This window comes from Narcine bancroftii, chromosome 13 (assembly GCF_036971445.1).
Source record: "Narcine bancroftii isolate sNarBan1 chromosome 13, sNarBan1.hap1, whole genome shotgun sequence".
NCBI lineage: Eukaryota > Metazoa > Chordata > Chondrichthyes > Torpediniformes > Narcinidae > Narcine > Narcine bancroftii.
The window spans coordinates 53,791,846-53,863,544 of record NC_091481.1 but is presented as its reverse complement, the minus strand read 5'-3'; the positions used below and the strand labels follow the sequence as shown (position 1 = coordinate 53,863,544).

The 71,699-nt window shown below is 43.0% G+C and overlaps 2 protein-coding genes, 1 long non-coding RNA gene and 1 other non-coding gene across 6 annotated transcripts in view; 1 reads left to right on the top strand and 3 right to left on the bottom strand.

Moving 5' to 3' along the window:
- The window catches only part of LOC138748569 (uncharacterized), an 11,952-nt gene extending 3,299 nt beyond the window's left edge, over positions 1 to 8,653 (top strand). Inside the window, exons 2-3 of the long non-coding RNA XR_011348164.1 lie at positions 5,398 to 5,530; positions 8,346 to 8,653. This is a non-coding gene — a long non-coding RNA (uncharacterized lncRNA). The remainder of the gene's footprint in view (positions 1 to 5,397; positions 5,531 to 8,345) is intronic.
- Positions 8,654 to 18,517: 9,864 nt separating this feature from the next.
- On the bottom strand, positions 18,518 to 54,653 carry ift27 (intraflagellar transport 27 homolog (Chlamydomonas)). Of its 3 annotated transcripts, none has more exons than XM_069907525.1 (8): positions 54,486 to 54,653; positions 46,498 to 46,577; positions 27,080 to 27,139; positions 26,515 to 26,574; positions 22,444 to 22,561; positions 22,238 to 22,347; positions 20,274 to 20,365; positions 19,066 to 19,155 (listed from the first exon to the last, which is right to left on the bottom strand). In XM_069907525.1, exons 1-7 carry the CDS (start codon positions 54,517 to 54,519, stop codon positions 20,315 to 20,317), a joined length of 513 nt encoding a protein of 170 aa, XP_069763626.1. In that variant the 5' UTR covers positions 54,520 to 54,653; the 3' UTR covers positions 19,066 to 19,155; positions 20,274 to 20,314. The 3 variants fall into 3 exon arrangements, with proteins under 3 accessions (XP_069763625.1, XP_069763626.1, XP_069763627.1); XM_069907526.1 differs by having other exon boundaries at positions 19,076 to 19,155; positions 20,270 to 20,365; XM_069907524.1 differs by lacking the exon at positions 20,274 to 20,365 and having other exon boundaries at positions 18,518 to 19,155.
- An 8,197-nt stretch (positions 54,654 to 62,850) lies between these two features.
- rpl3 (ribosomal protein L3) overlaps positions 62,851 to 71,699 on the bottom strand; it is an 8,860-nt gene continuing 11 nt past the window's right edge. The window contains exons 1-10 of the mRNA XM_069909546.1: positions 71,622 to 71,699; positions 70,123 to 70,315; positions 67,822 to 67,990; positions 67,442 to 67,577; positions 66,488 to 66,674; positions 66,074 to 66,234; positions 65,594 to 65,695; positions 65,420 to 65,515; positions 64,309 to 64,428; positions 62,851 to 62,986 (exon numbers count right to left, since the gene is read on the bottom strand). The exon at positions 71,622 to 71,699 is cut by the window's right edge and continues 11 nt beyond it. Coding sequence (XP_069765647.1) covers positions 62,942 to 62,986; positions 64,309 to 64,428; positions 65,420 to 65,515; positions 65,594 to 65,695; positions 66,074 to 66,234; positions 66,488 to 66,674; positions 67,442 to 67,577; positions 67,822 to 67,990; positions 70,123 to 70,315; positions 71,622 to 71,624 — 1,212 coding nt within the window. The 5' untranslated portion in view covers positions 71,625 to 71,699 and the 3' untranslated portion in view covers positions 62,851 to 62,941. The remainder of the gene's footprint in view (positions 62,987 to 64,308; positions 64,429 to 65,419; positions 65,516 to 65,593; positions 65,696 to 66,073; positions 66,235 to 66,487; positions 66,675 to 67,441; positions 67,578 to 67,821; positions 67,991 to 70,122; positions 70,316 to 71,621) is intronic.
- LOC138749133 (small nucleolar RNA U83B) lies at positions 66,307 to 66,399 on the bottom strand. Its single transcript, XR_011348441.1, has one exon. It is a non-coding gene; the product is annotated as a small nucleolar RNA U83B (small nucleolar RNA).

The window sequence follows — 71,699 nt, the reverse complement described above, 5'->3', positions numbered from 1 at the left end:
CCTCGGGTCCTGAAAGAGGTAGCGGTAGAGATTGTGGAGGCATTGGTAATGATCTTTCAGAAATTAGTAGACGATGGAATAGTCCTGGAGAACTGGAAATCGCAAATGTCACCTCACTATTCAAAAAGGGAGTGAGGCAGCAGAAAGGAAATTGTAGACCGGTTAGCCTGATGTCAGTGGTTGGGAAAATGTTGGAGACTGTCAAGGATGCGGTTACAAAGTACTTGGAGGCACATGACAGGATAGGCCAAAGCCAGCATGGTCTCCTGAAGGGAAAATCTTGCTTGACAAACCCAGTGGAATTCATTGAGGAAGTGACAAGCCGGCTGGATTCAGTAAATGTTGAGTATTTGGATTTTCAGAAAGCATTTGACAAGGGGTCACACATGAGGCTACTTAACAGCTTAAGAGCCTATGGTATAACAGGAAACATACTCACCAGGGCCGGCACTACCATTAGGCAAAATAGGCAGATGCATAGGGCACAGACCTCAGGCGGTGCAAGTGAGAGATTCCAACAGTTCTAGTACCTCTGTGCCAATAGTGTAGTCTGGTGGGGGGGGGGGGGGGGAACTATTTTTAAATTGTGCCCCACAATTCAGGTAGGCTGAGGAAAGGATTTGCAATCAGCATCGGGAGCTCTGGTCACCAGAGCCGGGAACTCCCGACGCTGAACCCTCCCCTCGGCCTAGACCATAGCTCCTAATGCCATACGGAGTTGAATGCCCCAAGATACACAGTGTATAGAATGGATAGGAAGGTAAACAGAAGAGGTGGTGTGGCTCTGTTGGTAAGGAGCAACATTAAATCATTAGAAAGAGGTGACAGAGGATCAGATATAGAATCATCGTGGGCTGAGTTAAGAGATCGCAAGGGTAAAAAGACACAGCAGTTATATACACACTTCCGAGCCCTGCCCTGTCCTCTTGGCCTACCTACCGCACATGCACACTGCAGTCTGGTGTGTGCGTGTGTGCAGTAGTCGGCCTAGAGGAGGGTTCGGAGTTGGCGACAGGTTCTCCAATGTGCACCTATAGGCCGACTGCCGAGGGGAGGGTTCAGAGTCGGGCATCGGGAGCAGAGTTGACAGGCCAGATGATCTAATCTCGCTCCAATTCCTTTTGTAAGCGGAAATGTGTATTTGGCTGTGAGATATACACATTTATCGTTCAATAATTCTAACAATGGGTTGAGCAATTTATTCACATTTCAACAAGAAAACTCAGTCGTTTCGTGACGAGCCCCTTTTTGGAGGATCATAATTCATGAGAAGAGGAACCAAGCAGATTTGAGACCAAGTTAGTTCAGAGTAATTCATTAAGGATCATTCAGGGCAGGTTTTTAATAGCAGAATAACTATCAATATTCTAGATGAGAAATAAAAATATATAAATTCTTAAAAGGAATCAACTCAGCAATTACTCTATACTATTTTTGTCATTAAAGATTTTTGTTTATCCTAGTTGTCAAAGTTTCATAAAACATGAGAACTTCAAAAGGCCGACTAACAAAAAGGCGTTCTTGAATTTCCGTGTGTAAAGCAATGGTGAAATTATCTAGTTACATTTTCCTCAGTGTTCTCTATCAATGAATTGCAAGTTCTCACAGTTGTTGTGTAATGTGGAGATTCTGTCCTTCCTGGCAGCTCTTAAAGAGATGTGTCATCTACTTGATTATTGCTCGAGTTGATGCCGCCTCACAGGGGTGCAATGACTAGAGTTTCTACCTCCCAGCTCCAGCCATCTGGCTTCTTCCCTGAACTCTGGCCCCGTCTGTGTGCAGTTTGCACCTTCTCCCAGTGACCCCGTGAGCTTCCTCAGGAGGCTTCAATTTCCTCTCGAATCTCAAATATGTAGGCAGGTAGATTATTGGTCATTGCTGTAGTGTGTACGTGAATTGTAGAATCTGGGGGGGGGGGGGGGGCGAGAGAAAATTTTTTTAAAAAGAGAATAGCAAGAAATCTCTTGGTGCCTGCCACATTGACCACCGCCAGTGGACTGATATCGTCTCCAACCGTGCATTTTGGCACCTCACAGTTCGACGGGCAGCAACCTCCTTTGAAAAGGACCGCAGAGCCCACCTCACTGACAAAAGACAAAGGAGGAAAAACCCAACACCCAACCCCAACCAACCAATTTTCCCTTGCAACCACTGCAACCATGCCTGCCTGTCCCGCGTCGGACTTGTCAGTCACCAACGAGCCTGCAGCAGACGTGGACATACCCCTCCATAAATCTTCATCTGCGAAGGCAAGCCAAAGAAGAAAAGAAGAGCATAGATTTGTAAAAATGGTTACGGGAAAGTCAGAGCAAACTTGATGAGCCAAAGGGGCATTTTCATACTGCATCATTCTTTTGGAATAAAATGGACATTGGAAGGTACAGAGACTTAAAGGTGTGTGAAGTAACAGATTTTAATGTTGTGTTGCCCTTGGCAGAGGGATACATTCTACCAAGCGCTCTTTAGTTCAAAATGATTTGCGTGCCAAAATATTTTCTTTTGCTGTTTCAGGTTTTGTGCTTTTCATTTTTCCCCCAAAATATCTGGTTTTGAAAATTGAAGTTGGCAATTTAGGGGTGGGGGGGAGGGGGTGGTGCAAGTAGTTGACCTTGCCTAGGGTGTAAAATAGTCTGGTACCGGCCCTGATAAAAGCGTTGGCAGATCGGCAGGAAGCAGAGTCAGAATACAGGAATCACATTCTGATTGGCTGCCAGTTGCTAGGGGTCCGTGTTGGGGCCCTTGTATATTAATGATTTGGATGGCTTTGTGGCCAAGTTTGTGAATGATGCGAAGGTCGGTGGAGGAGCAGGTAGTGCGGAAGAAATGGGGAGGCTGCAGAAGGACTTGGATTGGGATAATGGGCAAAGAGATGGCAAATGAAATACAATGTTGGTCATGCACTTGGGTAGAAAAAATAAATGGGCAGACTATTTTTTAAATAGGGAGAAAATTAAAAATACTCAGATGCAAAGGGGCCTGGGAGTCCTTGTGGAGGAGAGTATAAAGGTGAATTTTCATGTTGAGTCAGTAATGAAGAAGGCAAATGTGATGCTGCTGTCCATTTCAAGACAAATAGAATACAAGAGAGGAGATGTAATGCTTAAAGCTTCATAAGGCACTAGTGCAACCTCACTTGGAATATTGTGAGCAGTAAAACTCCTTACAGACAGTGCCGGATTCTAACCCCAGTCACTGGCGCTATAAGAACATTGCACCGACCACTATGCTAACCTTCTTTGGCTTGGCTTCGTGGACGAAGATTTATGGAGGGGGTAAATGTCCATGTCAACTGCAGGCTTGTTTGTGGCTGACAAGTCCGATGCGGGACAGGCAGACACGGTTGCAGCGGTTGCAGGGGAAAATTGGTGGGCTGGGGCTGGGTGTTGGGTTTTTTTCTTCTTTGTCTTTTGTCAGTGAGGTGGGCTCTGCGGTCTTCTTCAAAGGAGGTTGCTGCCCGCCGAACTGTGAGGCGCCAAGATGCATGGTTTGAGGCGATATCAGCCCACTGGCGGTGGTCAATGTGGCAGGCACCAAGAGATTTCTTTAGGCAGTCCTTGTACCTCTTCTTTGCTGCACCTCTGTCACAGTGGCCAGTGGAAAGCTCGCCATATAACACGATCTTGGGAAGGCAATGGTCCTCCATTCTGGAGACGTGACCCACCCAGCGCAGCTGGATCTTCAGCAGCGTGGACTCTGTCGGCCTCTGCCATCTCGAGTACTTCGACGTTAGGGATGAAGGTGCTCCAATGAATGTTGAGGATGGAGCGGAGACAACGCTGGTGGAAGCTTTCTAGGAGCCGTAGGTGATGCCGGTAGAGGACCCATGATTCGGAGCCGAACAGGAGTGTGGGTATGATAACGGCTCTGTATACGCTTATCTTTGTGAGGTTTTTCAGTTGGTTGTTTTTCCAGACTCTTTTGTGTAGTCTTCCAAAGGCGCTATTTGCCTTGGCGAGTCTGTTGTCTATCTCGTTGTCGATCCTTGCATCTGATGAAATGGTGCAGCCGAGATAGGTAACCTGGTTGGCTGTTTTGAGTTTTGTGTGCCCGATGGAGATGTGGGGGGGCTGGTAGTCATGGTGGGGAGCTGGCTGATGGAGGACCTCAGTTTTCTTCAGGCTGACTTCCAGGCCAAACATTTTGGCAGTTTCCGCAAAACAGGACGTCAAGCGCTGAAGAGCTGGCTCTGAATGGGCAACTAAAGCGGCATTGTCTGCAAAGAGTAGTTCACGGACAAGTTTCTCTTGTGTCTTGGTGTGAGCTTGCAGGCGCCTCAGATTGAAGAGACTGCCATCCGTGCGGTACCGGATGTAAACAGCGTCTTCATTGTTTAGGTCTTTCATGGCTTGGTTCAGCATAATGCTGAAGAAGATTGAAAAGAGGGTTGGTGCGAGAACACAGCCTTGCTTCACGCCATTGTTAATGGAGAAGGGTTCAGAGAGCTCATTGCTGTATCTGACCCGACCTTGTTGGTTTTCGTGCAGTTGGATAACCATGTTGAGGAACTAGAGCGCATCGGATGCCCCCCAAAGTTATGCTAACCTTACCACCCTTATTAATAATAATTTGGACAGGAACATGGATGGGAGGGCATGGAGGGCTATGGTCTGGGAGGATGTCAGTGGGATCGGCAGAATAATAGTTCGGCACAAACTAGATGGGCCAAAGGAACTGATTCTGTGCTGTACACTCCATGAGCATTCTTCAGAATAGTGCCCGTGCATCTGTAGCAGCTCATTTGTATACAGGAACCTCCTGAGGATCACCTTAACAGAACAATGTTGTCTGACAAGTAACTATTGTCCCCAGGTCGCATTGTCACAAATGTCTTTGCATGTAAACGTATTGTGTTCAGTTCTGGTCACCTCATTACTCAAAGGATCTTGATGCTTTCGAGAAGAGGCAGAGGAAACTTAAATTAAATTAAATGTAGACATACAGCATGGTAACAGGCCATTTCGGCCCACGAGTCCACGCCACCCAATTTACACCCAATTAACCTATACCCCCAGTATGTTTTGAATGGTGGGGGCCCCTGGAGTAAATCTACGCAGAAACGCAAACTCCTTTACAGATAGCCCAGGATTTGAACCCGGTCCCAATTGGTGTAAAGGCATTAGGCTAACCGCTACACTAACCATGCAGCAGGACGTTGCCCGGATTGCAGAATGTCTTGTGGAGCAAGGTTGACAGAGGTAGGGACGAAGAATGAGAGGTAACTTGATAAAGGTACAGTAAAACCTCTGGTATCCAGCACCTTGGGGGATTGGTAGATGTTGGATACGTGAATTTTCCGGTTGCTTGAGAATGCATGTTACCTGATTGGTGAACTAACGGCAAAGTATACCAATTTAAAACTTTTTTGACCTAATTATTTTCCACAATTTTATTTTCCAGTTGCTCGAGGCTGGTGGTGGCTTGAATTCCAGATAACTGTTACTAAGATTGTGAGGGGCGTAGAAATGGTGGAGAGCCAGCACTTTTTTTTTCTGGGATGGCATTTACAAATACCTGAGGACGTCTGTTTAAGGTGAGTGGAGCAAAGTTTAGGGGAGAAGTTAGAGGTAAGATTTTTACATAGAGGTTGGTGGGTGCCTGGGAAGCTTTGGTGGAGGCCAGTACAAAAGGGACTTTCAAAAGACTCTGGTAAGCACATGGATGTAAGAAAAATAGGTGATGGCTGTGAGGTGGGGATGAGATTGTTGTGGAGAAGATTCACAATATTGTGGGCCGATGTGATGTCAGCATGAGGTGATGGAGGCAGGAACCCGAGACATGTGATGAGCTATTAGATTTCAGTGACAGAATCCGACAGCCAAGAAGTGGAATTAGTTCTTTAAACTCAGTCCTCCTTATCTACTGAGGCACACACATCTACCTAGTCAATATTGTTTTTGGCATACAGCACGGTAACAGGCTCACGAGCCTTTGCCACCCAACTGCACCCAATTGATCGACAACCCCGAGACGTTTTGAAGGGCACCCGGAGGAAACTCACGCAGACACGGGGAGAGCATATAAACTCCTTACAGACAGCGCTGCAATAGATGTGCACTATCCATGACACTGCCACAAGGCATGGGAGCAAAAATAGGCCATTCAGCCCAATGGGTCTGCCCCGCCATTCAATTATGAGTTGATCCATTTTCCCATTCAGCCCCACTGCCTGGCCTTCTCCCCATAACCTTTGATGCCCTGGCTAAACAAGAACCTATCATTTGTGCCACCCTTATATACAGGAAGTATGCTGATGGCTGAGCACTCAACACCAACACAGAGCGTGAAATGGACTGCTTCTCACAAGCTGGCTACAACTTCAGTCTCACTATAAGGACCAAAAAGACTGAAGTTATGGACCAGCCTGCCCCAGGAGAGCCATACCAGGAGCCGCGCATCACGGTGAAGGGCCAGAACCTCCAGGCAGTCGACAGCTTCACCTACCTGGGCAGCATACTCTCTCGCGCAGTGAACATAGACGCTGAGGTCAACAACAGGATAGCCAAAGCCAGCGGCGCCTTTGGGAGACTCCATGAGAACGTCTTGGAGCAGAGAAGATTCAGCCTTACCACCAAGCTGAAGGTCTACCACGCAGTGGTCCTTACCACCCTCCTTTACGCCAGAGAGACCTGGACTGTCTACAGCAGACGTGCCAAACAGCTAAACCAATTTCACCTGAGCTGTCACCACAGACTCCACATCAGGTGGCAGGACAAAGTCCCCGAAACAGCAAACCCGGAATGTGCTGGGCTCTACAGCGTCTACACCCTCCTGCTGAAAGCCCAAGCCAGGTGGGCTGGTCATGTGGTCAGAATGGCAGACAGCCGAATGCCTAAGCATTTGGCTGTATGGAGAACTGTGTCAGGGCAAATGCTCAGACGGGGGGGGGGGGGGGGGGGGGGGGTGGGGGGGGGTGCAGAAGAAGTGTTACAAAGACTGCCTCAAAGCATCCCTGGTGGGAGACCCTTGCCCTCGACCGTCCAGCTTGGCACAGCAAGATCACCACAGGAGCCCGTGCAGCTGAAGTCAGATGCCTCATCAAGGCGCAACAAAAGCGTGCTGTGCGCAAGGCCCGAGCAGCATCCCCTGCCACGACAGCACCCACCCACTTGTGCCCCACATGTGGGCGAGCCTTCAGGGCCCAGATTGGCCTCACCACTCACCTCCGGACCCACAGCCACCAATCTCCAATTTGACTTTGAATCCATGATCATCTTCGACTATGAAGGACAAACAACATGTGGAAGCTATGGAGAGGATGCAGAGGAGATTTACCAGGATGATGTCTGGATTGGAGAATGTACCTTATGAGGCATGGTTAACAGAGTTAGGGCTTTTCTCCTTGGAGTGCAGAAGGATGAAAGATGACTTAATAGAGGTCAACAAGATTACGAGTCATAAACAAGGTGGACGGCCAGCACTATTTTCCCAGGATGACAGTAGCAAATACCAGAGGGCATCCATACAAGGTGAGGGGAGGAAAGTTTTGGAGAGGTGTAATGGGAAAATATTTTACACAGAGATTAGTGTGTTCTTGAAATGCATTGCCAGGGGTGGTGGTGGAGGCTGGTATAATAGAGGCATTTAAAAGTCATGGATACAAGAAAAATAGATGGTTATGGGTGTAAGGTTTTGTTTGCTGGTCAACACAGTAGGGCCTGTACTGTGCTGTTATGTTCTACCTATTAACATGGACACATGTTCAGAATTTAAATTGAAAAACATGTGATAATAATGATAAAGTAAATTAATATCAAATTACAAATATCAAGTAACAGTTAACAAATTAAATATGAACCCACCTTGTTAAAATGGAAAAAGGGAGAGAAAGAAAAAAAAAATCCATATATTGCTGAACTAAGAATCTCAACCCAGTGCTCGGTGCTCTGTGATGAGTAAGGGATTGCTTAAGGTGGGATGTGAGTGGGAAGGGAAAGCTGAGAATCACTGCTCAAGGCCCAATTGTTACTGAAATATTTGGCTTGAGAAAAATGGTCATTGGCCCATTTCCTTTGGAGTTCTGAAACTGTGCACATAACGAGTCAATGAGGTACACTTAAAACAGTGGTTTTCAAACTTTTTCTTTCCACTTCCATCCCACCTTAAGCAATCCCTTACTCATCACAGAGCACCGATGGCATAGGGATTACTTGAAGTGAGATGGGCGTGGGAAGAAAAGGTTGAGAACCACTGTCTATCCCCACCCTATGTGGACTCCTCAAATAACATTAATGACAATGGGGTCAAGAACAAAAATCTGTAAGTTTTGAAAGTAATTGAGAAAAGAACCCCCAAGTGAAAGAAAGTTAAAATCCATTGCTCTAATGAGATACCTATTTTTTTTCTAGAGACAGACATCTCATCGCATCCGACAGCCATTGAGTAGGAGTGGGAGGGCCAACATCATTCCTTCTCCGCAAAATGGCCCTTCTAGCGATGAGGGAAGCAAAAGCCATGGCATGGGATTGTGAAGGAATCTACATCAAATCCATTGGCCCCACTCACTCCAAAGATAGCAATGAAAGGGCTCGGGGTCAAGTTGATATTAAGAACTAACGATAAAGAACGAAATACCCCTCACTGGAAATTAAAGAGAGACGGGCATAACCAAAGCATATGATACAACATATCTTCCTCAGTACTTTGTTCACTGTTATTTGATATTTCTAATTTGATATTACTTAATCATTATTATCATATGTACCTATGTAATTCGTGTATGTTAAAAAACAAATCAAAGATCGAAAAAGAGGAAAGCAAATTTAACTTTAGACATATAGCACAATAACAGGCCATTTCGGCCCACCAGCCTGTGCCGCCCAATTACATCCGTTTCGAACTGTGGGAAGCAACTGGAGCCCCCAGGGAAAACCCACGCAGACACGGGGAGAACCTACAAACTCTTTAGCATGGGACACAAATCCCGGACCCAATCATCGGCGCTGTAAAGGCGTGGCGCTAACCGGTAAGCCAAACATGAAACCCTTTGAAGGGTTAGCATCTCCCAGAAGTATATGCGGACACATATGCACACATTTCAAAATCTTTATTATGTTTATCTGTTTAATATCTATATATCTAGCCTTTCTTTATCCATTCTTTTACATTTATTATTTTATTTTCTCTCTCGTGGCGCATTGTTATTGTTTGCCAGTGCTTTAAGTACCTGTTTAGCTGCTTGCACGAATTTCATTTCATCTATATATTGTATTTATGTTCATGACAATAAACTCCCATCATTATTAAATTCTGTGTAAAGGCAAAGGCCATTCACACCACCAGTCCAGTGCAGGCTCTTTGAAATCACTATTGATCTAGGCCCACCTCTCTGCTTTTTTTAACAACCCAACCAATTTACGCAAATAACAAATCCTTTCTAAAACGCATTAAATTTGTTGGCATCACAATCATTTCAGCAGGTAACTTGCTGAAAAAAATTACTTTCTCCATTCATTGTTTTCTTCCAAGATACACCAAGTGGTTCCATCCAGCCCAAATACACCAATTAACCTACAACCCCAGTACCCTTTGAATGGCTGGAGGAAATTGGAGCATCTGGAGGAAACCCACGCAGACACGGGGAGAAAGTACAAGCAGCGCCGGGTAACTTACACTGTAACAGCGCTGCACTAACTGTGCTGCCTGATTATGCCATTACTTTACCAATTATTTCACATTCCTCTTATCACTGCAAAACGTTCTCTTAACTCACTCGGTAATGTCGTCTCCACTCCAGCCCTACCTTAAATCATCTGTCGCTGATGCCCTCATTTGAGCTATTTTTGCCTCCTTACTCGTGATTCCAACACACTTCCACTGCAGATTTGCCCATGTCTAATTCACAGTCACCTGCTGCTCGCCCAACACACCCACACTGGCTCCTCGTCCAATAATGCCTAGATTTCAAAATTCTCTTGCATGTGACGACAACCTCCTCCAGTCTTTTGCCTCTTCAGGATCTCTGCATTCACCTCATTCTAACATTAAGTTTGATTGTTGCGTCTTCGGCTGCCTGTGTCCAAGTTTTCTCCCAACACCTTCTTCCTTCAGTTCAAGCCACTCCTTGAAATCTAATTCTTTGAGTGAGATTTTGGTCACCGGCCCTAATTTCTCCTCAGGTGATGGTGCCAATCTTTTAAGCAGTTGTGAAGCTCCCTTGGATGCTTTTGATATATTAGCAGAATCAGAATTTATTGTCCTGAACATGTCAGAAAATTCATTGTTTTCCAGCAGCGTCACAGGGTGACATTGCTATAAAAGTATTTTATAAATAGTGCATCAATAAGAGAAAGTAAGGCAGTGCCTATGGTTCATTGCCCATCCAGAAATCTGATGGGGGAGGAGAGGAAGCTGTCCTTGTGCCACTGAGTGCTCATCTTCTGCTTGTGTAGCCTCCTTCCTGATGGTAGCAGAGTGAAGCGGACACGGCCTGGGTGGTGGCGATCCTTGAGGAGAGATGCTGGTTTCTTAAGACTCCGGCTCTTGATGGAGTGGAGATTGGTGCCTGTGATGACATTGGCCCAGTTCACAACTCTCTGAAGCCTTTTGCGTTGGCACCTCCGCACCAGACTGTGATACAACCAGTCAAAATGCTCTCCACGGTCCACCTGTAGAAATATGTAAGTCTTTGGTGACAGTCCAGACCTCCTCAAACTCCTCACAAAGTATGGCCGCTGGCGAGCCTTCTTTGTGTTTGCATCGACACGGAGGCGCCAGGACCGATCTTCAGAGATGTTGACACCCAGGATCTTGAAGTTCTTAACCCTCTCCATTGCTGACCCCTTGATAAGGACTGGTTCGTGTTCTGATTTCCCCCTCCTGAAGTCCACAATCAGCTCCTTGGTTTTGCTAACGTTGAGTGCAAGGTTGTTGTTGGGACACCACTCAACTGCCTGATCTATCTCCCTCCTGTACGCTTTCTCATTGCCGTCTGTGATTCTGCCGACAGCATGGTATCTTCAGCAAATTTGTTGACGGTAAGTAGTATTATCTATTTTGTGGAGTACTACTAAATTTCATCTGTCCCAAGTTCAAATTTAAGTTTATTGTCAGAGCACTGTACATGAATGACATCACATTCAACTCTGAGATTCTTTTTCTGCAGGCCAGGCAAAATTTCTAATTGCCAATAACGTAAACTCTACTCAAAGAAAGAAAAACTGCAAACAAACTGACTGTGCAAATGTGAAAGTATTATACAGTAATAAATAATGAGCAAAATATGAGCTCTTAATTTCTCATCAGTCTGTTGTTGAGGAGTCTGATGGTGGAGGGGTAACAACTGTTCCTGATCCTGGTGGTACAAGTCCTGTGGCCCCTGTACTTCTTTCATGATGGCAGCAGTGAGAATAGAGCATGTCCTGGGTGGTGTGGATCCTTGACGATTGCTGCTGCTCTCCAACGGCAGCTTTCTGTGTAGATATTCTCGATGTTGGGGAGGGTTTTGCCTGTGATGTGCTGGGCTGTGTCAACTACCATTTGCAGGGCTTTCCGCTCGGAGGTATTGGTGTTTCTATACCAACCGGTCAGCACACTTTCCACCACACATCTGTAGAAGTTTGCTAAGGTTTCCATCACATACCAAACGCCCACAAACTCCTGAGGAATCAGAGGTGCTGTTGTGCTTTCTTCACAATAGCTCCTGGACACTGGACAGGTGTTCCAAGATAGTGACCCCCAGGAATTTAAACATGCTCCTCCTCTCCACCTCTGATTTCCCCGATTATGACTGGATCGTACACCTCTGTTTTTCCTTTCCTAAAAGAAATCTATTCTAGCAATTCCAGTTTCTAAACCAACACAGCATTCCTCATTCCTGGAAGCAGATTAATATCTCCTGCACCTTCCCCTCTACACTGACATTTCTTCTAATGAAGCTGAGGATGGAAAGAACATCTGCAGACCCTGTGATTGTAGTTTAATGCACAAAACTGCTGGAGAAACTCAGACGGTCACCCAGTGTCCAGATCTGTCACCAGTGTTTCGGCCCAGCTTTTCATCAAGGTATAAGCAAAAAGCAGACAGGTAGGTATCTGAGTAAGATGGTGGGGAGAAGGGGTAGGGGGAGGTACACAGCAAGAGGTCACGTGGGGATGGGTGGGAGGGTGTAAAAAAAGCTGGGAAGTGATGGGGAACGGTGTAGCTCTGAACGGAGAGGAAGGGAGTGAGGAACTGAGGAAAGGAGACAGAGGGATGGGGAAAGGAAAAGAGAGAGAGAGTGAGATGGGGAGGGGCCGCTTGGAAACAGAAGTCGATCCATCCGGTAGGGTGTTGCCCAGATGGAGTATGAGGTGTCACTTCTCCAATTTATGAGTGGCTCAGTTTGGCAGAGCATGAGGCCATGGATAGACATGTCAGCATAGGAATGGGGTATAGATTTGAAACAATTGGCCATTGGGAGGTCCCCGCCATTGCAGTGGACAGAGTGAAGGGGTTCAATGGAACCATCCTCCATTCTGTGTCCAGCCTATTCAATGTAGAGGAGGCCACAACTGATCCCTACAGTTCAAGTTTATTATTTTCCAATTGTACAAGTACAACCCGATGAAACAGCGATCTCCGGCCCTCAGTGCAAAAACACGCAGATAATATGTGCAATACTTAAACGCTTGTATAAAAATAAATATTGTTTAATAAGTAGTAGAGTCTCAGAGGGTTAGTGCAAGCAATTCATTTCAGGCATTCAGCCTGTGGGAAGTTGTTCCTCAGCCTGGTGGTTCTAGATACTCCTGCATCTCTTTCCTGACAGGAGTAGCTGGAAGATGCTATGTGCGGGGTGGAAGGGGTCCTCGATGATTTTGTGCACCCTCTTCAAACAACAGTTCTGGTAGATCACATTGATGAGAGGGGAGGGAGATGCCAGTAATCTTCATTGGTGCTTTTATGGCCCTCTGGGTTGATCTCCGATCCAACAGTCTGCAGCACCCTTTCAACACTGTGGTGCAGCCAGCCGGGATGCTCTCAACCGAGCTCTAGTAGAAGACTGACATAATGGCAGCAGGTAGCCTTGCCCACCTTGGTCTTCTGAGGAATGCAGTCGCTGTTGCGCTTTCCTAACAACTGAGATGTGTAACCAGGATAGATCACTTCTTAAGTGGACTCCGAGGAACTTGGTGCAGTCAGGAAGAGCAGGAATGACCACTCTCCACTACTGAGTGTCGTGGAGGGTGGTCGCTCCTGCACCTCCCAAGTCCACGATTATTTCCTTCGTCTTGTCTGTGTTGAGAGAGAAGATTTTCCACCTCTTCTCTATAGTGCAACTCATCATTGTTGCTGATGAGGCCAACTACTCGTGTCATTTTTTTTTTTATTTAATTTAGTCGTACAGCACGGTAACAGCCCCATTTTGACCCACGAGCATGCGGCGCCCAATTACACACAATTAATCTACAGCCACAGTACGTTTTTGAATGGTGAGGGGAAACTGGAGCACCTAGAGGAAACACACCCAGACACAGGGAGAACATATGGACTCCTTACAAGCCCCAGTTTCTGGCGCTGAGACAGCCTTACGCTAACCTTGCCGCCTCATCTAGAAACTTGATGCATCTAGCGATGAGTCCTCAACGTGAACAGGAGTGGGCTCGGCACACAGCTCTGAGGTGAGCCAGTGCTCGGCGCGATGATACTCGATGTTCTGCTACTGACCTGGAGGATCTGTTTTCCGTGAGGAAGTCCAGAATCCAGTTACAATGAGGGGTGTTGAGTCCTAGCAAGGACAGATTTCCCACCAGCTTTTTTGGAATGATTGTATTAAACCACGAGCGCAAGTTGACGAACAGCAGCCTGGCGTATGTGGCTAAACAAAATGGTGGCGCACAAGATTGCAGCGGCCACCAGCTCCTTACATCAGCAGAGTCCCCAACCCATTACGATTTATCTATAGTCGTGAAACAATCACTTGGAAGCACAGTTGGTCCAGCTCGGTCAAATAAGTGACCGGTAAATTTGAGAAGACTGTTTGTGAGGATGGATTGAGAGATGGTTCTCTCAGCTACAAGCTGCTGCAGGTCAGTAGGTCAGTGCAGAGGCTTCTCATAGATTGTAAAAATAACTCCAGTAAAATATATACTTGTGAGAAACCAGGACACAGTGTGGTGAAGCCAAGGTGAATTCAGAGCTTGGAGAAAAGCATGACAGTGACTGAAGCATTTGTACCAAATTGTCTATCAATTAATTGTCCTGTGGACCTTCCAAACTGAGTCAGTCATCGTGGGAATCAAGCCAAGCTTTTCTATCCTCTACATTTCCTCTTTCTGTTTTCATGTAAAGAATCCCATTCCTACACATGAAGAGGCTAAACACTTTGCTATATACACAACCTGCAAGCAATTAATTTGATAGCACATTATAAATGGCAAGTGAATTATTGGTCTAGTACAGACATCACATAATAAATGGATAGGTGTGAAACTGCAGGGGCTCCGCAACTTACGATGGGGAGTCACGTTCCGGCAAATCCATCGTAAGTTGAAAATAAAATCGTAGATCGAAATGGAATACTGCACCTACCATTTTTTACAATTAAGCTTTGAATACCTTTATTCCACACTGAAAAAAACAGTCAATGTACACAGCTGAAAGCACACTGGGCATGAAAAATACTGTACAAAACTCTCGTGCGATCCTGCTATCGTACAGCATCGTGAAAGAGTATCTTACCGTGTATCACAAACACAGGAACAGAGCGGAATTCGGAATTGAAAGTATGGATTTGAACCATCGAAACTTCAAAATAATTGTAAGTCGGACCATCGTACGTAGGGGAGCACATGTATAGAAATGTATTTCTGTTCTCTCAAGATTCAGGGGTTCAGGGAAGAAGCAAAGCAATTTTGCTGTGACAATAGAGAGCCAGTTTTATTTCAACTAAGCTGGAAGTGTTGATGAGATGGTAACAAAAAGGGACTTCATTCTGTATCTAATCTGTTGTACCTTATGTTTGCTGGGACAAGGTGGAGACTTTTATATCTGTACATGCCTGTGAAAGCTCATTCATTCCAAATAAAAGGAAAATAAATCATGTTCAAAGATGCCACATGAATTCCTGCTCGTCTGCATAAAAATAATTTCAAGGCCTGTGTGTGTGTGTGTGTGTGTGTTCGTTCATTGAAGTATTGCCCTAGTGCTCACCCACAACAGAGTGAAACATGCAAGATGCTGCAGTTGTAGACAAAATATACCAAAATGCTGGAGGAACTTACCCAGTCTTTTCAGCATCCATAGGAGACAAAGATATATTGCCAATGTTTCAGGACTGAGCCCTTCTTCAAGCAGAATAAGCCAGAAGATCTCAGAAAGTCTCAGTATTCAGACAGTGTTGCTGGGTGGGGGAGGAATCCAGACCAACAAAAGGTGTTAATTGGGTATGATAAGAGACAAAATAAGAATTTATCATGAAAGGAACCAGGACAGGAGAGACAGAGCTGGGGGAAGGCGATGGGTGGAAGAAGGGGGAGGTGGGGTTTGAACAAAAGTCAGAGAAGTCGATATTAATGCCATGCAGTTGGAGGGTGTCAGTTGGAAGATGAGGTGCTGTTCCTCCAATTTGCAGGTGGTCTCAGTCTGGCTGTGCATGAAACCATGGACAGAAATGTCAGCAAGGGAATGGGACAGGGAATTGAAATGCATGGCCACTGGGAAATCAACACTATTATGGCGGACAGAGCCAAGGTGCTCAACAAAGCGATCTCCCAGTCTGCGTCCAGCCTCTCCAAGTAGAGGAGACCACATTAGATGCAGTGGATGACCCCTGCAGGCTCACAAGTGAAATATTGCTTCACTTGGAAGGACTGGTTGGGGCCCCAAATGGTGATGAGGGAGTAGATGTGGGTTCAAGTGGAGCATCTCCTGAGGTCATAGGTCCCATGGGGACAATTGGTGGGGAGGGAGGAGTGGACAAAGGATTCACAGAGGGAGTGATCCCTGCAGAAGGCAGAGAGGGCAATGAGTCTACTCGTGGGATCACGTGGGGTGGTAGGCGAGGACAAGAGGAATTCTGTCTTTGTTGCATAAAGGGGCGCTGGGGACCAGGGCAGATGTACAGGTAAGGAGGATATGTAGGTGAGCGGCGAGTTGATGGTGGTAGCGAGAAAGCCACGTTGTTTGAAGGAGGATATCTCTGTTGATCTGGCATGGAAGTCCTCATCCTGGGTGCAGATGCAATAGAGGAATTGAGAGGATGGAATGGAATCCTTACAGGGGACAGGGAGGGGAGAGGTGTAGTCGAGGTAGCTCTGGGAGTTGATGGGCTTGTGGAAGATGTCTGTCGAGAGTTCGTCTCCCAAAATGGAGACAGAACGAAAAGGGAAAGTGTTGCTAGAATGGACCAAGTGAATTTGAGGTCAGGGTGGAAGTTGGTAGCAAAGTGGATGAAAGTCAGGAATGTCGACAATATATCTTTGTCTCCTTTAGATGCCAAAAAGACCGGCTGAGTTCCTCAAGCATTTTGGTGTGTTTTCACCTACACAGAAATCCGCTCTTTGCCACCATCTAGAGGCCTCCCTATTTAAATGCAATTCACAATCCAGATGCAGGTTTGTGGCTTTGCCAAGCTCCCTTGAAATGAAATTCTGAAGAACTACTGGAACACAGCTCAATAGCTGTAACAATTTAACATTTCATGTAGAGAATAAGAATTACCATCCAGATATGCAGTACACCTGGAGAAGCTCAGAAGGTCACACAGCATCCATAGGAAATAAAAGGCCTGAACCCTTCCTTCAGGAGGGCCAAAAAAAAATCAGATTTTAGGCGTATGCCTGATTTTTGGACTCTTGACGAAGGGTGCGGGCCCGAAACATCTTCTCCCTTCTACTTCTTTACTGCTACGCGACCTGCTGAGTTTCCCCAGCATCTGCAGATTTTCTTGTTTATCACCAGCCAGCTATTCCCTTTTTCTCCAGAAGCAACTGAATGGGAAGGAACAATTACCAACCGAACCTTTCCCATTCCCAGAATTGCAGTAGCCAGTGCAGGAAGAGGATTCACAGTGGTTGAGTATACTCACAGCTAAGGGAATCATAGTGTCCTCAGCCCTGGAATTTTTTTAAAAATCTGCTAACAAATAACTATCGTGGTTAAAGATCTGTTCGGAAGAGAGGCAGAGGAATATTCAAGACATTTCCCTCAACCAATTTCAAAATTCAGGTAGCGCAGTTAGCGCAGTACTGTTACAGCACGAGTGATCTGGGTTCGAATCTGTAGGGAGTTTGTACGTTCTCCAGTGACTGTGTGGGTTTCCTCCGGGGGCTCCAGTTTCCTCCCACCCTTCAAAACGTATGGGGGATTGTAGGTCAACACATTTAAATGGACAGAATCAGCTTCCAACAAATTGTACATAAAGAACTTTTTAAACTGGCTGCAAATCAGGTGTGCTCAGAATGGAAAAGGTGTTCATTAAATGCAAGCTGAAAGCAAATGGCTGGAGAAAGTCACTGAGTCAGGCAACACATGTGGAGGAAACGCTCCAAAATGATGGAGGAACTCAGTTGGTCTTTTTAGCATCTAAAAGAGACACAGATATATTGTGGACGTTTCAGCCCTGAGCCCTTCTTCAAGGAAGAATCAGAAAAAAGCAGAAGCAGGAGAAGTGCTCAGGCCAAAAGGTGGATTTTCCAAAGGATCCAGAATTGTTCCTTCTGGGTAACATTATGGACATAAGTTTTAAACTGTCCAAATTCAGTTTATGAGCGTCGCCTTGGCGGTACAACAGTCCAACTCCAAACTAAATATCACACGATGGAATACGGAGATACTGAGTTGTATTCCCCTGGAGAAAATCACGTAGGATTTAAGGAGGAAATACATCATGTTTGTTAGAGTGTGGCAACCTTATCTGCAGCACATCGGTACACAGACATAAATTTCACCCCCTTCAGAATAAAGGAAACAATCCATCCCAGCAGGGAAACGATTGGGATCAAAGTAGTGAGATGTAGTGCAGATGACGGGTCTTGGATTTTTCATCCCTTATCCCTTTTTATTTAAGTACCTGGGGTTTTTCAGTTTCTCTTCAGTTTTTCACAAGGGTCGTCAACCTCAACGGGATTTGTGGGGTTTATATAACTTCATTCTCGGTTGCTTTGAGGCATGGGGGAGGGGAGGGGAAAAGGGACTCTGTATGATATACACAAGCATTGAAAGAAAGTGTATTGTTACCTGAATTTATATGCGTCTTTGAAAATCAAAAATGAATTTTTTTAAAAAGGGGCTCAGGCCTGAAACGTCAGCAATATATCTTTATCTCCTTTAGATGCTGAAAAGACCAGCTGAGTTCCTCCAGCATTTTGGTGTGTTTACTGCAATCACAACATCTTGCTCCACTCAGTTGACATTTGGGTCAAGAATCTGCATCCTCATCCATGCAGATTCTGCCCGACACACACCAGCAGAGTTCCTCTCGCATGCTTTTGCTCCAGATTCCAACAACTGCAATGCCTTGTATCTCCTAATTAAATGCAATCTCCCTTGTTTTCCATAATAGAAATTATATATAAAAAATACAAAAATAAATAGACAGTTAAACGTTGCAAAGCCTATGTATTTTTTTAATAAAATGTCCTACACAAGTTACATTCCTCCACAAACTAGATGAAGGATTTTAAACTGATAACATGACTTCCACTCTAACAATGTGGAACACCTCAAATTAACGGAGAGCAGAATTAATTGCCTGCTCACCGGGTTGTCTGCGCTGGCCGTGGAATCCAAGGAGAACAGTGGGCACACAAATTAAACTGGGAGACAGGAACTCCCAATCCCGTTTGAACTGAAGCAGCATTCTTCCAGATGTTCTCACAATAGCGGCTTGTAACAGGCCCTGTCACAGTGGTTCTTGGAACCCCTTTCAGATACCACCTGCTCGATGCATATATTTGTGAGAGAGATGTGTATTGAAAGAAAGAGCAAAGGCAGAAGAATTTTGACACAATGAAACAGGGAGTGGGGGAGTCAGCTCTGGGGGTCTTTCAGGTGCAGAAGACAAACAGGGTTCCTACTTGCCAGGGAAGTGTTTAATGTTAAACGGGGTCATGTTTACTGGACAGAAAGAAAGCTGTATCACACAATGGATTGGATATGCTCCAGCTTCTCTTCATACATACGATGAAATGCTTTAGCCAGGTTCAGGAATGGAGCTTCACAGTTCACCATCTCTTTCTGGAAAGACAAGAGAGGGAAAGATGTTCAATCCAAGGGCAGGAAAATCCCAAATCCCCCAACCCTTCCGTCTACACCAGTGTGCACTAGTCCCAGCTTATCTCTGGAAAGACCTTTGCTGTTCGCTGTTACATGCCTTTCTCTCCTCCTTAAACCTTTTCAGAACGTAAGAAATAGGAGCAGCAGTGTGCCATTTGGCCCATTGAGCCTGCTCCACCATTCTGATGGTCGGCTCATTTCTGCCTACCTGCCTTTCCCCCATATCCCTTAATTCCTCTACTATGCGAAAATCTATCCAACCTGGTCTTAAATATATTTACTGAGGTAGCCTCCACTACTTCAAGAATTATGTAGATTCACCAGTCTCTGGGAAAAGCAGTCCCTCCTCATCTCTGTCCTGAATACCCTGAGGCTAAGTCCCCCAAATCTTCAATTTGTGTGTTCTTGTACACAGTTATGTGTTTTCACCTGCAGCTTCGCAGAATCAGTAGCTCCACATTCATGAAGTGGAGCAGAGGCAGCTTGGAGGCTGGCAGGAGGTTCCTGGACCAAGGCAATGAGTAAAAAACCTTAGTTCCATACTGAGAAAGGCTACACCTCAACCAGCATGACAGAGCATGCTGGCCTGCACCCCCCTCCCCACCCCACCTGTCTTTCCAGTCCAACACACTAAATGCTCTGCAATGCCAAGCTGAGACCACCCACAGACTGGAGGAGCTACACCCATCTGAGCACTCTCCAACCAGATGGCATTGGCATCGGCTTCTCTGGTTCCCATTGCCACCCCCCCATCTCTCTCTTTCCCTAACCCTCTTCTCCAGCTCTGCATTCAAAGTTCCCTCCTGCTCTCTCATCCCTGGCCACCTGTTTGGCTGTGCCTCTCTCCTGCCCCTTCTTCCCCCCCCCACCTTTTTATCTAGGCACCTCCTGCTTTTTTATCCCCACCACCCCCCCCCCCCCAATCTTAATGAACGGCTCAGGCCCAAAACATTGGATATCTATCTTTGCCTCCTCTAGATGCTGCAGACTCCACTGAGTTCTTCCAGCATTTTTCCGCATTGATGAGTTCAATATTGTAGTACGCTCAATTTAATAAGATTTTTTATAATAGTACCCACTTCACTTGTTAGATGTCAATCATTACTGTGTTCTCTCTCCCTCATTTTGAGTCAGAAACCATGGGAAGTAAAACAGGAAAGTCCGCATACACCTTGATTGAAGTAAAAACACAATGCTGTATAACTCAGCAGGTCAAACAGTGACCTTTATATAGCAAAGATACAGAACCAACATTTCAGGGTTGAACCCTTCATCAAGGTATGATAAAATGTAGACAGGCACCCAAACAAAATGGTATGGACAGGGAGGAGCACGGTCCCAAAGCCAGGACGCAATAGGTGGATAAAGGAGGGAGGGCTCACCAGCAAACAGGAGGAGGGATGACTCTTTGACAAAGAAGACAAAGGGAGAGGAAAGGGAGGGTGAGCAGAGAGCAGGTTAGCAGAAACCAGAGAAGTCGATGTTAATGCCATCTGGTTGGAGAGTGCCCGGACAGAAAATCAGGTGTTGTTCCTCCAATTTATGGATGGTCTTAAAGGGATAATACACAAGGTCATGGTCAGATATGCGAGCCTGAGAATGAGCACAGAATTGTAGTTGGCAGCTGGGAGATTCCCCTCACTAATGCGGATAGAACCACTGTCCAAGGACTTATGCACCACCGTTTAAGCTGATAACCCCACAGTAGTACTGATGGGATGCCCTACTGTCAAAAATGCCCTCGTTCAGGTGTAATTAACACAAGAGGTCACGGAGCACTTTGTTGAAGATAAGTGTCCTTGCTAATATTTATTTAACCCAAAATCAGTTATCCCGTCAATATCACATTGCTGTTTGTGAGCCAATTACACTGGACAACAATTTTTTTTCAGAAGGTTTACTTCCTGAAAAAACAAATTGGGGATTATGATAGACAACTTCAAGCTGAGCACAGAATTTCAGATTTGCTGCATCACGTAGGAAGTTGGAGAAACATTAACTTTTATTGAATTTCGCATGTTTAATCGCATCATGGAGCTGACATATTGCGTCAGTTCAACTGACCTAAAAATATTTTGCTACTGATTTTTATTTGTACTCAGCATCTGATGCCTCTCATGTCAGTGTCCAATAATAGTTGGCCAGGACTGATAGATTCTAGTTGCCCTGATAGCGCTTTTCCATGGATGCAATGTCCTGGTGAAACCTTTCACTATGTTTGTCACTGATGGCACCAAGATCAGCAGGGGAAGAGGTCCCTCATGCGAATGCAGAAAATGAGTTTTCAATGACATGTTGTGCTTCATGGTTTTATATATAGCAGAAAATCACAAAATAGGTTATATCTAAGAAACGGAACAAGATGGGAAAATTTTAAGGTGATTTTCATGATCAGCAGCCCGAAATCCAGAAAATGGACCCAAAGGTGTTCAGAAAGCAAAATCGACTGCACTACCAAATGTCGCCAGTGAAACACTGTGTGATCTTCTGAGGTCTATGGGCTGGCTGAAACCAGTATATGGCTATTTCATGAGATGCTGCTTGTTAGCTGATGTGCACCCACCCGCATCCCAGAAAATAGGAGAGAAAAGGAAAAAAGGAAATGGCGGCACGGTGACTCAGCAGTTAGCACCACACTGTTGCAGTGCCAGCAATCGAGGTTCAAATCTGGCTCTGTCTGCAAGGAGTTTGCACATTCTCCCTGAGTCTGCATGAGTTTCCACCCATTGTTCAAAATGTACCGGGGGGGTCTAGGTCAGTTGGGTGCAATTGGGCAGCAGGCCTCATGGGCCAATAAGGTCTGTTACCATGTTACACATCTACATTAAAATTAAGGACAAAATAGAGTTTTATTACTAAGCAAACAATGAGAGACATAGTAGGTCACGCAGCTCCCATGGAGAGAAATGGACAGTTAATGTTTTAGGTCGGGAGCCTTAAAGGGTCCATTTCTACCAATAGCTGCTGCTTGACCTGCTGAGTTCCTCCAGCTTCTTGTTTTTTGGTCCAGATTTCAGCATCTGCTGGAATTTGCTGCACTTACTGCGGAAGTCTCAAAGTACTCCAGCCCTTCACTGGCTGCCCATCCCTGTGCCTGTGTGTACTCCACAACTCGCCTGCTTGCTAGATCAACCTTATTGCCCACAAGAACTCCTGCAAACCAACAAAAAACAGCGTGTCAGAGATGCTCGATTGACAGTGGACCCTGCGGGCTTTGAATGACATCCCTGAAGCGTTTGGAGCACTGACCTGGTAGTTGGCCATTGGGAGACTGAGCTCGGGCCCTTTCCAACCACTTTGCACAGCTGTCAAAGGACGTTGCGTTGGTAACGTCATAGACAAGGCAGAAGACTCCTGCAAGCTCCCACTGATTAAATTAAGCAAATACAGAGACTTAAAATTCCCATTCTTCCATTATCAATGGATTTAAACAGTGCAACCTCCTATCATTTAAGGGGGGGGGGGGGAGCTGAGAGAACCTATCTGTCTCACGCTGCCAGAGTCCTGGGTTTGATCTTGACCTTCTGTGCTGTCTGTGGGCAGTTGAGCTGCTCTTACTGTGACCATGTGGACTTCCGCCTGGTGCTCAGCTTTCCCAAAGATGTGCTGGTTGGAAAGACAACAGGCCACTGGAAAGTGGACATCTCTGGTGTGAGTTGAAGACAATGTTGGGAAAAATATATTTAAAAACAATAACATTAAAAGGTTGGATTAGTAGATGAGTGGTTGATGGAGAGGAAATGCTGGAGGTTCTCAGCAGGTCCTGCAGCATTCATCGGAGGTACAGATGTATAGCCGACATTTCAGACCTGAGGTACAGATAAAAAGCAGTCAGGTGCCTGAATTAAAAGGTTGGGGAGTACACAAGAAAAGGCAGTGGGGGGGCCACAGGCCAACAGAATAACTGGAAATGGATAGGAGGAGAGTTGATCGGGGGGAGGGATGCAGAGCTGAAGGAAAGGAGACATGGGGTGGGGGGGCGGGTAGGGAAGCTAACAGAAATTGGAGGTCAATGTTAATGTTGGATTGAGCCTAGATGTTGTTCCCCCAATTTGTGGCAGTCTCAGTCTGGCATTGCACGAGACCATGGACGTGTCAGCAAGGGAATGGAGTGGGGAACTGAAACAGGTTGTCAATGGTGGACTAAAGGGCCTATTTCCAAGCTGAAACTCACAATGACGTTGACTTTAGCATCTTGGAAGTGCCTAAATGATAATGACTGCAGCTCTCCACTGCCTTCTCAAGGGCAATTAGGAATGGTCAATAAATACTGATCTAGCCAGTATAACTCATGAATTAATAAAACAAAACAAATTAAATTATCCTAGAGAGTCTGCAGTTAGCTATGGCTCCATTTCAGTGCAATACTTAAATCAGAGAGGCAAGTTCCAGAATAAAAGATAACTGCAACATCAGGGAAAACCATTCAGCTGGGCTCTCAGGTTCCAAGTTAAATACTCCAGAGGAAACCAGTTCAAAACTCCTCTACATGATGAAAAAGGAATCAAAAAAGCAAAGCTGTCAAATTCTTGTTAAAAAAAAATCATTTTAAAGAAAGCCAGACGGCAACAAAACAGCAGGTAAGCTTCAGATTCAAACAGCACAATAAAGTGGAGCCATAGCAACATTGCAGCAAAGAAAACAGGCACTTTGGTCCTTCCAGTCTGTGCTGAACTGTTACCACTGACATGCACCCAATCCATAGCACACCATAGCCCTCCCATCCATGAATCTTTAATGTGAAAACTGAGCCCATATTCATCACTTAGCGTAATGGTTAGCGCAATGCTATTACATCTCCAGTGACCCAGGTTCATATCCTTTCTCCTCAAATCTGCAGGGGCTCTGCTCTCAGATGTAATTGGGTGGCACGAGCTCACGGGCCAGAATGGCCTATTACCATGCTATATGTCTAAAGGTTTTAAAATTGCTTCAACTGACAGCTCGTACCACACTCCCACTTCTCTCTGAAGAAATTCCCCCTAATGTCCTCCCCTAAACTTCTCCCCTTTCATCCTTAATCCATGTCCTCTGGTTTGTATCTCACCTAACCCCAGCAGGAAAAGCAGACTTGCATTGCCTCTATCTATACCCATCAAAACAATCTGCGAGTCTAGCAACATCAGTGGGAGAAAATAAATGGTCAACATTTCGGGCCGCAATCTTACAAGACCAGAAACAATGATCGCTCCTTTTCTCCCCTGATACTGATCGACCAGCTAAGTTCCTCAAGCAGATTATTTATTGCTCCAGATTTAAACATCTGCAGTCTTCTATGTGATTTCATCCTAGGCTTGTTTTGTAACCAACAGCAGTGAAGAGAAATATAAGGAAGAAAGAACAGTTAAGAATCAACCCATTTACACTAGACGACATTCAAATCTGTACCAACCCAGGGAAAGTTTAGTGTTGACATTCATTTGCAAAGTCGCATGTAAAATGGAGTCAACTCTATCTACATGAATTTGAGATAAAAACAGAATATTGGAAACAACACTGACGCAAACAGAAACAGAGGTAATATTTGCTGTTGAAAGACTCCTCTTTTTTTGACAGAAGCTGCCTGACCTGCTGAACATTTCCAGCATTTTGTTTTTATCCAAATTATCCAAGTGTAGTGGGTGGAATGTATTTTACCTCGAGGTCAGTGACTAATGGAATTCCACAGGGACCCCTGTTCTTCGTGATTTTTATAAATGACTTACTGTAAATATGTGTGTTTAATGCGAAAAGTTTTGTACCAAAGTTCGAGCTCAAAGTAGGGGGTCACATTATACATCCCCATTTAGGGCAGCGCGAAATCGGGCGGGTGAAGGGGAAGAGAGACGGCAGCACGAATCAGGCTGGCGAGGGGGAAGAGAGACGGCAGCGCGAATCGAGCGGGCAAGGGGGAAGAGAGACGGCAGCGCGAATCAAGCGGGCAAGGGGGAAGAGAGACGGCAGCGCGTATCGAGCGGGCAAGGGGGAAGAGAGACGGCAACACGAATCGAGCGGGCAAGGGGGAAGAGAGACGGCAGCGCGAATCGAGCGGGCAAGGGGAAGAGAGACGGCAGCACAAATCAGGCGGGCAAGGGGGAAGAGAGACGGCAGCGCGAATCGGGCGGGCGAGGGGAGGGGGGGTCGTATTAATCATGGGGGTAAAATTTTTATACCTTTTTTCCCTCAAAAATTGGGAGGGGTTGTGGGGAGGGTCGTATTATAATCAAAAAGCATTATACACGCATATTTACAGTAGATGAAGAAGTGGAAGGATGAGTCACTACGTTTGCAGATGATACGAAAGTTGCTGGAGTTGTGGATAGTGAAGGTTGTCGTAGGTTACAAAAAAACAATGCATAGACAGGATGCAGAGTTGGGCAGAGAGGTGGCTAATGGAGTTCAATTTGGTTAAGTGTGAGGTGGTGCATTTTGGAAGATCAAACCTGAAGGCTGAGTACAGGGTTAATGGACAAATACTTAATAGTGTGGAAGAACAGAGGGTCCTTAGGATCCAAATCCATACAAGTTGCTGCACAGGTTGATAAAATAGTTTAGAAGGCCTATAGGATGCTGGGCTTCATTAATCAGGGTTCAAGAGTCAAGAGGTCATTTTGCAACTCTACAAATCTCTGGTGAGACCATCCTTCGAATATTGTGTTCCGTTCTGGTTACCTCATTATACGAATGATGTAGAAGCTATTGAGAGGGTGCAGAGAAGATTTACCACGATGTTGCTTGGATTGGAAAATAAGTCTTATGAGGCAAGGTTAGCAGAGCTTGGGCTTTTATCTTTAGAAAGATGAGGTGACTTAATAGAGGTCTACAAGATTATGAGAGACATAGATAAGGTAGATAGTCAGAGTCTTTTTCCCAGGGCAAGAGCGGAAAACAACAGAGAACATGTGTACAAAGTGAAAGGAAGGAGATTCGGGGGATACAACAGGGGTAAGTTTTTTTGTTTGTTTTTTTTTACACAGAGAATTGGCAAAGCCAGGAATGCTTTGCTGGGTGTGGTGGTGGAAGCTGAAACATTAGAGTGTTTAAATGACTCTGAGACAGACACATAGATTAAAATAAAATAGAGAGTTCGCAGTAGGAAGGGTTTTGTTTTTTTCTTTTGCTAGGAATATATAGGTCGGCACAACATTGAGGGCCAAAGGGCATGTACTTAACTGTAATGTTCTATGTTCATCTCTGGGAATGATTTTTTCCACATTCTATATGCTGCTATAATCAGTGATGTTGGAAAAGGCCTACTGTTAAATTATCCTATCTGCCCTGTCTGGCACATGTAGCAAGGATGCTCCATCGAGAGTCAAATCCATTATTTGATCACCGTACTTGACTTTCCACCATGTCGTAGAAGATTTCTTTTCCTGAAGAATCAAATATGAAAAGCTCCTGGGCATAAAGAGAGAGAATATAATAAATCAGCATCTAATTGACAAAAAACCACCCTAAACATAAACAGACAAAACTTGTTAAAATCTACATTACAGTACGGTGAAAATCAAAAACAATGGTTAAAAATGTTTTTTAATTTATATATACAGGCCAATTCGGTCCTACAAGTCCATGATACCGAATTTACACCCCATTAACCGGTGCTGCCAGAGAAAACCCACGCAAAGAACATACAAGCTCCTTACAGACAGCGCGAGATTCGAACCCAGGTCCGGTCCCGATCAATGACGCTATAAAGGTGTTGTGCTAACTGCCACGCGAAACATTCCGACTAGAAAAATTCAGATCAGGCAGTATCTGTGCAGTCAACTTTTCGGAAAGGTTACAAATGCAAAAAGCCAATTAATTCTCTTTCACCGTTGCTGCCTGACTTGCCAACAATCTCTGTTTTTACACTAAACGGAATCAGCTCAGTATTTCAGATAGATTCTTAAATGCTCACCACACTGTCCGAGGTATCTGGGATGAGGATTGGATTTACAAAGATATCAACTCCAGTTGTCTAAACAGGAAAAGGAGGGTTAGTACATTCACTCTTCCAGTTCAATGCCATTTACAAAATGAATCTCAATACTTTTAGAATATTTATTCAATTCAAACCCAAGTAAATCTCCAGAAGCTTTGAAAACATTACAAGTAATATGGAAGGTTAGACTAACAATCCAGAGACTAGAGTTAAAATCCAACCATGGCAACTGTAGAATTTAAATTCAGTTGATGATACAGAATTTTAAAAAAAAAACAAACGGGTCATCAGTAATGAAGACCACAGTGTCCTAATGTCTGCTCGAAGAGAAAATCTGCCATCATTACTCAGTCTGGCCAATAATGTGCTTGCCTCTTAAATGATTGGAAAGTTACAGATCATGGCCTTAGATTTTTTTTAATTTTAAACATACAGCACAGTAACAGACCCTATCAGCCCACAAGCCTGTGCCACCCAATTAACCTACACCCCCAGAGGAAACCCACACAGACACGGGGAGAACTTACAAACTCCTTACAAACAGTGCTGGATTTGAACCCCGGGCTCTGGCGCTGTAACAGCATTGTCCTATACTCTACGCTGACTGTCATCAACAGCTAGAAAAAAAGTTTAACAAAAATTCCCAGTAAAAGCCAGGAAAGTCCATTCTGGAATGCAGTACTGAATTATTGCCTCCCCAAAGTACGCTCTTCCCCCTCTGGACTTTAACGGCTGCTAAACACAGATCGATAGAGGAGAAATTGTCACATCTGACCCACTTTGTGAAATTATAAAAATCCAAGATGATCCATATCATACAATCGGTCTACATCTTTAATAGTTTAAGCAGAGGTCCTCAGCCTTTTTCTTTCCACTCACATCCCACTTTAAGTAATCCCTATCTCATTGCTCTGTGATTAGTAAGGGATTGCTTAAGGTGTTAAGTGAGTAGGAATGGAAGGTTGAGAACCACTGCTCCAGACCCAATTGTTATTGAAATATTTTGCTTGAGAAAAATTGCCATTGGCCCATTTGGAGTTCTGAAACCATGCACATAATGAGTCAATTAGGGACAATTATAACAGTATTTTTCAAATTCTTTCCTTCCACCCACATCCCACCTTAAGTAATCCCTTACTAATCATGGCATAGGGAATACTTAAAGTGGGATGTGAATGGAAAGAAAAAGGTTCAGAAACACTGGTCTAAAGCAACAAAAGGATAAGGTTATCGATCAACTACACTGGATTATTAAAATTCCCAATGACCTCTGCCATCTGCAGGCCTTTAGAACATAGAACAGTTCAGCATTGTACAGGCCCTTAAGCCCACAATGTGGTTCCAACCTTTAGACCCTGTCTCCCACATAACCCTCAACTTTAAATTCCTCCATGTACTTGTCCAGTCGTCTCTTGAAATTCATCAATGTACCTGCCTCCATCACTGACCCAGGTTGTGCTTTCCATGCACCAACCCCTCTGGGTAAAAAACCTTCCTCTAATATCTACCTTGAACTTTCCACCCATTACCTTAAGCCCAGGCCCTCTTGTATTGAGCAGTAGTGCCCTGCGAAGGAGGTGTTGGCCGTCCACTCTATCTGTTTCTCTTAATATCTTGTTCTTTTTCTTTTGGCTTGGCTTCGCGGACGAAGATTTATGGAGGGGGTAAACCTCTATTATATCTCCTCTCATCCTCCTTCTCTCCAAAGAGTAAAGCCCTAGCTCCATTAATCTCTGCTCAGAATGCATACTCTCTAAACCAGGTAGCATCCTGGTAAATCTCCTCTGCACCCTTTCCAACACTTCCACATCTTTCCTTTAATGAGGCAACCAGAGCTGGACACATTACTCCAAATGTGGTCTAACCAGAGTTTTGTAGAGCTGCATCATTCCCTTGCAGCTCTTAAACTCAATCCCTCACCTTATGAAAGGTAACAGCCCATAAGCTTTCTTAACTATCCTGTCTACCTGTGAAACAACTTTCAGGGATCTGTGGACATGGACCCCCCGATCCCTCTGCTCTTCCACACGACCAACAATCCTGCCATTAACTTTGTACTCTGCCTTGGAGTTTGTCCTTCCCAAGTGTACCACCTCACTCTTCTCCAATTGAACTCCATCTGCCACTTCTCAGCCCAGCTCTGCGTGCTATCATTGTCCCTCTGCAATCTTCTACAATCCTCTACACCATACACGTCAAAGTCAGGCCCGCGGGCCAAATTTGGCCCGTGATATAATTATATTTGGCCCACAAGATCATATCAAATATGTATTAGAGCTGGCCCGCTGGCCGCCGCGCCACTATAGCGCATGCACAGCTAATAGTACAAATCCTAGAATGCTTTGCAAATTGTTGGCGCCGGCCCGTCGGCCCGCTAATCGCCCCCACCTCCTCTCTTTACTTTCATTAGCTTCTTCGAACTGTCGCCTAACTCACATGTAATAAACCCCTTACAAAAAATGGCCAAACGAAAGACAGAAAACAGGACCTTTCAAGACAGGTGGGAGGCAAACTCTGACCCCAGAATTTGATGAACTTGCATCTAAGAAGTGATGCCAAGTATCTGGTTTAGACATCAGAGTAAATCACAGTGTAGCAAGCTAAGCTTGGATTAATATTTTCTTTGGTTAACTTTGGACTGTTCATCGTTGAAAGATTGGATTTACATTGAAGCCAGTTGTTATTTTTTTGACTTGTTGGCTTGTTAAAAAAAAATACATTTAAAAGGAACTTAAAGGTTATAGAGAAATATTATTTATTGAATATTTTTTTCTCATTTGTTAATGCTTCTTCTGGAAAGAGTTTAACCAAAACTATCATTAAACATTTATTTTAATAAGAAAAAGTTTAACATTACATATGTTGAAAGAAGAGAAAACATGCAGATGTTGTTGAAAATTTTCCATAAATGTTTAGTTTGGCCCACGACTTAGTACAAGTTTTGAATTTTGGCCCTCCGTGAATTTGAGTTTGACGCCCCTGCTCTACACTATCCATAACACCACCAACCTTTATGTCATCAGCAAACTTGCCAACACACACTTCTACCCCATCATCCGTCATTAATAAAAATAATGAAAAGCAGAGATCCCCTGAGGGACTCCACTAGACATAACCCTCCATCCAAATGTACTCCCTCCACCACCACCACAACCCTCTGCTTTCTACAGGCAAGCCAATTCTGAATCCACATGGTCAAGCTTCCCTGGATCCCACCATGCCTTCCGACTTTCTAAATAAATCCACCATGTGGTACCTTGCCAAATGCCTTACTAAAATCCATGTAGATAACATCCACCACACTACCCTTATCAGTATGTCTGGTCACCTCCTCAAAGAACTCTATCAGGCTTGTGTGACATGATCTGCTCCTCACAAAGCCATGCTGACTGTCCCCAATCAGACCATGATTCTCTGAATGTCCACGGACCCTACCTCTAAGAATCCTTTCCAACAGCTTGCCCATCACAGACGTAAGGCTCACTGGTCTATAATTACCTGGACTTTTTTGAACAAGGAACAACACCTGCCACCCTCCAATCCTCTGGTATCATTCCTGTGGATAATGAAGACACAAGGATCTTAGCCAGAGGCTCAGCAATCTCCTTCCATGTCTCATGGAGCAGACTGGGAAATATTCCGTCAGGCCCCGGGGACATCAATCCAATGCATTTTAACTTCTCCAACACATTCTCTCTCTTAATATCAATATGCTCTAGAACATTTACCCTAGCCATTTTGTCCTCGCCGTCAACAAGGTCCCTCTCTTTGGAGAATTCAGGAAAAGTGTTCATTGAGGACCTCACCCATTTCCACAGCCTCCAGGCACATCTTCCCACCTTTATCTCTAATCGGTCCTCCCTTCACTCTTGTCATCCTTCAGCTCTTCACATATGAAAATGCCTTGGGGTTTTCCATTCTAGTCTGTGGTGACCTCTATTCCACTAGTCTCACTGACCTGTTCCCACACCATAACCCTCCAGACCTCTCCCATCCAATCTATTCTTTTAACTCAAAATCGAGCTTGCATTCATCACATCAGATGGCAGCCCATTCCATACTCCCACTACTCTCTGAGTGAAGAACTTTCCCCTAATATTCCCCCTAAATCTTTCTCCTTTCAGCTTAAAATATGACCTCTTGTATTTATCTCCCCCCTCATTCTTCTTCGCTCCATAAAGACCTAACATGTTTAACCTTTCCCTGTATCTCAACTCCTGAAGTCCCAGCAACATCCTAGTCAATCTTCTCTGCACTCTTTCAATCTTATTGATATCCTTCCTGTAGTTAGGCACCTAGAACTGCACACAATACCCCAAATTTGGCCTCACCAATATCTTAAACAACTTCAACATAACATCCCAACTCCTATACTCAGTACTTTGATTTATAAAGGCTAAGATGCCAAAAACCTTTCTTTACAAACCTGTCCACCTGTGACACTACCTTCAGGGAACAATGCATCTGTATTCCCAGATCTCTTTGCTCCTCCACACTCCTCAGTGGCCTATTATTTACTGTGTATGGCCTACCTTGGTTTTCCCTTCCAAAGTGCAGCACTTCACAATTTTCTCCATTAAACTCCATCTGCCATTTTTTGGCCCATTCTCCCAGTTGGTCCAGATCCCTCTGCAAGCTTTGAAAGTCTTCCTCTCTCTCCACAATGCCTTCTATCTTGGTATTATCAGCAAACTTGCTGATCCAACTCACCACATTATCATCCAGATCATTAATAGACTCAACAGACAGCAATGGTCCAGACACAGATCCCTGAGGCCCACCACTAGTTACAGGCCTCCAGTCTGAGAAGGAATCATCCACTACCACTCTCTGTTTTCTCCCATTCAGCCAATTTCAAATCCATTTTACAACCTCTCCATGGATAACTCATGTCTGAACTTTCTGAACTAAATTCTCAAGTGGGACTTTGTCAAATGCTTTACTAAAGTCCCTGTAGACAACATCCATAGCTTTTCCTTCATCTAGCTTCTTGGTGACCTCCTCAAAAACCTCTACAAGATTGGTTAAATATGACCTACCACACAATGACTGTCCTTATGGCTGTCCAAATACCTATATAACCTAACTCTCAGAACTGCTTACTACTGACATCAGGTTCAGCGACCTATAATTACCTGGTTTATTTTTTAAGCCTTTTTTAAACAATGAGACAACATGAGCTACCCTCCAAACCTCTGGCAGCTCAACCGTGGCTAAGGACATTTTGAATGTATCAGCCAGGGCCCCTCCAATTTCAACACTAGTCTCCCTTAAGGTCTGAGGGATTTATCTACTGTAAGGCAGCAAGCACCTCTTCCTCCTTAATCTTCATCTGTTCCATGACACTTCTGTTTGTTTCCCTTCCTTCCTTATGCACCATGCCAGTTTCCTCTTTTCAATATTTTTATTGCTTTTATATATATACATAGATTTACTCATACATAGGTAATAACAAGAATATATAATCTAACAAAGTAAACATTTATTAATAAATTGCTGTGAACAACCTATGAAAGAGACAAAATAAAATAAAAACTATTGTAATAATCTCACCCTTCCCTTGTAAAGTCATGAATAAACATAAATGTTCCATTAAAGCATGAAAGAAAGGCGAACCAAACCATAAAATGGGATCCAATAATCTTATAAATTCTAAGAATAATTAAGGAAAGGACCCCATAAATTTAGAAAATTAAGTTTAATTACATTAGAAGAACATTTAATTTTTCCGAGTCAAGCATGCCATCACAAGATCACCACTGAGTATGTGCAGGAGGGACAGCATCCTTCCATATAAGTATCGCTCTTCTGGCAAAGATAACTACATGGGATTGTAGCCCAGACAAATTTAAATCAGTTGACTTATTTATCCCAAATAGGGCAAGAAAAGGATTAGGAGCCAAATTAACATTAAGAAGAAAAGACTTCTCTGTTGTGTTCCATGTACGGTTCCCAAATTTGTTCGAATACTGTCATGTTATTTCTTAAATTATATGGAACACAACAGAGAAGTCCTACCGCGGACCTCCACCACCTAAAATGACAGAAGGAGAAGAAGACGAAATGAACTGACCCAGTGTGTAAAAGTAGAGGACACAAATTTCTTGTTTATTTTCATTATGTGATGACATTGTTTAATGGATTTAATGGATCGTATATGTTGAACGTTGAGTGGGTAGGGGGGGGGGTGAAGGAGGGAGGGAAGGGAGGGGGGAAAAGGGGAGAAAATGACACTGTGTATATTCAAGAGGGAAATGTTTGTGTGTATTTTGGTCAGTATGGTTCATAGTGTGAAAAATAAAAATAAAATTTTTTTTAAAATTAAAATAAAGTAAAGACAAGGTACGGAAGATACTTTCCCAATAATTGGATAGTGAGGAACATGACTAAAGATGCATGAAATCTATCATTTTTTTTTACAATAAATTAGAATATAATTTAGCCAAATGAACTTTGAAAAAGTAAATTTGATGTACTGCTTTAAATTGTAATAATGAATGTCGGACTATGCCAGTTTCCTGAGTAAATACTGATGCAAAAAAAACTATTAAAGACCTCCCCCATTACTTGAGGCTCCACTCGACAGACGATCACACTGATCCTCTAAGGGACTAATTTTGTCCCTTATTATCCTTTTACTTTAATATGCTTGTAGAAACCCTTCAGGTTTACCTTCACATTATCTGCCAAAGCAACCTCGTGTCTTCTTTTTGCCTTCCTGATTTCTTTTTTTTTTAATTTTTTTTTATTTTTCACACTATGAACCATACTGACCAAAATACACACAAACATTTCCCTCTTGAATATACACAGTGTCATTCTTGAATCTTTTCTGTACTCTTCAAGTACCTCATTAGCTCCTTGTTCCCTATACTTACTGTACACCTCCCTCTTCTTCTTAACCAGAATATCCCATGAAAACGCCTGTTAAATGCCTGTTAACTTTGCCTTTAATCCCAACAGGACCATGCAATGTCTGTCATTGGTCGATCCTTATAATGTTAAAATATATTTCAAAATCATGAAAAAATATTAGGGGCAGTGGCAAAAGGGGCAATTCAGAGGGGAGCCCCTCTGGAGTACAGGGGGTCGAAAGTGTTCTTTTATATAGATATTAGTGCCACTCTGCTCAAGAAACAGTTTAAACCGGTTAAGCGATTGGCGAAGCAGAAGGGCTATGATTGTGTTTTGCGCCACCCCGCTACCTTAAAATTTATGTTGCAGGTGGCAGGGTGGGGGGGCAGGGACGGAAATTTCTTACTGAAAAAGAAAAGGGGCGTCAGTTTATAAATACCCTGCTGGCACTAAATGGTGGACCAAGTGGAAAAGAGTAAAAGGGCAATAAAACTTAAAAATTATTAAGACTGATGGACTGGGAGGACTTAAACAGATGGATGCCCCTAATGCTCATAACATTAGTGGGCAGGGTTAACAGCATCAAAATGAATGTGTTGCCAAGATTCCAGTATCTTTTTCAAACATTGCCTATGCCGTTGCCCTGGGGTTTCTTCAAACAGCTGCTACACAAGGTCAGAATGTTTCTCTGGAATAGTAAGGTGGCAAGGGTTTCTATGGAAAAATTAACATGGGATTATAGTCTGGGCAGACTGAGAATGCCAGACTTTAAAAAATAGTATTGGGCAGCTCAGTCGAGATACATCATCTCTCTCTTCCAGGGAGGAGGTGAACCATCATGGGCACAAATTGATCTGCACCTGGTGGGGGAGAGGACAGCAGAGGACATTATTTATAAATGGGATGCTAAATTGCTGTCAGGGAAGAAGGGCAGCCCCACATTAAACCAAGTGATTAATATCTGGAACAAAATTAACCAATATCTGAAAATCAAAGTGGAGTTGTCCCCAAAAATGCCCCAACTCCTAATAAATTAATACTATTAACATAAGTAACAAGATCCTGGACACCTGGCATCAGGTGCCGAGAGGACTTATGAACAGGGGCAATTCATTTCATTTGAGCAACTCAAAACAAATATGACATCAAATTAGACATTCCACTGCTATCTTCAAATAAGATCTCTTTTACGGGACATATTGGGTTCAAGTGTGGCCCTACCTCGGTGCAGTGCCATAGAGTCCATGAGAGTTAAGAGGGTTCTGTACAGTGGTGCTTTCTGACTACCTTGCAGTTGGTTTCACTTATCTTTATCAGACTATAATTTAAATGTTGGCAATATGCTTGGAAAATCAGAAGCCTTAAATAATTTAGCCAGAAGAGCAAACATGTTTGAGGACACTTGGGAAAAGTGAAGGCAAAAAAAGGATTGAAGACTGATGCAGATGAACACAAACCTTCAGTTCATTCCAGTCAAAAGGTTTGTGACTTCTTTCAATCAGGAATAACACTGGACAATGAAGATTTTACTTTTGAGTGTATTTTGTGGATTTTGGACAGCTAATCACGAAAATCACCTTAACATTTTCCTATCGTACCTTTTTTTTAGATATAACCTATTTTTGTGATTTCCTGTAATATTTTAAGTCCACTTCAAGCATTCAAAACCATGAAATGCAGCATGTCGTTGAAAATTCATTTTCTGCCTTCGCACTTGGACATCTTCCCGGCTGATCTTGGTGCCATCAGTGACGAACATGGTGAAAGGTTTCTCCAGGACATTGCAACCATGGAAAAGCAAGGCAACTGGAATTTATCAATAATGGCTGACTACTGTTGAGCACATGAGGCATCAGATGCTGAGTACAAATAAAAATCAATGGCAAAACATTTTTAGGTCAGTTGAACTAATGCAATGTGTCAGCGTCACGATGCGATTAAACGTGCTCAATTCAATAAAAGTTAATTTTTTTTTTTAATTTTAATTTTTTATTTTTCACACCATAAATCACATTAGCCATGATATACACTATTTCTTTTTCACACATATACAGTGACTTTTTCTCCCCCCCCCCCTTTCCTCCCAAACCACCCCCCCACCCCCCCCCCCTCTCATCCATTTTAGGTATACAATCTAGGTTGCATTAAGCCAGTCAGACAATGTTGTCATTCAACAAAATTACACCAGAAATTCTACTGAGTCCATTCTTTTCTTTCCTTCTCCTTCCATCAACTTAGGTAATGTTTGTCCCCGGTAGGTTTTCGCTATTGTATTTAATGTAAGGCTCCTATACTTGTTCGAATATTTCAATATTATTTCTTAACCTATATGTTATTTTTTCTAATGGAATACATTTATTCATTTAAATTTAGTAGTTTCTTCCTTTTAATTTGGTTATGTATTCCATTAATATTTAAAGACATATAGTTCAGCGTAGCCCTTTTATATTTTGTTTATCTTCTCTTTCCGTTTTTCCATCATTACCTTTCCTCCTTTTCCATTTCTGTTTTCTTATTTTCAACTCTTTATAAGACAACATTCCTACAACATCCAACATTTTCCTTATTCTCCTATTTCTATCTTATTTATCCCCAATCTCCCCTTCACCTCCTGAGTTGTCCTTTATCCCTTGTCAGACAACCACATCTCCCCTCTCCATTTGGATTTGCGAATCCACTCGCAAGCGTCAACTGATTTTGCAGTGACCGCTATTTCCCCCCACCCCGCCTCCCCCAGAAAAGATTTCACTTTTCATATGTCACAAAGGTCACTCTTTTAATTCCCTCCTTATTCTCTATTCCATTACCTTCCCTTATTAATTCTTGTCTATACTATCTATATTTTCCTCTAAGTACAGATACATTCATGTATGCTCATTGTCTCTATTCACTCTTATACCTCTTTACCCGCTACATATCAATCGTGATCATTTTTACTCTCATTACCCGTCTTCATCCCTCAGTCTATTTTTGTCTTTACCCACATACATATCAATCGTGATCATTTTAACTCTCATTACCCATCTTCCTCCCTCAGTCTATTTTTGTAATTGTTCTGCAAATTTTCGTGCTTCTTCTGGATCCGAGAATAGTCTGTTTTGTTGTCCTGGAATAAATATTTTCAATACCGCTGGATGCTTTAGTATAAATTTATACCCTTTCTTCCATAAAATCGCCTTTGCTGTATTGAAATCTTTTCTCTTCTTTAGGAGTTCAAAACTTATATCTGGATAAATGAAGATTTTTTGCCCTTTATACTCCAGTGGTTTGTTGCCCTCTCTTACTTTTTCCATTGTCTTCTCCAGTACCTTTTCTCTTGTAGTATATCTTAGGAATTTTACTACAATAGATCTTGGTTTTTGTTGTGGTTGTGGTTTAGAGGCCAATACTCTATGTGCCCTTTCTATTTCAATTTCTTGCTGTAGTTCTGGACATCCTAGGGTCTTAGGGATCCACTCTTTTATAAACTCCCTCATATTCTTGCCTTCTTCATCTTCCTTAAGGCCCACTATCTTTATGTTATTTCTTCTGTTATGGTTTTCCATTGTATCTATTTTTTGAGCTAGTAGTTCTTGTGTCTCTTTAGTTTTTTTATTAGATTTCTCCAATTTCTTTTTTAAGTCTTCTACCTCCATTTCTGCTACTACTGCCCGCTCTTCCATCTTGTCCATTTTCTTTCCCATTTCTGTTAAGGTCATCTCCATTTTATTTATTTTCTCTTCTGTGTTGTTTATTCTTTTTCTTAAATCCTTAAATTCCTGTGTTTGCCATTCTTTAAATGACTCCATGTATCCTTTAATAAGAGCAAGTATATCCTTTACCTTGCCTTTCTTTTCTTCTTCTATTTCACTGTACTCTTCCTCTTCCTCTTCTTCTTCCTCTGGGTTGACCATCTGTTGTTTCTTTGGTGCCCTTTCCTCCTCTTCTTTCTTGTTTCTATTGTCTTCTGTGGTCTCTTCTTGCTGCAGGTGTTCTGCAGCTGTCGTTGCCGGCTGTGGAGATCGACTCCCCAGCTGGTCCCCCCTCCCGTCGGTGTGTTTTTTTTCATGCGCGGTTGCGCACTTTTACTCGGCTCAGCGAGCCATTTTTGTAGTCCAATTTCTACCGACCTGAGGGAGCGGATTTCTCTCTCCACCGCGGGCCTCTTCGAACAGGTAAGGCCTTTTCCTTCATCTTCCGTTGTCTTCTCTTCCTCTCTTCTTACCGTTGGTTTCGACTTTTCTTTTTTCGTCGCCATCTTCTTTCCACCTTTATATTCACTTTACTTTGATTTTTATTTTTGTGCCTTTGTGTTTTGCTTTGTTTTTTCTGACTTTTCTGGAGAGGGCTGGAGTTCACCGTCCGGCCACTACTCCATCACGTGACTCCTTCTCCAATAAAAGTTAATTTAATGTTTCTCCAACTTCCTATGTGATGCAGCAAATCTGAAATCATCTTTGTGTTCAAGCTTGAAGTTGTCTATCATAATCCCCAATTTCTTTTCAGGAAGCAAACCTTATGGAAAAAAAATTGATGTCCAATGTAATCACTCTGGGATTTCTGACTTCACGTCTCATCCTCATCTCCAGTCTCTAAGGAATGGTGTCAATTGGCCACATAGTCAAAATTCCTCTTGCCTGATTCAGCCTTGTTTATTATAGATGGCACTTTGCTTTTCCACAGAACACAAAATCTGCCTCTTTGCAATTGCACCATGCCCATGTTTTGCTTTAAAGCCTTTCTCAGATAACAGGGAGGGCAGCAGCTGCTCCAAGCAGGCTCCTATCCTTTTGGAGCTGCATTCAGCGTCTTTAGGAGACAACAGCCTGCAAGTGCTTCCAGTACAGAAAGAGTATTTAAGCCACTGCCCATGTTTTTATCATCCGATTTATTAGATTCTTTCAATTTCACAGTTCAATTTGGTGTCCCTGACTCAAAAAGCAAAACCCAATCCTAAATATCTAAAATAAAAACAGAAACTTTGATACTCAGTAGGTCAGGCAGCTTCTAGGGAAGGAATTTTCCACAACTGCTTGACCTGCTAAGTGTTTTCAACATTTTTGTCTTTTAAATATTTATCTACATCTCTTCCTTTCTTGATCTCTCTCTGCTCCTTCCTAGGAGACAAACTTTCTACAGACATTTTCTACAAACCTACCAACTCCCACAACTACCTCAACTTCACTTCCTTGCACGTAGTGCCCTGCAAAGATTCTATTCCTTTCTCTCAATTTCTCAGTCTCCATCACATCTGCTCCAAAAATTAGGTCTTCCAGTCCAGATCATCAGAGATGTGCTCCTTTTCAAAAAATGTGGTTCCCCTTTATCACCACAGCCCTTACCTGTATCTCCTCCACTTCCCACACATCTGCCCTGCCCCCCACTGCTTATAGACACAAGAATAGGATTCTCCTTGTCCTCACTTACCACCCCACCACCCTACACATTCAAAATGTTATCTTCTGCAATTTCCATCACCTACAACATGATCCTACCACCAGACACATTTTCCCCTCTCCTCCCTTCTCCACCTTTCATAGGGACCGCTCCCTTCGTAACTCCCTTATCCACTCATCCCTTCCTACTAATCGCCCCCTTGGTACCTTCCCCTGTGACCGCAGAAGGTGCCACACTTGCTCATACCTCCTCCCTCACCACCATTCAGAGCCCCAAGCAATCCTCCCAATCTGCAGGAGTTATCTGCTGCATCCAGTGCTCCCATCGCCTCTACATTGGACGCAAACTGAGACATTGCTTCAATGAGCACCTTTGCTCTTTCTGCATCAATGATAGGGATCTTCCAGTTGCCAACCATTTTAATTCTGTACCCCATTCCCACGTTGACATAAGACCACAAGACATGGAAATTCAGCCCAACAAGTCTACCCCACAATTTAATCATGAGTTGATCCATTTTCCCATTCAGGCCCACTGCCCAGCCTTCTACCTATAACCTGTGATGCCCTGGCCAATTAAGAAACTATCAATCTCTGCCTTAAATACACCCAATGACCTGACCTCCACAAGTGCTTGTGGCAAGAAATTCCACCTATCCTCTGGTTGAAGAAATTCCTATGCTTCTCTGTTCTAAGCGGGTGCCTTTTAATCTTGAATTAAATTTCTCTCATCCTAGACTCTCCCACTGTAGGAAACAACCTTTCTGCATCTACTCTCTCCATGCCTTTCAACATTCAAAATGTTTCAATGAGATTCCCCTCTTTCTCATAAATTCCAACAAATACAGGCCAAGAGCTGTCAAATGCTTCTCATATGATAACCCTTTCATTCCCAAAATCATCCTTGTCAACCTCCTTTGAACCCTCTCCAAGTTAGCGCACCCTTTCTTAAATGAGGAGCCCAAAACTGCTCTCAACGCTCCAAAGTGAGGTCTCACCAGTGCCTTAAAAACCCTCAACATCATATCCCTGCTGTTATATTTTATTCCTCTAGAAATGGATGCCAGCGTTGCATTTGCCTTCACCACCACCTCAAAATGAGAATTTACCTTCAGGATGCACGAGGATTCCCAGGTCACTTTGCAAATCTGGGAATTTTCAATTTTCTCTCCATTTAAAAAAATAGTCTGCATATATTTTTTCTACCAAAGTGCATGACCGTACACTTGCCAACATATTTCATATGCCACTTCTCTTCCCATCATCGTAATCTGTCGAAGTCCTTCTGCAGACTTCCGGTTTCCTCTACACTACCTGCTCCTCCACCTACCTTTGTATCATCTGCAAACTTGACCACAAAGCCATTCACTCCATAATGGACATGGCTGTTCATGGCCTCATGTACTGCCAAACCCAGGCCACTGTAAATTGGAGGAGCAATAGCTAATATCCATCTGGGCGCCCTACAACTGGATGGCATTCACATCGACTTCTCTGGTTTCTGGTTGACCACTCCCTTTTCCCCCTCTCCCTTTGTCTTCTTTCCTCCGGCTCTCCACCCACTCCCTCTCCATTCACAGCACTTTCCCTCCCCCTCCTGTTTTCTCTTGGGCCCTCCCTTGGTGGGCACCTATTACCTCTTGCCGCACCATTTTATTCAGGTGCCTGTCTACATTTTGCTCATAGCTTAACGAAGGGTTCAAGCCCAAGATGATGGTGATGTCTTTATCTTTGCTACATAAAGTGCACTGTTTGACCTGCAGTTTCTCCAGCCTTGTCTTTTTATTTTTTTCTCCACCTTCAAACCTTCTTCCCATCAAATTTACCCTGGGACTGGTTCTGATGCCAAATTTCTTTTCAAGATAATTCCTACCTCACATCACACCGCACTCACACATCAAGCCAATGTTTTGCTGACCTACATTGGAAATTTTAGACTGGGAATAAACCTTGCTCCAAAATCCCTCCTCTTTCACTTCCAAAAGTTCCAGGTGAGTCCCTCAAAGCTTTTCATATTACTGCAAGTCATTATATAGAATGCAAGTTGCTTTTAGTCAAGTTTATTATAATCCAATTATACAAGTACAACCCAACTTAGAACACTACAGCACAGTTGGACCCTCAATGTTGTGTCAACACGAGAGGAGTCACGTGATGGAGTAGTGGCCGGACGGTGAACTCCAGCCCTCTCCAGAAAAGTCGGGAAAAACAAAGGAAAACACAAAGGCACAGAAATAAAAGTTACAGAAAAGTGAGTATAAAGGTGGAAAGAAGATGGCGACAAAAAAAGAAAAATCGAAAGCAACGGTAAGAAGAGAGGAAGAGAAGACAAAGGAGGAAAAAGGTGAAGGCCTTACCTGTCCGAAGAGGCCCGCTGCGGAGAGAGAAACCCGCTCCCTCAGGTCGGTAAATAATGGACTACAAAAATGGCTCGCTGAGCCGAGTAAAAGTGCGCAACCGCGCATGCGCGAGGAGTCGCGCACGCGCGTTGCGAATGAAAAAAAACACCGACGGGAGGGGGGACCAGCTGGGGAGTCGATCTCCACAGCCGGCAACGACAGCTGCAGAACACCTGCAGCAAGAAGAGACCACAGAAGACAATAGAAACAAGAAAGAAGAGAAGGAAAGGGCACCAAAGAAACAACAGATGGCCAACCCAGAGGAAGAAGAAGAGGAAGAGGAAGAGTACAGTGAAATAGAAGAAGAAAAGAAAGGCAAGATAAAGGATATACTTTCTCTTATTAAAGGATACATGGAGTCATTTAAAGAATGGCAAACACAGGAATTTAAGGATTTAAGAAAAAGAATAAACAACACAGAAGAGAAAATGAATAAAATAGAGATGACCTTAACAGAAATGGGAAAGAAAATGGACAAGATGGAAGAGCGGGCAGTAGCAGCAGAAATGGAGGTAGAAGACTTAAAAAAGAAATTGGAGGAATTTAATAAAAAAACTAAAGAGACACAAGAACTACTAGCTCAAAAAATAGATACAATGGAAAATTATAACAGAAGAAATAACATAAAGATAGTGGGCCTTAAGGAAGATGAAGAAGGCAAGAATATGAGGGAGTTTATAAAAGAGTGGATCCCTAAGACCCTAGGATGTCCAGAACTACAGCAAGAAATGGAAATAGAAAGGGCACATAGAGTATTGGCCTCTAAACCACAACCACAACAAAAACCAAGATCTATTGTAGTAAAATTCCTAAGATATACTACAAGAGAAAAGGTACTGGAGAAGACAATGGAAAAAGTAAGAGAGGGCAACAAACCACTGGAGTATAAAGGGCAAAAAATCTTCATTTATCCAGATATAAGTTTTGAACTCCTAAAGAAGAGAAAAGAGTTCAATACAGCAAAGGCGATTTTATGGAAGAAAGGGTATAAATTTATACAAAAGCATCCAGCGGTATTGAAAATATTTATTCCAGGACAACAAAACAGACTATTCTCGGATCCAGAAGAAGCATGAAAATTTGCAGAACAATTACAAAAATAGACTGAGAGAGGAAGACGGGTAATGAGAGTTAAAATGATCACGATTGATATGTATGTGGGTAAAGACAAAAATAGACTGAGGGATGAAGACGGGTAATGAGAGTAAAAATGATCACGATTGATATGTAGCGGGTAAAGAGGTATAAGAGTGAATAGAGACAATGTGCATACGTGAATGTATCTGTACTTAGAGGAAAATATAGATAGTATAGACAAGAATTAATAAGGGAAGGTAATGGAATAGAGAGAATAAGGAGGGAATTAAAAGAGTGACCTTTGTGACATATGAAAAGTGAAATCTTTTCTGGGTGGGCGGGGTGAGGGGAAATAGCGGTCACTGCAAAATCAGTTGACGCTTGCGAGTGGATTCGCAAATCCAAATGGAGAGGGGAGATGTGGTTGTCCGACAAGGGATAAAGGACAACTCAGGAGGGGAAGGGGAGATTGGGGATAAATAAGATAGAAATAGGAGAATAAGGAAAATGTTGGATGTTGTAGGAATGTTGTCTTATAAAGAGTTGAAAATAAGAAAACAGAAATGGAAAAGGAGGAAAGGTAATGATGGAAAAACGGAAAGAGAAGATAAACAAAATATAAAAGGGCTACGCTGAACTACATGACTTTAAATATTAATGGAATACATAACCAAATTAAAAGGACGAAACTACTAAATTTAAATGAATAAATGTATTCCATTAGAAAAAATAACATATAGGTTAAGAAATAATATTGAAATATTCGAACAAGTATAGGAGCCTTACATTAAATACAATAGCGAAAACCTACCGGGGACAAACATTACCTAAGTTGATGGAAGGAGAAGGAAAGAAAAGAATGGACTCAGTAGAATTTCTGGTGTATTTTTGTTGAATGACAACATTGTCTGACTGGCTTAATGCAACCTAGATTGTATACCTAAAATGAATGAGAGGGGGGTGTGGGGGGGTGGCTTGGGAGGAGCGGGGGGGAGAAAAAGTCACTGTATATGTGTGAAAAAGAAATAGTGTATATCATGGCTAATGTGATTTATGGTGTGAAAAATAAAAAATTTTTAAAAAAAAAATAAATAAAAATGTTGTGTCAACACATAGATTCCTAAAAGAAAGTAGTAACCCATCCCTACCCTGTAACCCTCTAGTTTTCCTCCATTCATTTGCTTGTCCAATAGTCTCTTAAATGCCCCTATTATTTCAGCCTTCACCATCACCACTTGCAATGGATTCCAGGCACCCACAACTCTCTGTGTAAAAAATAAATCTACCCCTAAACATTCCTCCCTTCACTATATACACATGACCTCTAGTGTTTCCTATTCCTGCCCTGGGAAGCAGGCATTGGCTGTCCACCCTATCTATACCTCTCATAATTGCTATCAAGTGTCCTCTCATCCTTCTACACTCCAAAGAGTGTATGATTGGAAGAGAAGTGGCATATGAAATATGTTGGCAAGTGTACGGTCATCTCTGCTAACCTTGCCTCATAAGATTTATTTTCCAATTTGGGTAACATCATGGTAAATCTCCTCTGCACCTTCTCCATAGCTTCCACTTCCTTCCTATAATAAAGTGACCAGAATTGAACACAGCAGTCCAAGTGTGATCTTACTAGAGATTTGTAGAGTTGTAGCATGACCTCTCTACTTCTGAATTCAAACCCCAATTAATAAAGCCCAGCATCCCAAAGGCCTTCTTAACTATCCTATCAACCTGTACGGCAACCTTGAGGGATGTATGGATTTGAACCCCAAGGTCCCTCTGTTCACCCATACTCTTAAGTCACCGACCATTAACCCTGTACTCAGCCTTCTGGTTTGTCCTTCCAAAATGCATCACGTCACACTTATCCGGATTGAACTCTATCTGCCACTTTTCCACCCATCTCTGCATCCAGTCTATATGCTCTTGTAACCTAACCTTCAGCTCCATCCACAACTTCTCCAACAAAATTAGTGACCCGTCCTTCCACTTCTTCATCCAGGTCTCATTTTTTTTTAAAATCACAAATAGCAGGGGCCCCAGAACAGATCCATGCAGCACACCACTAGTCAGGCAGAATAGTTTCCTCCCATTACTATTCTCTGCTTTCTTCCTGCAAGCCAATTTTTTATCCACGCAGCCAAGGTTCCACTGATCCTATCCCTCATGACTTTCTCTTGAGGGACCTTGTCAAATGCCTTACTAAAATTAAAATCCATGTGAACCACATCTACCGCCCTACCCTCATCAATTTCTTTTGTTACCTCCTTAAAAAAAAAACTCATTTAGGCTCATGTCATGACCTTCCCTTCACAAAGCCATGCTGACTATCCTTGAGTAGACTGGACTTCTCCAAATGCTCATAAATCCTATCCTTAAGAATCCTCTCCAATAGTTTGCCCACCACTCATTGGTCTATTAATTCCCAGGATTCTCCCTATTATTTTTTTTATAAACAGCATTCTCTGGTCCTCCGTGCAAACCCTGTAGACGCACAACCAGACAAAACACACATACAGACAAACAATACATTTGTAGGACAAGTATTCATAGATACAAATAAATATTGTTTTGTGAATGAGAGTCTCAGGTGGTTAGTGTGAGCAGTTCCTTTGGTTGTCCAGCTTCTCAATGCCTGTGGGATAAAGCTGTTCCTTAGCCTGTATCTCTTTCCCGATGGGAACAGCTGAAAGGTGCTGTCTGTGGGGTGGAAGGGGTCCTCAATGATTTTGCGCACCCTCTTCAGACAACAATCCTGGTAGATCACATCGATGGAGAGACTCTAGTGATCCTCTCTGCTCCTCTTACAGTCCTGTGGTTTGATCCCTTTCTCTGCAGCAACTGCACCGCACTGTGATGCAGGCGGCTGGGATGCCCTCAATAGAGCTCCTGCAAAAGGTTGACATGGTGGTGGCCGGTAGCCTTGGTCGGCTTCATTCTTCTCAGGAAGTGCAGTCGCTGTGGCGCCTTCCCGACAAGTGAGATGTTGTGTATCCACAATAGGTGGACTCCAAAGAACTTAGTGTTCTCTGCTCCCTCCACTACAAAGTTGTTGATGTGCAGTGTAGGAAGGTAATTCCTGAAATCCATGATCATATCCTTCATCTTGCCCAAGTTGAGTCAACAGGCTGTTACTCTCGCATTATATCACAAAGCTTTCCACCATTTTTCTGCAGGATATCCTTTGGGATACCAACATTTTTTTATTTATTCTCATTCTCATCAACATTGGCAAGAGCTATTCAATTTCTGATTATTGCTTTAATCAAATAGTCGTTCATATGAGGAAGCTAGAATAGAGGAACCAAAAAGGAAAAGAGAACCCGGAACCTGTAGCATCTCAACTCTTCTATTACATGTATGAAAGAAACTTTGGAGCACAGATTTGTTTAGTCAGTGGCAAAACACTAAAGACTAAATGTCACACTCTTGCTCGAGAACAAAGTGCTCAACAACATTTGGCTTAATTACTTGTAAGATACAAAATGCATCAATGGGTACATATAGAACCAGAAATATGCCTGTACTTCTAAAGCACAGCATCAGCCACTGTTGACCTGAATGAAAAGCAGCCTTGAGGAGATGAATTTCTGCTTTTACTTTTCTATGATTTTCTATCTCATTGTAAAATAACATAAACATCACTTCTGGACTTTTCCAAGGCTAAATTATAGATTAATGGACCTACCAAGGTGTAATTTTTCAGAAAATTAGCACTTTCATTGCGAAATACTTGTACCAATGCACTCTTCCCAACAGTGGAGTCACCTAAAAGACAAAATAATTACATTTAAAAAGTATAGCTTAGTGGAATATTATGTAAAAGAGAAAATAAGAAAACAAAATATTAACCCTTTGGATTGTGTCCCTGTTTTCAGGGACTACCAACAAGCAGACATAATCAATGTCCCAGATTTCAGGGATGACCAGTTAGTGCATATACTCCATGTCTTGGTTTTCTGGGACTGTTTTTATACCCAACAACCATCTGGTTTGTATGGTGTTCCAACTGTAGCTTACCCATGGACCCAGTCTGGAAGGTTAAAAATGGCCAAAGCTCAAAGGGTTAATGTTTCATGTCCAGAATCATTCTTCACACTGAGAGATTATGTTACGTTTTATATTGTATATAGATATGTTTTAAAAGGAGATAAATTGTGGCAGGTTTTAGTGTAGGTCACATTTCAAACACTTCAAAACAGATCTCATTTAAAATGTCAGAGCTCTGCTCAAGCCGGACAGTCCAGGCTCCGAGTGCCTTTGCAAACACTTTGAAGGATGCCTATAAGGACTTCACAAGTAGGTGCTAATTGGACCTGCTGTGGAGGAATGGATTAGTGCTCTGGAAAGCAACAGACGAACAAACCCAAAATATTAGGTTCAGAGTCGCAGTCTGTATGAGTGCAGTTGGCTGTTCAAAGAGGGTTATGTGGTTTTATCAGAGAGAGAGAGAGAGAGAGAGAGAGAGAGAGATCAGTTCTACAGTGTTACAACAGTAACAGCAGTTGGGACTGGAACAGGACAAGCTGACAAGCTTGTGGAAAAACCCCATTTTGAAGACAGGTTGTGAGTTCTTAGTTCAGCCTGGTCAAAGCCCTTGTGGTCCATACAAGAGAGGGCTGGCTGCCTAATGTTTCACTTGAAATAAGGGAAACAAAAAGCAACTCTGTGATGAACTGAAAGAAATAACTTATCATCTGGAAAATCCTGATGGGACAAGTTTCTTCGGCAACATACCGAAGTGGCCGATCAGAAGGAATCAGTTATGGGTGTCCAATGTACAACAAATCTCTCTCTGAAGACTGACAAGAAGTAGTAACCATTTACTTTTCAAGTACCAAAGCCTAGTAAAATTCACAGATGTTAAATTCTGTGCACAGTATAAGATTTTCCTGATACCGAGGAGTGAGAAGTGAGATTGGACTGTGAAGGGGATTATGTTAGGTTAAGTTAATAGTAATAAGTTAAAGTTTGATCCTGTTTTCATGTTTAAAGATAATTAAAAGTTACTTTTGTTTAAGTAACCATTTGTCCTGGTGAATTTCTATTGCTGCTGGGTTTTGGGGTCCTCTCAGCTCATAACACTTGGGGGCTCTTCCTTTAAGATTGAAAATTGGAGTTTTGGGATCTTTTGTTGGAGTTTTTGTGATTTATAGTTAACTAGTTTTTCCAAGCTAATTTAAAACTTGTGTGTGTGTGTGTGTGTGTGTGGAAAAACAGCAGCAATTGATGTTAGTACATTTTTTGTCACAACCATCTCCTGCAGAGCTGAAGAGCAAGAGAAAAGAGGAACTGATGGTTATTTCTAAGGCATTAAAACTGACTAAAGTCAAGCACTGGATGAGGAAAATACAAATACAGAGGATTATAGCGAAATATTATATAGGTGAGAGGAAAATTGTTGATAAAGACTTAGAAAATTTTCCGGAGGATAGATTTGTTGAATTTCAATTGCAATTGGAGAATTTGAGGGTGGAAGAGCTAACAGAGAAACGGAGGGTGGTAGAAGAAAGGGAGAAACAGAACTTTGAGTTAGAGAAACAACAAAATGAGGCACAGGAGACTGAGGAGAATATATGAGGCAGAAGAAAAATGGAAGATTAGAGTTAGAGGTTAGCTAAAAAACAAAGAGAAGATATTGAAAGGGACAGACGGTTTCAATTAGAGAAGTTAAAAATTGAGATGGAGGAAGGAAAGAGAATTGAGGCCGTAACTCCTGGGGAGAGGTTTTTGGCTAGTAGAGAGGTAAATCCATAATCCTCCTTTTGATGAGGGAGATATAGACACATATTTTCAGCTTTTTAAAAATGTTGCTGAGAACTCAAGATGGCCAAAAGAAAAATGCCCTCTTATGCTCCAAAATGTATTGAAAGGAAAAGCACAAATTGCATCCTCTAGTTTGATTACAAAGCAAGTTTCAAATTAGGATAAACAAGAAGATTTGAAAGCTTATGAGTTGGTTCCAGAAGCATACAGACAAAAATTTAGGAGCTTGGTGAAAACATGGAACCAATCTTATATGGATTTTGCTCTGGGAAAATCGGTATGTTTTGACCATTGGTGCGCCTCAAAAGGAATAAATAATGATTTTGACAGATTGAGAGAATTGATATTAATTGAGGAAATTAAAAGGTGTGTTCCAAAGGATGAGAGAGATGTGGGGACGTGGCAGCAAACGGCCAGGTTAACGGATGAATATGCCCTGATTCACAAAAAACAAATTTCAGTATAGTGAGCCTTTACAGAGGGTTAACGTGGAACAGATTAGTAAACCTGTTCAGAAGGTTAATGTGGAGCCTGAAATTAAGTCTGAGGAAGAATGTTAAGAGAAAAGATGAAGGTAAGGTGGAAAAGGACAGAACTTCTGGATTTGTATGTTATTTTAGTTTAAAAAAACCTGATCATGTTATTGTGAATTGTTTAGTGTTGAAAAGGAGGCGAGAAAAGGTGGTTTTACTAGAAATGTGTATTCAGACAGTTGAATTTAAGGAGAGCATATGTTCCAAACCTGGTAAGGGTGTCATGGATGTTTTCAAACCTTTTGTGTCAGAGGGCTTGATTTCAACGAAGGAGGGAGAATCACAGGTTTCAATTACTGGGGCTGCTCAGTCACTGTTGTTGGGGAATTGATCTTCTGATCAAGAGTTGAAGACTGACACAGGGGAGACAACTTTGATTAGAGATATTGGAGGTGAGGTGGAGTCAATATCTCTTCACAACATAGTGCTGAATTCAGAATGAATTAAAGGACCTGTTGTAGTAGGAGTATTTCAAAGTTAACCATGCAAGGAGCCTCATTTTTATTAGGGAATGATATGGCAGAGGATAAAGCTGGGTCAGTTTTGAGATAAGGTTGAAGAAGATTTTAAGATATATCCAGCATGTGCTGTTTCAAGGTCTTTGTCTAAGAAAATTGTTAGAGACTTGCCCAGTACTTCTGAAATAGTCTTGAAAAAGCAGATTAATTGTGAGAATAACTATTTCGCTTTGTCAAGGAAAGAGTTAATTCAGGAACAGAGGACAGATGCAGATCTTATTGACTTAAGGGACAAAGCAGTAAGTGAACAGGAGATTAAAGAAATTGTTAATGAAACCTTATTATGAGGATAAGGGTAGTGGAGAACCTTCTGTATCAGAGATTTTAGTTGTTGACAGGGTTGATACAGGTAGCATTGTGGAATATTCGAACCTGAGTATTTCGCACTTTTGTTGGGGTGGCGGGGAAGGTGGGCAGCAGGAAGATAGCAGATATATGACCCGACCACAATTCACTTGAAATGAGCTAGATCTTCCTCCCAACAGTTTACTGCACTATATGGTAAACATAAACTTACCGTTTTCAGACCTCCCACTCCTATCTATCTGGTCTTAACCCTATCACATTGGAGGACAGGGACAAGCCATCTGTTTTGTGGAAATTCTTTGACAGTTGGTAAAACCATATTCCACAACATCGCCAGGTGCTGACAATTTTGCATGCTTCTGATATTTAGAAACTTTCAAAGCCTATATAAAATTAAACATTGTAGAAATAAAAGTTTTTAAAATACAAGTGCCCTCCATAATATTTGGGGCAGATGTTTTTTTTTCCTTTCTTTGCTCCACAGTTTACAGTTTGTATTCAAACAATTCACAAGATTAAAGTGCACCTTCCAGATTTTATTCAAGGTTACTTGAATACATTTTTGTTTGACCATGTAGAAATTACCACACCTTTTATACATAGTCCCATCATTTCAGGACACCTTAATCTTTGAGACATTTAGCTTCATGGGTGTTTGTGAGTACTCAGGAATGTTTAATTGCTCCATTGGAGCAGGGATAAGAGAGCTGGGCTGTTTTTGATCACTTTTGGAGTCTATAGTTGCTATATTTTGACATGAAGAGCAGAGTTGTGCCCAATCAACGCCAATAAAAAGGTAAAGCTTCCATTATTGGAACATAATACTACATTTAGAATGTAATATACATGAAATTCTTTAACTTTTGTCTACCATAAAGCAGACATTGTCCAGTTCTCTTCACAGCACCTGGTGTTCCTTGACAGTCTCCCCTCCAAGTACTGACCAGTCCTGAGCCTGCTTAGCTACCAAGATCAGACAATCTCAGGTGTATTCAAGCTATCAGGTGATGAGGCCAAGAAGCAAGAATAAAACAGTAAGAGACATCACCCAAGCCTTAGGATTACCAAAATCAACTGTTTGGAACATCATTAAGAAGAAAGTGTACTGGTGAGCTCAGTAATCGTAAATCTCCAAATGCCTGTCTGACAGATCAGAAACTCTTCAGGAGGTAGATGTGGACATGTCAGCAACTACTGTATGCAGAAGACTTCATGAACAGAAATACAGAGGTTGCGCAGCAAGATGCAAATCACGAGACAACCGCATGGCCAGATTACAGTTTGCCAATAAGTATTTAAATGAGCCTGCAGAATTCTGGGAAAAAAGGACTTGTGCACAGATGAGATTAACCTGTATCAGAGTGATGGCAAGAGTAAAATGTGGAGGTGTAAAAGATCTGCCTAAGGGTCAAAGCATACCACCTTGTCAGTGAAACATGGTGGGTGGGGGTGTTATGGCCTGGGCTGCCACAATGCACTTAGGTTCATTGATAATGATGGCAAAGCAAAATTAATTCTGAGGTGTATAGAAACATCTTATCAGCTCAAGTTTAAGGAAAAGTCTCCAAACTCATTGTCTTGCTGTAGGATGAAGCAATGTTTAATGATCCCAGACATATTACTAAAGCAACAAAGGTGTTTTTCAAAGCAAAAAACTGGAAAATTCTTGAATAGCCATGTCAGTCACCCAATCTAAATCCAATTGAAAATGTCTTCCATATGCCGAAGAACAAACTTAAGGGGACCAGCCCCCAAAACAAGATGCTGCAGTAGAGGCCTGGCAGAGCATCCACCAGAGAAGATAACTCAGCTCCTGGTGATGTCTATGAATCAAATTCTTCAAGCAGTCAATGCATGTAAGGGATATGCAATAAAATACTAAACACAACTACTTTAATATGCACAGCACTGCAATGACCCAAATATTACAGTGCCCTGAAATGAGCAGACTGTGTATAAAAAGTGCTGAAATTTCTATATGATCAAACCAAAATGTACACAAAGACCCTTGAATAAAATCTGGAATGTGCACTTTAATCACATGTGAATTGTTTAAATACAAATTGAAAACTGTTGGGCAGAGGCAAATAAAGGAAATAAAAACATCTTTGTCCCAAACATAATGGAGGGTCCTCCCCCTCCCCCAAGTTTACAGATAAAGCTTTACTAATATACTTGAATACTAATAAAGATAAAGACTTACTAAACAGGGACAAGGAGACACTTTAAGAGAGTCAGCCAAACGGTAAGCGGAATCAACCAACTCTTCATCCTGGACGATGCCATTGCTGTTCACACAGCTGCTATGAGCAAAGCGCGACCAAGGCTGAATATTTGCTCCCATCTTCACCAAAGGTTTATGTGTTACTTCAGAGAACATTTACAATTTTAAACTTCTATTTATTTCAATTTTTAATTTATTTATTTCCTCGATTTTTTTTGTTGACAGTTGCTTGAATTCTGATGACAGGGGTTTTACTGTATAAAGTGAATACCTTGAAGAAGGGATCAGGCCTTAAACATCGGTTTTACATCTTTACCTTCTGCTGAGTACCTCCAGCATTTTTGCAATTTTACTAATATTTCAGTTGAACTGTGAGGATCACTACTGGTGGGACAGAGTTTCCTCTGATTTGTTACAGTGTAATGCTGAGAGAGAGGAATGCACAGTTGGGGGGTTCTGTAGTAAGGAAACACAGATAAAATAAAAGCAAACCTGCAGAAAAATAAGACAATAGCAGATAAAATTCAAAATACTCAGTAGGTCATGCAGCATCTGCGGGAAGAGAAACCAAGTTCATCTTTCAGATTGAAGACCTTTTGTCAAAACAAGCTGCACTGTTATAAATGCTTTCTTTTGAATAAAACGATATTCTGATGGCTGCAGACACTGGAATCTGGAGCAAAAAAAAACCGCTGGAGGGAAAGCAATAGCTGATGTTTGAGATTGAAACCCTTTATTAGAAAGGAGCATAAAGGGGAGATGGTCTGTATAAAAGCAGGAGTGTGAGGGGTCATGGAGGATGAGGTTTCTTCAGCCAAAGAGTCACATTTTGCAGAAAAAGCCCACTTCAGATGTTGTAGAGTGGAAAGTTCATCTCAAGAAAAAGTGTGGCAGAAACAAATAATTTAAAAGAGATGATGTCTTTACGAGAGACAGGGTAAGTAGTCTAGATGGCTATGTGAGCCCGATTATATTTTAAAATTGTACAGGCAATCTTCCCTTTCACTCTCAGTCTTAAGTAGGGTCTCGATTTTGAATGTTGACTACTCCTTTCCGTCCTCTGATAGAACCATAGAACTCTACAAAACAAAAACAGGCCCTTCAGCCCATCTACTCCCTACTGAACTATTATATTGCCTGGTCCCTCCGATGTGCTCCGAGTCCATGGCCCTCCATATTTCTCCCAACCATGTACCTGTCCATTATTTCTTTCAATGTAAAAATCAAGCCCGCATTCACCACTTCAGCTGGCAGCTCATTCCACGCTCCCACCATTCTCTGTGCGAAGAGGTTTCCCCGAAACATTTTTTTCCCCTTTCACCCTTAAGCCATGGCCTCTGGTTTGTAGCTCACCTGCCTTCAGAGAGGTTAGAAAAAGCAGATAAATGCATTCAACCGTCCCCAAGTCAGTGTACTGTGGGAGCTTTCTGAGTGACAACAGTTAGTGTAGCAGTTACCGCAACGCTGTAACAGTACCAGCGACCAAAATTTGAATCCGGCAGGGTCTGTCAGGAGTTTATACTTTCTCTCTGTGAGTTTCCTCTGGGTGTTCCAGTTTCCTCCCAGCCTTTTTTTTAAACGTAGACATACAGCACAGTAAAAGGCCCTTTCAGCCCATGAGTCCGTGTCACCCAATTACACCCAACTGATCTACAATTCCCATATGCTTCTGAAAGGTAAGAGGAAACCGAAGCCCCCGGAGAAAACCCATACAGACAAGGGGAGAACTCCAAACAGACGGCACAGGATTCAAACCCCGGTCCCGCTCGCTGGCGCTGTAACAGAGTTGCACTAACCGCTAGTTGCCACCCCTTCGTCAATGTGAAAATTGAGCCTGCATTCCCCACCTCAGCTGGCAGCTCGTCCCACACCCTCCCCACTCTCTGCGCGAAGAAGGTCCCCCCAAAATAAAAGGTTGGCGTAGCGGTGAGAGCAACGCCTTTGCAGCGCCAGGGATTCGAATCGCGCGCTGTCCGTAAGGACTTTGCACGTTCTCCCCGTGTCTGCGTGGGTTTCCCCCGGGGGCTCCGGTCAATGGGTGGAAATTGGCCGCCAAGGGCTCGTGGGTTGAAACAGCCTGTCACCGTAAACATCTCACCCTTGACCCATGACCCTGTGGCCCTGTCACACCCAACCTCAGTGGAGAGCGCCTGCTTGCATTTACTCCCTCTCTATACCCCTCATGGTGTGGTGAGGTTGACCCCTGCACCAAACTGGAAGGCTCCACGTTGACCCCAGGCCCGGGTCCTCCTTGGCCGCATCACCCAGGAGCTCTGGGGACACCCTGGCAGAGGCTGGAGGCGCCATATAAATGCAACCCTCCACTTACCGGCCAGGAGGCATTTGGCCCGCAGCTTCACCATGGTGGACTCCCCCGCCTCATGCACCGATCACCTTGATCAACCCTAACCAGCAAATGATCGACTACAACTCATCAATCACCCGCTCTTCGGCCCTTCATTGCCGCCTCCTTGGTTACCACTCCCAACAATGCCGCCCGCCCTCCTTCTCTTACATTGGCCATCCGCACTGTCGATCACATTTTATGTTATATAATTGGCGTAGTGTACGCCAATCACATTGTTACCGCCTTTAGGGGCCTTTGGACTGTCGATCAAATGCTTTACCCTATAGAAATAGCCTTTCGGACGTCAATCACGTTATTCACCGCCTTTATACCCTCAATCGTTGGTCTGTAGACTGTCGATCAAACTCTTTGCTAGTTAATTGGCTTATAGGATGTCAATCACATATTCACCCGCCTTTACCCCCTCTTTCATTGGTCTGCATTTCCTTACTGTTTAATTGGCGGAGCAGATGTCATCACCCGCCTTTACTCTCACGTTCATTCGCCTGCAGACTTTCGATCAAATTTCTTACTAAATCATTGGGTTAAAGGACGTCAATCACATTATTCACCCCATCTTTCATTGGTCCGTGAACTGTCGATCAGATTCTCTGCTATATAATTGGCTAAGCAGGTGCCAATCACATGGTTCACTGGGCAGAACGGTCAACATTGCTGCAGGCTATCAAGACTTGGGTAGGGTGGGCTGAATTCTGAGGGTAGGGAAAGATAGGCTGAATGCTGAGGGTAGGGAGGGATAGGCTGAATGCTGAGGGCAGAGTGGCTGAAGTCGCATAGAGAGACACCAACCTGCAAATGCAGGAACCTTAAGCTGGAGGATGCCAGTGGCTCAGGCAGCACCTGAGTAGAAAGGGTCAAGATGACTGAACCGGTGGCAATCTTTATATTTTAATAAGGAAGCTTAATTTTTATGTAAAAATACAAATGCTGAAGGAATTCCACAGGTCACACATCGTCCACTTTATCAAGGCATGAGTAAACAGCGGGCAGACACCCAAGCTAAGAGGCTGGGCAAGGAGGGATGGGGCAGGATCAAGGAGCATGGGCCAACAGGCAAAAGGTGTGGTGAATGAGCCCACAGACAAAAGGCCCAAGAGGAGAGGTAAGAATTGATCAGAGGAGTGGGTGGCTCTGCGAATGGGGGAAAGGGAAAGAGAGAGATGGAGGGAAGGGGAAATGGCGGAGTCGACGTTAATGACATTGGAGAGGGCTCAGATGGAATACGAGATGTTGCTCCTCCAATTTGCAGGTGGTCACAGTCTATCAGTGCACGTGGACAGACACGTTGACATGAGAATGGGACAGGAAATTGAAATGGTTGACTTCTGGGAGATCCAAGCTAATTGCGGCAGTCAGAGCCAAGGTGCTCCACAAAACGGTCTCCCCATCTGCATCCAGTCTCTTCGACATAGAGTCCAGAACAGGAGCACCGGATGCAGTTCAGATTTATTATCTGAACATACACGACATCATATACAAGCATGAGGTCCTTTTTCCTGTGGGTAAGGCAGAATGGCCACTTATTGGTAATGCAAAAATAAACTTTATGTACACATGTAAACAAACTGTGCAGGGTTGGCATAGTGGAGAGTGCAACACTGCCATTACAGCACCAGCAATTGAGACTGTGGTTCGAATCCCATTTGTACGTTCTCCCCATGTCTGCATGGAGTTTTCCCCAGGGACCCCAGTTTCCTCCCACCATTCAAAACAAACCAGGATTGTAGGTTAATTGAATGGAATCGTTCGTGAGCCAAACTGGCCTGTTACCATGCTGTATGTCTACATTTAAAGTTTAATATAGGGAAAAAAATCAATAAAGTGCACAAGAGTCCTTAAATGAGTCCCTGTTTGAGTTTGTCGTTGAGGAGTCTGATAGTGGAGGGGGAGCAGCTGTTCCTGAACCTGGTGGTGCGAGCCTTGCGGTACAGAGTATGTGCTGGGTGGTGTGGATCCTTGATGATTGCTGCTGCCCTCCGACAGCAGCGTTCCACATAGATGTTCTCTTTTTTTTAAATTTTTTATTTTTCACACCATAAACCACATTGACCAAGATACATACATTTTCCTTTTCAAATATATACAGTGTCATTTTCTCCCCCCTCCCTCCTCCCATCCCACCCTCCCTACCTCCCCCCCTCCCTACCTCCCCCCCATTCATTTAAAGTACAGAATCTAAGATACATTAAACCAGTCAAACGATGTTGTCATTCAATAAAATTAAACAAGAAATTCCACTGAGTCAATTCTTTTCATTTCCTTCTACTTTCGTTATTTTAGGTGGTAGATGTCCCCGGTAGGTTTTCTCTATTGTGTTTCATGTATGGCTCCCATATTTGTTCAAATATTTCAATATTATTTCTTAAATTATATGTTATTTTTTCTAATGGAATACATTTATTCATTTCTATATACCATTGTTGTATTCTCAAGTTATCTTCTAATTTCCAAGTTGACATAATATATTTTTTTGCTACGGCTAGAGCTATCTTAACAAATCTTTTTTGTGCACCATCCAAATGAAGTCCAAATTCTTTGTTTTTTACATTACTTAGGAGGAAGATCTCTGGGTTTTTTTGGTATATTGTTTTCTGTAATTTTATTTAATATCTGGTTTAGATCTTCCCAAAATTTTTCCACTTTCTCACATGTCCAGATTGCATGAATTGTTGTTCCCACTTCTTTTTTACAACAAAAACATCTGTCAGATACTGTTGGGTCCCATTTATTTAACTTTTGAGGTGTAATGTATAGCCTGTGTATACAGTTATATTGTATCATACGTAACCTCGTGTTTATTGTATTTTCTCATAGTTCCAGAGCATAACTTCTCCCATGTTTCCTTCTTTATCTTTATGTTTAAATCTTGTTCCCATTTTTGTTTAGTTTTACCATTTGTTTCCTCGTTCTCCTTTTCTTGCAGTTTAATATACATATTTGTTATAAATCTTTTGATTATCATTGTATCTGTAATCACATATTCAAAATTACTTCCCTCTGGTAACCTCAGACTGCTTCCTAATTTGTCCTTCAAGTAGGATCTCAGTTGGTAGTATGCCAACACTGTATCTTGAGTTATATTATATTTATCCTTCATTTGTTCAAAGGATAGTAATTTATTACCTGAAAAACAATTTTCTATTCTTTTGATCCCTTTTTTCTCCCATTCTCTAAAGGAAAGGTTATCTATTGTAAAAGGGATTAACTGATTTTGTGTCAGTATTAGTTTTGGTAATTGGTAATTTGTTTTATTCCTTTCTACATGAATCTTCTTCCAAATATTGAGCAGATGATGTAATACTGGAGAACTCCTATGTTGTACCAATTTATTATCCCATTTATATATGTTCAGGTATCTTCTCCCATATTTTATCTAGTTCTAATCTAGTCCAATCTGGCTTTTCCCTTGTTTGATAAAAATCTGATAGGTATCTTAATTGTGCGGCTCTATAATAATTTTTAAAGTTTGGCAGTTGTAAGCCTCCTTGTTTATACCATTCTGTAAATTTATCTAGTGCTATCCTCAGTTTCCCCCCTTTCCATAAAAATTTCCTTATTATTTTCTTTAACTCCTTGAAGAATTTCTCTGTCAAGTGTATTGGCAATGCCTGAAATAGGTATTGTATCCTTGGGAAAATGTTCATTTTAATACAGTTTATCCTTCCTATTAGTGTTAGTGGTAAATCTTTCCAATGCTCTAAATCATCCTGTAATTTTTTCATTAGTGGATAATAACTGAGTTTATATAGATGGCCAAGGTTTTTATTTATTTGTATACCTTGGTATCTTATTGCTTGCATTTGCCATCTGAATGGTGATTCCTTCTTAAATTTTGAGAAATCCGCATTATTCATTGGCATTGCTTCACTTTTATTCACTTCACGTTAATCTTGTAACCCGACACTTCTCCATATTCCTTCAATTTCTTATGTAATTCTTTTATTGATAATTCTGGTTCTGTTAAGTATACTATAACATCATCTGCAAATAAACTGATTTTATATTCCTTGTCTTTTATTTTTATCCCTTTTATTTTATTTTCTGTTCTTATCAATTCTGCTAGTGGTTCTATAGCTAACGCGAACAATAAGGGTGATAGTGGGCATCCCTGCCTTGTTGATCTGCTTAAGTTAAATTGCTTTGATATATATCCATTTACTGTCACTTTCGCCAATGGCCCCTTATATAATGCTTTAATCCAATTAATATACTTCTCTGGTAAACTGAATTTTTGCAATACTTTGAATAAATAATTCCATTCTACTCTGTCAAAGGCCTTCTCTGCGTCTAAACCAACTGCTACTGCTGGCGCTTTACTACCTTCTACTGCATGAATTAAGTTAATAAATTTACAAATATTGTCTGTCTTTTTTTAATATAAATGGTCTAGATTTACCATTTTAGGTACATAATCTGCTAATCTGTTTGCTAATAGTTTAGCTATTATCTTATAATCTGTGTTAAGTAATGATATTGGTCTATATGACGCTGGTGCGAGTGGATCTTTCCCTGTCTTTGGTATTACTGTAATTATTGCTGTTTTGCATGAATCTGGTAAGCTTTGTGTTTTGTCAATCTGGTTGATTACTTCCAGGAGGGGAGGAATTAATAAATCTTTAAATGTTTTATAGAATTCTATTGGGAATCCATCCTCTCCTGGTGTTTTATTATTTGGTAGTTTTTTTTTATTATCTCTTGTATTTCTACTATTTCAAATGGTTCTGTTAATTTATTTTGTTCCTCTATTTGTAATTTTGGTAGTTCAATTTTAGTTAAAAATTCATCTATTTTGTCTTCTTTCCCTTCATTTTCAGTTTGGTATAATTGTTCATAGAATTCTCTAAAGTTTTCATTAATCTCCGTTGGATTCATAGATGTTCTCAATTGTTGGGTTTTGCCTTTGATGTTCTTGGCTGTGGTCCCTACCATTTGCAGGTTTTACGCTCAGGGGTATTTGTGTTTCCATACCAGACCATAATGCAACACTTTCCACCAAAATTTGGTAGAAATTTGCCAGGGTTTCTGATGTCATTTTCCAAACCTCCATAAACTCATGAAGTAGAGGCGCTGATGTGCTTTCTTCACAATAGTATACTGGGTCAAGGAAAGATCCTCCGTGATTGTTACTCCCAAGAACTTAAATTTGCATACCCTCTCCACTTCTGATCTCCCAGTGATCACTGGATCTACTCTTTTAGTTTTCCTATCCTTAGTTTTAAATTTGTAGATGCTATTGTACCTAGCCACACAGCAAGCAGGGAACTAAGAACACAGCCCTGTGGTGCTCTGGAGCTTACTAAATCATCACTAGGCTTTTCTAAGCTGCAGAACCTTCCAGGGACCCAGGCGCAACTAGTGGCCTAAAGATGCTTCCAGTACCTTTCAAGCTGATTTACCCAGTAAATCACCAACACGGATCCCACCACCACGATGACACATCAGGTGACATATCACGCAAACTATCAGCGGTCAGTCTCCCCCACCACCTGTCAGTTGCCACCCCCCACTGTCAACCACACTCCCACCCCGCGGCAGCCAACCCCTCTGCCTGCCGATCACCTCATCCTCCCCACAGAAGCGACCTCACTTCCCCCAATTGTGCCCCCCCTATCCATGGCAGTGACCCCCCTCTCCCCCCCCCAATCACGGCAGACATTTCAGCAGGGGTTTGCATGACACCAGCATGCGAGTGCTGACGTCACAGGAGTAACCTGGTCGGCCATTTTAGTTTTCAAGCCACCAGCAGACACAACCCAGATATGTTTAACTTGGTTCCGACTGCCTCGGAGGTAGGGTAGGGAGCCAGTTGATTTTGGAGCCCACTGAACTGAACAGGTCAGACCCTTTCAACCTGCCTTGTGAGTGGGCCGCTAACCCCATTTTACAAGGCAGCTTGAAAGCACTGGATTGTGGTCTGGAGGTGAGGAAATCAAGGATTCAATTACAGTGGGGTATTGGGAGTTTGCTGATCAATTTTAAGGGGATGATATTGTTAAAAACTGAACTGTTGTCAATGAGCAGCCTGAGGTATGCACCTTTGCTGTCAAGATGTTCCAGGGCTTTGCGTTGACCAGCAGAAGAGAATTTGCCATGTCAATGTCACCAAAACCTCGGAGCGGAATGAGGTGTATGATGTAGTGATCATTTGGGGGGGGGGGGGGGAAGAAATAAAGGTGGAGGTCAGCAATCTTCTGCAAAGTTTACAAAATTATGAGAAGACAGTAAATGCAAGTAGGCTCTTTCCATAGATTGGGAGATGAATACAAGAGGACATGGCTTTTGGGAGGTTTAGTGGTGGGAAATACAAGTTTTAAGAATAGAGTCCAGAACAGGAGCACCGGCTGCAGTTCAGATTTATTGTCTGAACATATACATCATATACAACCCTGAGGTCCTTTTTCTTGCGGGCAAGGCAAAATGGCCATTTATTGATTGGTAATGCAAAAATAAACTTTATGTACACATGTAAACAAACTGTGCAGGGTTGGTATAGTGGTGAGCGCATCACTGCCATTACAGCACCAGCGGTTCAAATCCCATTTGTACGTTCTCCCCATATCTGCATGGAGTTTTCCCCAGGGACCTGTTTCCTCCCATCATTCAAAACCAGGATTGTAGGTTAATTGGGTGTAATCGCCTGTTACCATGCTGTGTGAGTCTCTGATTTGAGTTTGTCTTTGAGGAGTCTGATGGTGGAGGGGAAACACCAGTTCCTGAACTTGGTGGTGCAAGTCTTGCAGTATGGTGTGCTGGGTGGTGTGGATCCTTGATTACTGCTGCCGACAACAGCGTTCCCCATAGATGTTCTCGATTGTCTGGACGATCTGGAGGCTCAAGGAATGGGTAGTCACTGGGACTAGAGGAATATTTCAGCAAACTAGTATAGAAGGGCTAAATTACCTTTTTTCTATGGTTCTTTCATCTCAGTGCCGCACGATTCCTCAGCAAGAAGCAATAGGGGTTCCTTCCAACCAATAGCCTACAGTTCCCCCTTGGGTAGTTTGTTCCTGTTCAGCCTCCCAATCAGGGTCAGGTGAAGCCATGGATTGCAAATGGTGGATGGTTTTTACAAGCAGATTCTACAAATTGGAATTTATGGTTGTAAAACTAAAAACACTGGGCAGATGAATCCACTGATCAATGGCCAGGGTTACCTGTCCAGTAGAGATACTGCAACTGAAGGCGGCAACGGGAAACCACTTTAGTGTTTTTTTTCCCTTGTATAATCAACAGTCTCAAGTCAGACGGAGTCTTCACTGAAGAACAGTGGAAGCAACAATTCTGGTCAGATTGTGACTGATGGAGACATGATCACCTACACCTGAAGGACATTCAAGAGTTCAGAGACTCCAGGAAGGAGAATTCGACTAAACTCATTGGAATTTAGAATGGGGGTGGGGTTATTTAAATTTTCCCAAATAATTCAGAGGCAGCACAATAACAGACCATTTCGGCCCACAAGCCAGCGCTGCCCAATGAATGTATAACCAGTCTCAAACAATGGGACGAAACCATAGCTTCCAAGAAAAACCCACACGCGGGAAGAATACATGAACAGCATGGAATTCAAACACTGGCACTGAAGTGTTGCGCGAACCATGCTGCTTCATCGAGACATTTCAAATGTTGAAAGGAGTGGACTGAACTGATGTAGAAAGGTTGTTTCCCCAATTGTGGGAGACTAAAAGAGTGCACAACTTCCAGGACTGATGGGTGTCCACTTAGAACGCAAGATGGAGGAAATCCATCAGCCAGAGGGTGGAGAATCTGTGGAATTTGTTGCCGCAGGTGGTTGTGGAGGCCAAGTCATTGGGTGTATTTAAGGCAGGTTCTTGATTAGCTAGGGCATCAAAGGCCTGGCAGTGGTAAAATGGATCAGCCCTGATTAAATGGTAAGGCAGAGTTGATGGGCTGAATAGCTGATTTCTGCCAGTCTTGTGGTCGTGCAACTCACCTCTGCATTAAATTAGATTTACCATAGGCAAATTTCCAGTCATTCCAGATCCTACTGCATCCCCAACCTTAGTGTTACAGCACTCATGCTCACATCGATGCTGTCAGGTTTGCACCAGCTTATACATTCTCCCTATGTCTGTGTGGGTTTTCTACCACCATTCAAAAACCTAAGGGGTTGTAGGTAAATTGGGGGAGATTGAGCAGCGCAAGCTCATGGGCCAAACGGGCTTGTTAATATGCTGTAGGTCTACTAATCCAATATACTCATTCTGCCAAGCAACTAAACCTTTTTTGACCAATACATGCTGGCAATGGCCTTATTAAATTCCATGTTGACAGCATAAAAACTAAAAGATTATTCTTACAAATATTCTTTGCTTTTTTTTTTAAATATAAGAAGTATTTATTGATCAACTGCAATCACTGCTGATTCAAAGTCACCATTAAAATTGGCCCAAAGTTTATGTAGCTTCCTCCTTTGCAATTCGGTCCTTCTTCAATGGTCCCTGCAAGAAAGATGAATGTAGGATGAAGAGCAAGACCCCCAAGAGCGAGTCAGAGCAAAATCTCACGACTAGAATGCCACGTGCCACAAATAAAGTGGGGGGGGGGGGGGGGGGAAGAAGAAAATTGTATTTTTGTTTCCAATAGGCATTTGAGACTATAAAGCATGCCTCTCTCGGGAGTACTGATGTAGTGTTTGGGTGTCTCGTTTGAGAAAGTATATCCTGATGCTGGAGAGGGTTCAAAGACTTACTAGAATGACACCTCATCAGATGTGGAACATTAAAAATGTCTGTTCAGAGCATCGTGAGACTTTACAACTTGTTGCTGCAGGTAGCTGTAGAAGCAAAGTTGTTGTGCATTTAAAGCAGGGATGAACAAGTATTTGATTAGGGCATCAATGATTACAGGGAGAAAGCCTGAGAATGGGAGAATGGATCAGCTCATGATGAGAATGGCAGAGCAGACTCAGTGGACCTCTTCTGTTCTATATCTTGGTGATTTTGCAAGCTTGCAGTGAAAGTTGTAATGTACGAATGTGGGCAGATTAGGGTACTGGCACAAGTCAGTCTTTGAACAGGTGACAAGATGTACAAATATACCAGAGGAATCTCTGGACAGCTCTCAAATTCACTTGCAGAGGGATCAATGGACAGGTGACGGATAGGAAAGATCAAACTAACAAGGTAATGGGCACAGATCTGGCAACATATATAAATGTAGAAAATGGACAGGAAATGATTAGCCAAATCGAGAGACTTCAGGTGCAAGAGGGATCAGGAGCACATACCACAAAAGATTATACCATTAAGGAAAACCAGATGCCATTGTTTGTGCAATAGAATGGATACAAAAATGATGTGCCCTTCAGTGCACGGCACATTATCAATGGCCTATTCAACAAAAAACATGCTGGTTGCAGTACAATGATTCATTACTTTGGAGGGTTGGCTTCATCTGCTGGACTCCTGGGTGGGACTGGATCTTTGGGACATTTCTTCATACAGGAGAATGTAAAATAAGTCAAGCCAAATGCAACCATTTTCTGAGCCAGTCCACATTTTTTCAAAAGGCTGAGAAGCATAGTCTGTACTTCAGGTAAATATTCTTGATAGGAGAGGCCATAAAAAGCTGCTTATGCACATATGACTGGAGTAGGTGTGAGGGACCATTTTACCCCATTAGAAAGCAAACTGATTGCCAGAGAATTTGGGAAGATCACACAGCTCCTTTCCTTTGCTTGTTCTCTGCCTCAGTTGGAATTTACAGAATAGCAGGACTTGCTACAGAAATTAACAGTCATGATTCTAAGCATCTCACTCACCATGAACGCCTTCTTCTCTTCAATGGTCTGGAAACGACCGTGACCAAATTTGGAAGAGGTGTCAATGAATTTCAGGTCTATCTTCTCCAGGGCACGGCGGCTAGTTTGAACCAACAGTGACTGCAGAGTGCAAGGGAAAAAAGTAAGTGATCTGCAGAAGACACTGACAGCTTGATCTGAACTTAAGCATGCAGGTAGTCAACCTGTTCACAAGACTAGAAACCCGGACCAATTATTGTGAAAACAGTCTCTCCAGTTAGCACAACACTACAGCACCAGCATTCCACATTAGAATCTGGCACTGTCTGCAAGGAATCTGTAATTTTCCCAGTATCAGTATGGTTTTCTTAATGGGTACTGTGGTTTCCTCCCACCCTTTAAAACGCAAGGGTTTTTGGGTGACATGGGCTCGTAGTCTGGAAGGGCCTTTAGACGTGCTGCATGCTCGTCCAAATTTAAATGACAATTCCACCAAAAAAAAGGAATTCCATACATTGATTGTACCACTCCAAGGAAGGATGGAGTATAGTATTTAGTGAAAGCAGATGCCATTGTTTATGCAATAAAACACAATACTAAAATACAATGATCTCTTGGGAATAAACCAAGAGCCAGCAAAAAAAATTCAGCCCTAATGCTCCGCAAATCCTCTGGACAAAACCATCTATAACCCCATCCCTAAATAAAATAGGGCAGCATGGTGAGCATAGCTGTTAGCACAACACTGCTAAGCACCAGAGATCGAATCTTGAACTGGCTGCAAGGAGTCTGTACATTCATGTGGGTTTCATCCCACCATTCAAAAAAACATACTGGGGTTGTTGATAAACTGGATATAATTGGGGCAGCACAGGCTTGTGGGCTGAAATAACCTGTTATTGTTAATGGCTGTATCACAAAAGAGACAGTCTCAAATTAATGGGTACACTAATATCCTCCATGGAATACACTGGATGGTCAATCATGACCTCGACTCTGTTTTGGAAATCGTACCACAATTTGTCTAACTGGCAAATGCAATCAATATTCAGTGCCAAGATTTCCATCTGAATGAATGGCCAAGCTGCAATGTAGCAGGAAGAATCAAGATACAATAAAGCCAAGCAATCACCTTGCGCAGAGTGAGCACTCGCTTCTTGGTCCCAACCACACAACCTTTCAGCATCAAAAAGTCGTTGGTCACTTCACCGTAGTGGGGAAATCCTCCCTGTTGAAACAACATCCCCTGTTAGAACCTGAAGCCTACAGCGGAATGGTCTACACAATGATAAATTTGTCAACCCACCAGAGGATTGATGCTCTTGTCTGTCAGATCATATTCAGTAGAAGCATTGTTTTTCACTAACTGGCCATCCTTTGTTTGATAGCCTGATCCAATCCTGTAGATCTGCAATGGGGGGAAAAAAAATGTTAAGTTGCAACTTTAAAGAGATTTGGAGGATTGCCTTGTGACATTAACTAGCCTGATGCAAGGCAGCCTTTCTCATCCAGTTTTGCCCACAAGTAGCAGTCGCAGGACAGTAGTTGGTCATCTACATCAACTACACTTGATTTGCTCACCAAATAACTTAGCTGGGATAGTGGATTAGAAATCCTGTAAAACCTCATCATAAGCACTGAGAAATTTACCTGCTAAATGGGCAAGAAACTGTCAGGTTATACCCAGCAATTTCAGAAGTGTGAGAGGCTCATTAAAGCTATTTTGACTTGGAGCAATTAAAAAAATCTTTCCCGTTTTAATGCCTTTTTAATCCCCCACGTTTACCTTCTTGTTGATCTCCGTGCGGTGGTGATATCCCTTCTGACCTGCACGGGCTACAGAGAAAGCCACACGGGCAGGATGCCAGGCTCCAATGCAGGCAACCTTGCGCAAACCCTTGTGAGTCTTCCTCGGCAGTTTCTTTGTGTGCCATCGGCTTGTCACCCCTTGGAGAGAAAGGACAGCCATTAGTGATGGACACCAGCTCTTAAAATGCAGCTCATTGATTCATTTCTGGAGTGGGTCTCAGAAGGAAGGCAGCATGGAATTTCTCCTCATCAGAATCAGGTGCTTTTACCAGCACTTATTCCATGTTATCATCACAGTTTTACTCAATGATCAACAGTCATACATTTTACCATAATTACTTTCACGTGCAAACCATGTATAAACAGAATTGAGCATGAAGTTCATTCCTACCCTTGAAGCCATGGCCCTTGGTTACACCAATGATGTCTATCATCTCATCTTGACCAAACACGGAACTGATAGAAACTTGCTGCTCCAGCCTCTCCCTTGCCCAGTCAACTTTATCTGCAATTGTTCCTCCATTCAACTGGATCTCCATGATGTGGGATTTTTTCTGACGCAGAGGAAGCAAGCGCATCTGCAGAACAAAAATTAACAAGTTAGAGCTGGAATTCAAAGAGGGACAATATGGGCATTCCTCACATCACCCTTCTCTCTAACCCCCACTGAAGCTTCACATCTGACCTCTGACATTAGTCGTTTTTATTTAATTTCCCTATTAATTTTTCTGGCAACATTTTCTTCATGGATACCCAATGCAGGATCTTGATTAGGAGATGGGTGACATTCACCTTTGGACAGGTGAATGAGAACCTGCAATTTCAACCATTAAAGTACAAGAAAAAATACACCTTGCTAGAACAAATCATAGGTATCCTTGTCCACATCTCATTTTTTTTTATATAAACTGCAGCTTCCCAATGTGCATTTCAGTTCATTTTCATGGATCATTCTACACCCATAGGTCAATCACTGAATTGCAACCCTGGAAGGTCTTGTATACTGCCTAAAGAAATCTCTTGGTGCCTGCCACATTGACCACCACTATCGCCTCAAACCGTGCATCTTGGCGCCTCACAGTTCGGCGGGCAGCAACCTCCTTTGAAGAAGACCGCAGAGCCCACCTCACTGACAAAAGACAAAGGAGGAAAAACCCAACACCCTACCCCAACCCACCAATTTTCCCTTGCAACCGCGTCTGCCTGTCCCGCATCGGACTTGTCAGCCACAAACGAGCCTGCAGCTGACGTGGACATTACCTCCATAAATCTTCGTCCGCGAAGCCAAGCCAAAGAAGAAAGAAGTAACACGATGCATTTAATTGCACCAGGTCCTGGAACCTACCTGTGTGTGAGCAATGACGCGAATAACTTGGCAGTATTTCTTCATGCTATTCAGATCCTTTTCCAGTTGCTTCTTGCCGTCTTCATCTTGCCACTTCTTGCAGTACTTTGTGAAGGCCTTCCTTTTGCACTTGTACCTTGAGGAAGAGATAGAAAACATTGGCGCGATCCCTCATCACAACAGTGTGAGCGGAAGGAATCAGCACCACCAAGGGGCAGCTCTTTGTTGGGATGAAAGGACATTTTCCTTCAACAAGCAGAGCCAGAGCTCATCAACCTGTGTTTCCACAGTTGAGCGGAGCTGCTGATAATCAAATCCAACGTTTAACACTGTTCTGAATTTACAAAGAATTTACAAACAAAATTAATTGGCACGTTTACCAGTTCTTGTAGAAGCGCCTCTTGCATTCATCACTGATGTGCTCCGCAAAGATAGTTTTGAAAGTACGAAGACCACGTGGAGTTTCAACGTAGCCAAGAAAACCAATGATTACCATCGGAGGAGTTTCAACTACTGTTACTGCCTCTACCACCTCCTTCTTGTTCACCTCTGCAGAAAATCAACAATGTCAAATAGTATTTCTTCAAACTCCTCCCCCCGCCCCATCTATCTCACCACAGGTGACAGCCCTTTTGCCAGAACATGGCAGTCGCACCCATTATTAATGGGCACAACTACTGCCAACTGCTTCAGAGACGCAAGAGAAAACCCAGTTGCTAAAAACAAATGTTATTTTTAAAACCACACTTGTCAGGAAACGACATTCAGCAAATGCCACAATTAGTGGCAGTATGTCCGCCCGTCGAGGTTATCATCATGTGTGGTACAAGTCATCACCTTATTCCAAAAGTCCAATTGCTACAAGGATTATAAACGGGACCATACTTCTCCCTGAGTTTCTTAAAAACACATTTTATTTGCTGCCCACCTCAAGTGTTAACACACCTGCCTCCCACTGCTCCCTTAGGACAATGAATGTGAATTTGCACTGATCCAATAAACTGTAAGGAGTTTGTACATTCTCCCCATGTCTATGTGGGTTTTCTCCTTGGGCTCCAGATTCCTCCCACATAGGTTATTGTGATGTAAAATTGGGGTGCAGACTCGAGAGCTGAAATGGCCTGTCATCGTGCTATACCTCTAAATGTTTAAAAATCAATTATTCTACAACTTGCATGGGGTTGCTGAAGGAAAAGGCCACTGGTAATAGTGAGCACTGTTCCACTACACAAGTCCTGCAACACTGCATTAAGTCGACATTCAAAGCCTCACTTCCTAATGTTTCAAATACATTAGGGCCTCCAAATTAGAATTCATTTTAAGTCAGACCATGCTCATGCACATGTCCTTGACCCTCGTGCAGTGCCAAGAACAGTAGTTGACTATACTCGTCAAGAGTGAAGCTCATGCACTTGATTGAAATGCATCAAGCTGAATATTTGGCATGAGTGGGCTACTTTGGCAGCAATATTTTTTATCAAGTTATTTTTACAGTTAATTGGAGCAACTTACAGGGGCAAAAGTAAACTCAGCAGGTCAAAGAGTGCCCTTTATATAGCAACAGTAAAAATACATAACCAACGTTTTGAGCCTTTCAAGGAATGGAAAAAATGTTTGCAAGTGTCTGAAGATTCATAGGATTCTTTACAGAAGGATGCAGGAGCAGCAGTTAGTACAGCACCATCAATCCAGGTTTGTTCATTCTCCCCATGTTTCCTATGGGTGCCATGGTTTCCTCCCATCCACCAAAAACATCAGGTTTGAAGGTTAATTGATATATTTGGGCAGCACAGCCTCATGGACCAGAAGGGTCTGTTGTGTACTGTATCTATAGTCTTTATCTCACTTATGGTGCTTGTCATTTTTATTCCCCACAACCAGGCTAGGGCTGGTAGAATGGGGAGGAGTAAGTAACCCAGGTAGGGGCAGCTCACAGTAGAGGCAAGGAAGCCATTTAACAAAATAGCCAACACTACAATGTACAGCAACAAAATGTACATAAATTATTCATCTTTGTTGCAATTCAGGCCCCTGTCTACATTTCGCTCATACCTTAAATGGCGGGCTCAAGCACGAAACATTAGTTATGTATATTTATCTTTGCTAAGTACACTGACCTGCTGAATTTATCCAACATTGTGCTTTGGCATCACTTTAATGTGGTGCCTGCCACATTGACCACCACCAGTGGGCTGATATCGCCTCCAACTGTCCATCTTGGCGCCTCAGTTCGGCAGGCTGCAACCTCCTTTGAAGAAGACCGCAGAGCCCACCTCACTGACAAGAGGAAAAACCCAACACCCAATTTTCCCTTGCAACCGCGCCTGCCTGTCCCGCATCGGACTTGTCAGTCATTAACGACCCTACAGCAGACGTGGACATACCCCTCCATAAATCTTCATCCGCGAAGCCAAGCCAAAGAAAGAAAGTTTTACTACTGTTCAGGAATCCTGATAGTCCAGCATTTTAGCTCACTCACAAAGCACAGCAGTTCAGGACAGAAATAGGCCCCATGGTCTCTGCACCAAATGCAATGCCTAAACTAGACTAAAACTCTACTGCTGCCATCATATAATCCATGTCCCTCTACGCTCTGCATATCTATGTGTCTGTCTTAAATGTTACTGAAGTTTCTGCTTCCACCCAAGAGGCCGACTTGTTTCTCAGCTATAACTACTCACTTGATCCAGGTCTGTCCACATCCCGCACAATGTGGGTCATGCCAGCCTTGTAGCCCAGGTAGGCAGTCAAATGGACAGGCTTGCTGGGGTCATCCTTGGGGAAACTCTTCACCTTGCCCCTGTGTCGGCGGCACCTCTTGCGGGGCAGGAAGCCCAAGGAGCCATGCCTGGGTGCTGAAAACTTGCGGTGAGACTGGGGGGGGGGGGGGGGGTAAAGAGAAATAGGAGAAATTAAGCAATCTCCACCGAAGAATATATTTAAAAAAACACAAACAAAAATACTTCCAAACATGATCTGTTTGGGAAACTTTGGAGCTAGTTTATTGTCATCTGATTGCACGAGTACAATTCAATGAAACAGCAACCTCTGATCCTTGGTGCAAAACATGCAGATAGTCAGAATTTATTGTCATAAACAAGTCATGAACTTCAATGTTTTGCAGCAAACACTCATATTATAACCACCTTACTATGAAAACAATAAAAATAATATTGCACAAAATGTAAGGCAGTCTTTGGTTCATTTATTATTCAGCAGGGAAGAAGCTGTCCTTGTGCTGCTGAGTGCTTGCTTGTCTTGCAGTCTCTTCTTCCTGACGGCAGCAGGATAGACACTGCCTCATGTCGATCGATGGCCCTGGACGGAGCGAAGTCTGGTGTCCGTGACCTCGCAGGCCAAGGTAACAACCCTCCGGGGTTGATTTTAAAACCCCACAATGCTGGAAAACTCTGGTCGAACAGAATTCTCTACAGAGCAAAGTGACAACCAACTTTTTCAGACTTCAAGGATAGAGGCTGCTTTTTTAAAGACATCGCCTCATGTCGATGGCCCTCGACGGAGCTAAGTCTGGTAGATCTTTGCTCTATTAAGGGCACTGACCTGCAGAGTTTCTCCAGCATTGCATTTTAACTTCTGATGCAGTCAGTGCATACAATACATAAGCAGGACAAAGGTTCACATACACACGATAATACTGTAAATATTGTTCCGGGGAAGGTTAGTGAGAGCAGCTCCTTTTGGTGACTCAGCATTTCTTCCCCCCCATCCCAAGGTCTGCATTTTAATCTAATTGCCCAGAGATGTCAACCACTGTCCAGGGCCCAACCCAGTGCAGGCCCTGGCCCACGTTTCCCGACTCCATTTTAAAGTTAGGCGCCCTATTCAAAGCGCCCCATCAAATACTCCTTTTAAAAGAAACCCCGCGGAGACGGCAGCCTGGGCGCGACCCTACACCCCCCCCCCTCCCCACCAACGCAGCAGCGTATGCCGGCGGAGGGACCCAGCGGGGAGACCCGGACGGAGCCGGGCCGAGCGGCGGCCGCCATTTTGCGGCCAGTGACCGGATCACGGTCGATCACGTTCAGCGGCCTCACCTTCCCAAATATCCCAGCAATATCACCGCCCCGTTACTAGTAAAGGCACTCCGCCTCGAATGGCGGGCGTCCGCGGAGCCGCACGCGTGCGGATGGCGGGGATGCAGAGCAGATCCGCCACTCACCATAATATCGACCCCGCTTGTCCAGAACGAGAGAGAAAGGGGGCCGGCCGCGTTCGCCTTTTTATATCCGCCCGTGAC

What these genes read in the sequence shown, in the direction of transcription:
- ift27 (XM_069907524.1), bottom strand. Translation starts at nt 54,519, where the DNA reads ATGGTGAAGCTGCGGGCCAAATGCCTCCTGGCCG. An exon ending in ACGACATGGTGGAAAGTCAA is followed by an intron (nt 22,562 to 26,514) that starts GTACGGTGATCA and finishes TAATTTAATCAG; the next exon opens with TGGGAGCTTGCAGGAGTCTT. An exon ending in AGTACTTTGAGACTTCCGCA is followed by an intron (nt 19,156 to 22,237) that starts GTAAGTGCAGCA and finishes TTGTCTTTCCAG; the next exon opens with AAAGAGATGGTGAACTGTGA.